A 72,089-nucleotide genomic window follows, 5' to 3' on the forward strand; every position below is an offset into this window, starting at 1 on the left:
CTTGAGGGGCATTTTCAGGGCAATTTCCTTCCTTGCCAAGTTCAGTTCACAATGACTTCCTCAGTTTCTCAGGATGTATTTAATGAGGCTCTGGGGACACAGGGTGCTTTGCTTCACAGTGAAGAAAGGTCTAAAAATGAAGGTAGTTTGGAAATGTGTGTATAAGTAGACTCTTCCAAAATTAAATCCAGATACTTTTCTTACTTATAATTATGTCATGCTGTATTTGAAAATTCTCATCCTGCTGTCCCCCTACCTACCTCTGCCACCCTACCTTTGTCATTTTACCTACGCCAACCCATAAATGTAATAAGATTGGTCAGATTGGTCAGAAGGAACTTAAAGAAATCAAACCAACTTTCTCATTTGAACCTTAAATTTAGGTTCCTTGAGGAATATTTAGAACATTGACAGCTGTTTAGACACTCAGGCCCTTGTTCCTGGACCTGACTTCTCTCTCCTGGTTCATGCAGGTATCTAAGAAGAAATGTTTACTCTTCATCACTAGAATTAAAAGTGGTAATGAGATGATTAGACACATCCACTGAAAATAAATTCCCAGTTAGCAGTCCCTGTCATCTGGTTCACCCTGTCTTTGGGGACCCAGAGCTTCAGCATGTGTCCAGTATCCTGCAGGGAGGGAGCCAGGGGCAGCTCCACTGATGACAGGATTGTCACCGATCCCCTCCCGGCCCCCAGGACTACAGAGGCTGTTTCTGAAGACGAACAAACCCACCACTCACACTGAGTCTTGGCTCCATTGTTATTAGTCTCATGTGACTTGGTATAGCTCTGACTATATTTTATATTCTTTGCTCATTAGTCATTCCACTCAAAGTTCCATGTAGGAAGGCAGGAGAAAGAATGTGTATGATATAATATAATGCAGTATCTAGGAGAGAGAGCGAGAGAGAGAGAGAGAGCGAGAGCGAGTGCGCTTGGAAGCAGACCTTGAAGGTACTGCAATGGTCAGGGGTGCACATGCCCCTTCCGACACCACACCACGGGCACCCCCATCCTCCAGGGACACGAAAGGTGGGCTCTTTGAGAACTTCCTCTCAGAGTCCTGCTGCTTTGTCCTTACTTTTCCTGCAGAGTGTCCATGCCGTCAAAACAAGCCATGCACCCACCCTAGAACACAAGCTATGCTCTTATGTTGGAATTTACCTTCCACCTTGAAGGTTCTGGCTCCATGCCTCTTTAGAGACAAGTGGAAAACAACTTTTTTTTTCTTACTGTTAAAAGCTGCTGACAAAATGGAGGGAGGGAATGCATTGCCACAGACTGAAAGCAGAAGTACCCTGAGTCTAGGCTGCAAACCTGGGCAGGGGCACCTGAACTCATGACCCTTCTGTCCCCGATCTCTCTCCACAGCCATGGGAAAGGGAGTGCGAGGTTCTGCTAGTGTGGCTCTGGCCACCAGGTTTTCTGGACAAGCCTGCCCAAGGCCTCTGAGGAATCCCACCTCAGTTATTCAGTGATGTCAGTTATTCAGTGATCATTTAAAGGCTCTCTGAGGAGGAGTGATTACTGAGGAAAGAAAGGGCACATCCTAAATCAAATCAAACCTTTTCAGAGACAATAGAAGTCTGAGCTTTGAGGGCATGGAGACTAATGCACAGAAAATAGGATCAATTTAAGCTCTCAGCTGGGATCTGAAATTGAGGGCTCTTGAAGTGGCCCTGTTTCAGGTTCACCAGCCACGGCCATGTCTGAAGGGCTTGGAACAGCTAATGGAACTTGATATCATGATGTCCAGGGAAAAGCAGGGGCTCTGAAGTCAGAGAAGGGCCTCAAACTCTGGCTCTGACGGCTGCAATCATGCTCTCTTGGGCAAGCAAGTGTCTCCTTTCTGATCCTTACTTTGCTTGCCAGCCGGGATAACAATGCAAACATTGCTGTGAGAAGAAATAGCAACATTTATAAATAAATGTGTGGCCCCAGTGCTGGTGCCTGAGTCATGGTAGTGGACACTTTGTAAATATTGGTGCAGATCATATTAATTCAAATATGGCTATGTCAGCTTTAAAACTTTTTTCCAAAATGTTGAGTTTTGAAACTTGATTTTTGAGACTGGAAAGAAGAGAAACAGGTAAGAAACTACAGTCCAAACCACTGAAATAATAATAATGTAGTAAAATATAATATTTATGTATTTTATATAAACAGCATGTGATATAGTATAATAATATAATAGCATAGACACTGTGGGCCAGAAGGCTAAGGAGGACCTACCTCTGCTACTGAATGGGGACATGGGACACAGCTGGGCCTCCCTGGGCCTTCAGTTTTCCCAGGAGCAGAGTAAGAGCTTTGATCTAGACCTGGGGAGTCAAACTCCTTTTCACTGGGGGCCACATCAGCCTCGAGGTTGCCTTCAAAGAGCTGAATGCAATTTCCACTCCTTAACAGTTAAGAAGTAGTTACATTTATACAGTCCTAAAATTATTTTGGCCCTTTGAAGGCACCTGTGAGGCTGATGTGGCCCCCGGTGAAAATGAGTTTGACACCCCCGTTCTAGACAGTGTGTTAGAATGGACATTGACTTAGAGCAAGTGATTTCAGCCAAGGTTGATCTTGCCACCAGCGGCATTTAGCAATATCTGAAGACATTTTTGGTTGTCACAACTGGAAGATGCTTCTGTCATCTAGTGGGTATAGACCAGAGGTGCTGATAAACATCCTTAAAGGCACAGAAAAGCCTCCATAACAGAGAATCATCCAACTCAAAATTTCAATACTACCCAGGCTTATTAAGTGTAGAAAATGGAGAGGGAGAGAGGGAGGGAGAGAGAGAGAGGAAAGAAAACTTATTCCAAGGATAATACTTTTGCATGTATTTTAAATAAATATCTTTTAGTATGCTTTTAAGGAAAGAGCTTTATGAAATCTGAACATACGTGGAAGATGCTAACATTTTTATCAAATGTATCATCTGTTTCAAAAATAACATATTGTTCTTCAAAAGAAGAAATAGTTTTGTAATTTTGTGTTTAGTTTTAAGAGTCTTTTCCACTTAACCCATCTGGCTTTAATCTAGATTTATTTGCCCACTTAACCATAAAAAATGAAATTAAAAAATATTTGGTATAATGTATTCCCTCTCTCTCTCCTCTCCTCCTTGTCTTTATATCATTGTGTAACCAGACTTGGTAAAAATTAAGCTTTATTGAGATAAAAGGGTGTATACCTGTTGGCAGAATTACCCACATGTGCTCCATGAAAACCATCTGACCTAGAGAAATATGAAGCATAGCCATTGTTTAGGTTAGACACTTTTTCAGTGGATGCAAATAAATACCTTCTTCTTAAGAGTACTTAGGTTTACTAAATTCAAATGCCCTGGTCCCTCATTTTTACTGCATTTTAGCAGATCCCAGGTTTATGACACAGAAAGCAGCTAAGGACAAGAGGCAACCATACCGCAGCCAACCTTGCACACAGGTAACCAGTCGGAGCGACGTTTATGGCAAGATGAACGTGTCTCTCTCTCTCTCTTTCTCCCTCTTTGTTTTTCTCTTTCTCTCTCTCCTCACTTGGATTTAGTTTTGTCACATTTGTGGAAACAGGAATAGATATGGGCTAAAATCCAGAGAGGCAGATACCAATTTTGGATTCTGCATTTGGTGCCCCTTGCACAGAGCATCTGGACTAAACTAGATCCTGGGCTGTCCTTAGAACTTACCTTAATCTCAGACTAATCCACGAGAAGCTGACCCTTTTGTATTCCAGAGAATATCGAAGTCCCAGTCATTCTTTCTAGACCTTGCTAGATTCATTTCTTATTCAATCACTCCATCAATATTTATGGCACATCTGCCCTGTGTCAGGTGTTGCTTTAGGTTTTCTACCCTATTACATCCTTACCTATGTGGCCTAGATAATTCATTTAGCCCTCTAATGTTCCAATTTCCCTCATCTAAAAAGACACAAATAACATGGGAAAATACTCATGAATTAATGTGCATGCTCCCACTCACTGCGTACCCTATGTTTTTGGGTAAAAGTGGTGTTGCAGGGATCTCCACCAGGCTTAACCTGAGAGTCTGTGAAAGTGTGTACTTGATAGATGAGTCCACTCTATGGGCTGTTGTCCTGGGCTAATTTCACTTGTTTTGGCCTCCCAGTGGGTTCAAGTACTGGGATATGTCTCCCTGAGCATATTGTGGTCTCGTGCTCCCAACTGCCACCATGTATTTTACATAATCATCCTAGAGTTTAATTAAAAACTTCTTCACATTCTAAAAATAGTCTATCCCTTTGCTTATTTTTATACCCCTAACACGGCTGCCAACTTTTTGCTTGGAGTGAAATATGCGTTAAAACTGATATACCAGAATGGTATTAATTACAGCATCCTGAATAGTAACAAAAGCCACATCACAAAAATTACTAGTTAACCACATACAAATGGTGCTTGATGTCAGCTTTTTATAGCTGAAATTGGGACTAGGTCGGGCCCGATTCACATTGAACGGTGATAATGTTCAGAGCTGCTATATCCCCCAAGAACCAGAAATGCAAGTTAAGAAAAAGACCTAAAGAGCCAGGACGGTAAATGCAGCTCCTTGAATGGTCAGGTTTTTGTTCTCTGTGGATACGCTGTCCTTACCGGTATGGGGAGGATCAAAAACAAAACACAGCTTTCGAATGCCACTGGGAGGAGTAATTTGTGAAAATACTCAGAGTGCATTGTATATTTTACACTATTAATAACTTGCTGCTGCTTCCTGATTCTATCTGTAGATTCTTTCTGTGGAATTAAGTTGTAACAATAGCTATGGTGCAATTAAGTGAAGTTTAGATTTTCCCAGTGATCAAGATTTTTGACCATGTTTTTCTCAAGAAAAGTTTCTTTGTAAAGAAAGTAAAGTTGATCCTGGAGAAAAATAATAATTTCTTGGCAGAGACAAAGGAAATACCAAAGATGACATTGTAATGTAATAAAAGCTATTAGAACCAAATCAGGGTAGCCTCTGGAACTTAGGAAACTTCAGTTCTAACATGAGAACTGTTCTTATAATCTAAGAGGTATGTAAAATTTACTTTCTTGGTAAAATAAATAAATAAACAGAGTTCCATGAGCTGTTTGTTCAAATAATGTGAGTATAATTCCTCCATCTCTCTTTAAAAGACCCTGGTTGGTTTGATGAGCATACTACATTAAATATTAACATAAAATGCTTAAGAGATTTCCATCAATTGCTAACGAAGATACCATTTATAATGTTTTCCCTGATAGTTGCTTTGCCTTTTATAGGTTTTATTAACCATCCCAGAATTTCTAAGCCAGTCTACCCCATGCCAAGGAAGAAGGACCCTGCTCTCATACAGAGCTGTGCAATCTCCAATGGATGAGTTAAATTAATGGGCTCACTAGTAGGATTGTGAGGAGTGTACAGCCTTGGTAATCATGGGTCCATGTTCAAGATCAAGCAGCTTGAGAAGCTGAAATGCCTGCATAACTAACAGGGGTTGTATTTTTGTGAAATAACAAAGGAAGGCGTAGTCTCCAAAGAAGAGTTCTTTTTACTTACAAGGTTTTCCCTCTCAGGACCACAGGTCTATTTTCTTTTCTTTTTTTTTTTCTGGCACTTTCTACATTCATGTGAACAATTTTAGTCTTTATTTTTTGCAACTTAATAGCAATCTGAGGTAGTTATGAAGGGGGTCTGCCTTTTGTCAAGAAAACAGGTGAAATGAAGGGAAAATAATCATGTCTTCTCTTTGTAGCTGGAGAGCAGCTCTCTACTAACCTGGGGCTAAGGGACATCCTTGACTTCAGGACCAATCTTTCTAATCAGGGAAGTTTGACTAGACTTGATACTGATTCTGTTCTGATTTCCTATCTTGGATCTGGAAATTTGACTCCTGTGTCTTCCCCTGTTATCATCATTATACCTGGGTTCAGGTTGAATGTCTCTGAACCATGGATTCTGATCTTTGAAAATGCTCTTCAAGAACTTGGGGGTCTGCAAAGTTCTGCTACTGAGCACTAAAATCCTCTTTGATGCTCTCAGCCTTCCAACATGCTTTCTGATGCCATGAGATTATCCAGGCAGTCCTGGCAAAAACCTCCTACCACTGGCAGCTTCCTTCACTGATGGGGGACCCATGAGGTAGGTCAATGCCAGTGCTTTTACAAGAGTGGTCCCAGCACTGCCTGAATCAGAATTGTGTGGGATATCTATTCAAATTTAGATATTCTTGGCTCTCCAGTGGTCTCCCTGAATCAGAATCTCTGGAGATGCAGTCCAAAATTTAGTATTTAAACAAGCTGTTCAGCACATCGAGATTAGAATGCATACCAGAGCAGAAGCCATGGATTAAATATAGAAAGTTGCATCTGAGAACAGGACCCACAAGAAGGAAGTACTGTGGACATTGACTTGCCCTTGACCAGAGGGTCTCAGGGGGATAAAATAAATGTTCTCTTGAGATTAAAGACATAATAATAATCGGAATATTGAAAATAGCAGTACATTGTAAACAAAGTATTTGCACAGAAATAAGTATGGATACTTCTACTGGAGAAAATTCCCATAGCCACATTGAGAGTCTGTTTGAAGAGAGCCCTCAGAATGTCAGTGCCATTGAAATTCACATCTCTTCACACACTTTCAAATAAAAAGCACAGTTCCACAAAAGAGCACATGATACTACTCGTAATGCATACCTGGAGTGTAATTAGAAGATAGGAATGCTATAAACTTCAAATAAATAGCCAGATTTAGGAGATCAACTCATGAGCCCCTCCTAAAGCAATCAGGTAAGAGTGTGTGGAAAAGTGGAGAGGAAAGCCCACAGAATTGCTACATTTGACTGCTCTGTTCTTGCTGGTCTGGAAAAAACAACATACGTTTTATAATAATTGAGAGAAAGGAAGAAAACTGTAGAAAATGGAGAAAAAAGCATGTGAGAACTATTAAAAAAAAAACAAACCCAAATGTCAGATATATACTTCAGATCCCTGAGGGCATCTGTTCTAAAACTGAAAAAAAATGTGTCAACCCATAGATTTAAGAATTTGTACAAAAACAACAAAATAAAACACAAAGCAAAATAAATAAATTAACAAACATCTAGATATATCACAACAACAACAACAACAAAATAGACAGGATCCGAGAAGCAGCCAGAGGGGAGCAACAGAGGATACTGTTAGCTTCCAAGAAGCCACAGTGAAACGGAAAGTGACTTCGATTTCTAGCAGGAACGGTTGGAACCAGAAGACAATGGAATGGAATTACATCTGTATCTTTACAGTGCTGAAAGAAAAAAGCTGCTAACCTAGAATTATCTACCAAGTGGTCACACCCTTCAAAAATGTGGCAAAATAAACATATGTTCAGATAAGCAAAGTGAAGAGAAATGATAACCAGCAGATCTTCGCTAAAAGCAATTCTTAAGGGAGAGTTCTTCACGGACAAGGATACTCGTCATAGATGGACGCTGGGAGGAAAGAAACACAGGAGAAAGGAGAGGGTGGTCCAGATGAGTAGACATCAATAATTTTGATGGTATAGAGCCCTCACAGTAATACCCGATAGATTTAAAATGTGTGTGATTGAATTTTGATACATGACAACAATAACTCAATGTTAGGAGAGTGAGTGGTACTCTAAACACTTAGCACTATCAAGAAGTAGTAAAAATAATAATTTGAATTAAATTGTATGCCCAGGCATGCATATTTTAGCCTTTGGCTTAATACTAAAAAGATAATTTAAAAATATGGAAAGGCAGGTAATAGAGAAAAACATAATAAAATACTAGATTATTCAAAATAAGGCTAGAAAGAAAAAGGAAATAACTTACCTACAATTTACCTTCTGGTAACACCACGCTGCCTGACAACAGTGCATGCCCACTTCTCCTGCAGTCTGGGCTGATGTGCGTGTGGTTCACTGCTACAAATGTTGTAAACCTGCAACGCAATTTTAGTTTAAATAATCTGTTGCCTTTTTGAGAGATGTATCTAATAAATAAGAAACAAATCCTTTGTATTTACCAATGTAATTGCCATTCTCGGTATCCTTCATGCCTGTGTGTGGGTGCAGGTTTCCATCTGGCATCATTTTTCCTTTGCTCAAAGAGCATCTGCAACTTTTCTTGCAGTGTCAGTTTTCTGATGATCAATTCTTTCAGTTTTTGTTTATCTAAAAAAAATCCTTAATGAAAGATATTTTAGGGGGTAAAAAATTCTAAGTTGACAATTGTTTTAAGTACTTTAAAGACGTTTCTATCCTGTGTTTTTAGATTATATTGTTTCTGATAGTAAATCTGCCACTGTTTTCATTTTGTTGTTGCCTATCTGGACATAAAGTGCCTTTTATTTTGTCTACTTTTAAGATTTTAATTTGAGCATTTGGGTTTGCAGTTTTCATCAGATTTGGAAAGATTTTGGAGTTAGTACTTTGAGTGTTTTTTTCTGTTCCCCCCACCCCTACCTTCCCTTTTATTTGGAAACTAGTTAGATATTTGGCTTTTTAAAATTACCCCACTATTTTTCAAAATTCTCAATTTCTCTTTGGGTTTCACTTTTTAAATTGTTTTTTTATATCTTTAGATTCTTTGTTTTTTCCTTCTGCAATGTCTAATCTTTTATTAATGCTACCCATACATTTTTAAATATAATGTACTGTCTTCTCATCTTAGAAGTTTGATTTCATGTTTTTTTATAACTTCCATGTCTTCACTCAACATGCACAACATTCCTACAGGTTCCTAAATATGTGGTCTCGAGTCACACAACTATTTTGACTATATCTGTGTCTGCTAATTCTATCATCTGAGACATTTTTCACAGGCTGACTTTCCATTATGATTTGTATTTTCTGATTTCTTTGCAGTGGTGGTTTTTGATGTGAAATTTACATTGGGTGCTGGATATTTTTGTACCTCCATAATTACTCCTGAGTTGTGTTCTTGGAGGCAGTACAGGTAGCCAGAGAGAGTGAGGTACTTTTGGAACTTGCTCTTAAGCCCACCTGGGTGGGATCAGAATAGCACTGATCTAAGGTTAATTTACCCCAGGTCTTGGCCATGACCCTTCTTAGTGCTCTAATGGATGTTCTGTGAATGATGAGATTTTCCACTGTGGTTGGTGGGAACAGGTGCCGTCTCTGGCCTGTGGGAGACCTGGGTGCTATTGCCCCCAATTCTATTGGATAATTTACCACTTCTTTCTGGACATATGTAATCACTATTCAGATGATTGACCACATGCTCTGCAGATTGCTGTTTTCTCTCCTCTTCGGTGTGAACTCTGCCCTGTGAACTCCCAGAGTCCTTGAGGTCAAAAGTCTCTCTTCAGCTCAGGCTCTGCATGTGTCCCCTCCTTGCACTGCAGCCTCTGTGCCTCATCCGGACATTAAGTTGAGCCATCACAGGGCTTACCACACTTGCTTTCTGTCTCTTAGGTATCTCTACCTTTTGTTGCCTTGTGTCCAGTGTTTTCAAAACCATTGTTTAATATATTGTTTCCATCTTTTCTCTCCTCAGGCTAGACAGTGAATCTTACTCCATCTCTTACTCCATCTAGACTGGAAGCAGAAACCTCTCCATGAGCAAATTGAAGACAAATAAAAAAGCAGGGGAAGTGTTTGCCATATATCACTATATCAGGGGAATAGAGTTAGTATTATTCTTGTTGAAAGAGTTTTAGAAATCATGAATACATGTTTAGATACCAAAAGATGCAATGTTTATAAATGGTCTTTTTGGAGAAGTTGAAGTCTGAATGGCCAAAGGGCAAAGAGAAAAATGCCTCACCTCAATGTTCATGAAGTAAATAAAATTTAAACATCAATGAATTCCCATTTTAGTCTGTCTCACTCTAGCTTGACAATGGGAATGGTGATACTCATTGCTGATAAACATGTGAAAAGAAAAGGTGATCCTATACAGTGGTCAAGAATGTCTAACTTGTCCCATTTAGAGGGTATACATATAAGAAGTCTGTCCATAAAGTATCCAACTAAGTACTATGAAAAATAGAGACTTTACTGAAGAAGATATAAAACACAAGAAATGTTGTACATAGGACAGTGATACTCCAGTCCCCTTCAAAGTAGGCGCCTTGGGACCTCACACAGTTCTCCCAATCACCATCAGCTGCCCCATTGTGTTTTTCTGAATCTCATCAATGGTCTGAAATCTCTTCCCTTTCAAAGGTGATTTTAATTTTTGGAAAAGCCAGAAGTCAGAGGGCGCCAAATCTGGGTTGTAGAGGGGCTGAGTCACCTGGGTGGTTTGATGTTTCATCAGGAAATACTGCACGCGACGTGATGCAGGAGTGCATGTGTTGTTGTGATGAAGCTGCCAGTCATCAGTTGCCCATAGCTGCGGACTTCTGAATCATCTGAACAGTTTCTGTGGAGGAAAGTTTAAGCTTAATACAAAATTTGATGCAAACTTGTTGCTCTATTTGTTCAGTCACTTTGAAAGTGATAGTCATGCAGTACACATGTTCATTCAACAACATCTACTGCACCCAGTGACTACTACAGTACAGTGTAGTCATCATTGTTCACATGTGTGCATACCAGTCCACTCTTCTTGGCTGCCAGGTTACATCAGTGTTGTGCAAACCATTCTCATTATATTACAATTGCTGGACATTTTCTGGAGAGACCTCAAAATGTTATTTTCTGTTGGTCTAATTATTCTCATTAGAATTTTCCTATGAAAATATAAATTCACATTACAAAGATGCACATTAAAAATTTGTTTATAAAAGTCATTATTAAATAAACATATCTTCTTCAAAAGTAACACATTCAATAAATAAGCTGTGGTATATCTATAAAGTAAGATACTGTGCCCCTGCTAAAAATCAATATACTGTCTCTATTTTTGCTTATTAGTTCAGTTTGTTCATTATATTCCACATATGAGTAAAATCATATAGTATTTGTCTTTCTCTAACTGGCTTATTTCACTTAGCATAATTTTATCCAGGTCCATCTACACTGTCACAAAGGGTAAAATTTTCTTGTTACTTTTTGTGATATTCCAGTAATATTCCATTATGTAAATGTCTCATAGTTGTTTTATCTACTCATCTATTGGATAAATGGACACTTGGGCTGCTTCCATATCTAGGCAATTGTAAATAACGTTGCAAGGGGTGCTCATGTTCTTTCAAATTAGTGTTTTGGGTTCCTTCAAATATGTTCCCAGAAGTGGGATTGCTGGATCAAAAGGCAGATCCATTTTTAATTTTTTGAGGTGTCTTCATACTACTTTACATAGTGATTGCACCAGTCTGCATTCCCATCAACATGGCAGAAGGGGTCCCCTTTCTCAGCACCCTCATTAGCACTTGTTTGTTGATGGTGGCCATTTTGACAGTGTGAGATGGTATCTCACTGTAGTTTTAATTTGCATCTCTCTGATGATTAGTGATGTCTAGCATCTTTCCCTATGTCTATACAGATGTATGTCCTCTTTAGAGAAGTGTCTATTCAGATCCTTCACCCATTTTTTAATTGGGTTTTTCACTTTTTGAAAAAAAACATATATTCGCATATATTTCTGACATGGGACTATTATGTTAGATAATAATGGTTAAGAAAACAACAGGCAAACAAGATTATGGCATGATCCCATTTATAAATATGTTTGAATGTGTGTGTGTCACTCTGTGTCACTGTGGATGAAAGTGTACTTGGGTATATTGTGCACATATGTGTGAGTACATATGTATGTCTAAGTGGGTATGTCTGGGTGCGTATGTGTGCATGTGGGAATTTGTTGCATGTCTGTTGTGTATGTCAGCGATTTTCTACCAGTGTGCTACAGGAAATTTTTATGTAATACCTGACTATTTAGTCAGGGGCACTGACCTCTTTCCTTTAGATTATCAATTTAAAAAATGACAACGACCAACACAACAGTCATCTGGTGTGAGTACCATGTCTTCAACCATAAATATACAGGTCATAAAATAGAGTTGCATCTTATTGATCACATGGTATAGTAAGGTTGCATCTGACTGGTTAATTATTAGTAACAGACATCCTTATATACAAGTATAGGCACTTAATTGTTTTAAAAAGTCATTTTGGAAAAAACTATCTTAGTAGTAGTAGTAGTAAATCAATTAAAATTATACCTATTTTTTGTCAGATCAGCAAAATATACAGGGTCCAGCAGAAGCAATGACTGAGTGTGGTTGGTAGGGTAATAATATGGGTGTAAAAACTTTTGCTTTAATTTGAACATTTCTTCTAAAACATCATATCATGGGCTTGTGTGTAATATTGTTGTTACAGAATTTCATGCTTATGATTTTGTAATAAAAAAATGGGCGTTATTTGGGCCAGACTCCTGTATACTTTCTGATGTACCATAGAATTTTAGTGATTAGTTTATGTGTGCCATGAGATGAAAACGTTGAAAACTGCTTGAATATATGAATGGGGGAAGGTATGTAGGTCAGTGTGTGTGAGTTTTATTTCCTTTATGCTCTGTCTATATTTTTTTAAATGTTTTTATAATGAGCATGTATTTCTAATCAGAGATAACCATGAAGTCCTTCCCCAGGGAGAAATACTGTTGATAAACACAGAACATGGAACTATTAAGGAGACCTAAACTTCGTTATTTAGTAGAAAGGCAACCTTGGAGAACGATGGTGTAGTCTTGAGACCTAATTATAAAAACGGGGAGTTGTCAGTAATCAGGATGTGAGGTGCAAATGATCAAAGGCAGTGCAGAAACTTGGAGAGAAAGCAAAGCTTGTGATGGAGGAAGCAGTCTCAGAGGAAGCAAACAGCCTAATCAGAGTGCCTGCCTTCCATTAGTCTGACAGCAATCTGGTAGAATTTATTTGGATTTTAGACTCACGTGGGTCCAATTCAATACCCTCCCTCACTATAGCCCTTGTGAGCCATGTGTCTCTGGGTCTGGATCTCCAGATGTGTGCACGACAATATGTATCAGGCACTTGGCATGGCACGTGACCTGAGAAAGTCCTCAGTACTTAGACACCATCACCACTAGAGATGGTGTAAGACCAGAGGAAGTGATCAAGGCATTGGCAGACTCATCAGGCCCAGGTTTTGCATGGTTTTTGTCAGCAGGACTTGCTGAGCTGCAAATTATAATTGCTGAGGGTGATAGAAGCATATACTCCAGTTAGAAAAGTTAGGGCATGGAATCTATATGACCTTTTCCCAGAAGTTCTGATTCGCTTTCCCTCAAGGATGTCAGAACTCCTGGCATCAGAAGACAGAATCTGCATGACACGTGACCCCTTCCCTCCCGGATTCCTACCACATCCTGGGGCAGGGCTCAACATGTTTCTGGATTTTGTATTCAAAGAGGATTCCCTAATTCCCATTCTGTCTTCCCCTGCTCCAGGCCCACTTAGCCATCCTTTCTGTTTGTATTGAAGGGGTTTCTTGGTAATTTCTCACACATTTATTCTTCTCCTTGCCCCTCACATCTGGATAGCCTAGTAAATCAATAAATCAATAGTCAATTAATTCTTTCCCCAGTGGTTGCTCCTGATTGTATATGATAGACACTTGTCCTGATGGATGGGTAGGGGAGGGAACAGGGAACTCTTTCAGGTTGTGAGTACAATGTTTTTACCTCTACTGTATGCTTATCATGATTGCCTGCACACATTCACCAGATAGTGTGTGGCTAAAGCTCTCTCTAACTCTCTTTGTTATTGTCCCTCAGTTTGGTGCACAGGAGGCAATGTGTACATGACACAGAAGAGCAAAGCAGATCAGTGCTTCAGAACACAAATGTAAGCTGTTTAAGGACCTTCCAAAGGATAGTTATTTAGTGCATCTTGGCACTGTTTCTGTTCAGCAAAACTCATTGATCCTGTGAAACTGGCACCTCATGGTGGAAGGCTGGGCTCAGCTCCCTTCTGTTCTGAGAGTTGGCACAGGGGTGCATCTCTGTGGGCTGTAACAGAGGGCACGCAGAGCAGGAGTGAGCACTCAGGAATACTTGGCAGCTGTGGTCAGCTTTTCGCTTCTCAGCAGCACCATCCTGAGCCATGAAGGAAGTGTATCACATACACGCTCTCTCATTAATTCCTCTCAGTATCCCCAGGAGGAGTGTGGGCGGCAAATGCTGTTACCCCATTGCTCCAGATGGAGACATGATGGCACTCACTTGACATCTTTTCTGTGTCAGGGTCACAGTGCTCTTTAGGGCTACTTCTGGGGAGGGCACCTGGGACATGCCCATGCTTCTACCATGCCATGCAGTGGATGTCTCACTCTGCTGTCACTTGTACCTTGGAACCACGAATAAGAAATTTGTAGCTCATCCTTTTAAAATCAGTGCAAAGTGAGAGGCGGCCCCTCCCCAACAACAGAAAGCATGTTCTCAGTCACATAGGGATTGATTTTCTGAAGACACCAGGAAGGGAATCTATAGAGATAGAGAGATCAGTGTAAAACATGGCCGATAACTAGCTACGGCAAACCCTTTCAATCCTTAACTTTTGGGAGAGCAGCTACTCATCTTCAGAGCTGCTCCTGCCCTTGGAACCTTGATGAAAGCATTTCATTTCTTCTCTTGGCAGTGGCTCCTACTGGGCATCTGCTGCGATGTTTTCTTTCTCTGTTCTGTTATCCTTGGGAGCAATATGTGTAATGAGATTATATTGATGCCTTTATTGGATGAGGAGATCTTTCTTAAAAGCCAGAAACAACATAGCTAACAAACAATTACAGGATGAATAAAAGACATTTTTTATACATTCTTCACGTGATAATTTATTTTCTTTAATTGATAAATAGATTACAGCAGGTGATGATTCATTGGCTATAAGATCATTTCAGGCAAGAAGTAAAACAAGGTTCAGAGATGATGAGATTGTACTTCTATGACTCTACAATGTAAGCAGATAATGGAAAATTCTTACCCATGAGCTCTCCACATGAAGATCCTCTGATTTGGGATGAACAAGGCTGCCAGACAAGAGCGAGGTGTGACCCACTAGCTCTGGCGGGAGCTTCCCAGTCTGGGGTGAGGTCCCCCCCACCCCACCGTGATAACATCTTTTCTGTCTTCAACACAGTGGTGAGAGCAGAGAGGGTGTCAACTGCCACAAGCAAGAGAACAAAGAGAGGAGGAGCCCCTCAGTGGGTGGGTCCTCTGCTTGGTCCCAGTGATCACTTTTCTAAGTGCCTTGAAAAGGAGCGATCATCAGGAAGGACAGGCCAGATGGCCACACTGTGGGTGTTGGGACAAGTTGTGGGAAAAGGAACTGAAGGAAGGAATATGGGGCTTTTCTCAGTGAAACTTCCATAGACATTTTGCCCAAATAGGAGGTGTGGAGAGGAGAAAGGCCCATCAGCAGAAGAAGCAGGCTCTTTCCTGGGCCCTCAAATAGTGCCATGAGTGCTGCTGATGGCTGGGGTCGGGGAGAAGAAGGCAGGAGACGTCATATGCACATGAGCTCCATCCTCACCCACTGCAGGTTGCGGAACAGCTGTTGCAATCAGCGTTCTGACAAGAAGATGCAGGGCAAGATCTGCAAAAGCTCTTTGGGGATTCCTTGTGTTGAAGGTGGGTGGTGAACCCCAAGATTATTATAAATGGAAGGATCAGGAAGCCTGTGGCAGGGCTGATCACACCACAGAATCCAGGAGACTCTCTTGGGTAGACCGTGTGGGCCAGGGAGTGACTCATAAAGACAGAAACACTGACCTTCACTGCCTGGCTGGAGGTTTTTGCCTCCCAGCCAAGTTCTTTTCTATGGAGCCTGGTGACCATGGGCAGGTGATTTAAATCCTTTGTGAGTCAGGTTTCCTATCTATGAAATGGCTCCAAATATAATAATGACAATGACCTCATAGCTTGTTGTAAAGTGCAATAATGTGTGAACGTGCTAAGAACAGGGCCTGGCTTACAATAAGCACTGTGAAGCTCTTTGCTGTTATAATTGCTACTATAATTATTACCTGGTTCTTATGAGCATACACCCTGCAGTTCCAGCTTTGTTAGCCCTTCCTGTGTGACCTTGGTCAAGGAAACCGCTTTGTGCTCCATCATCTGTAAAATGGCACCGTGACACCTACTGTGAGATAATATGAGTATGGATGGCCTGCTTCCCCTGGCTGGCCCCTGAGCTGAGATGACCGAGAGGCAGAGTAAACATGTCAGTCGACTCTGTTTAGGACTTCCACTCTTCCACAGCCTACAAAACATGAGTAGCTGCTTTTCAAGTCCAGAGCACCAGACCTGTGAGACCAGTGTAGATGGGGAAGTGAGGCAGATGTTACAAGGCACAACCTAATCATGCAGTCACAGAGCATCAGCAGCAGCAGAAGCAGGAGGCCCAGGGGCTCAGGTGCTTCTTCTGCACACAGGAGCTTCACGTTTCTCCTATGATATCACTCATTACCTGGTATAAGTGTGGGGTATCTCACAGGAGTAACCTGGTCGTAAGTCCTGTTAATAGGACTTTGGGGTGTGGAAAACACAAACGTCAGCTCTGCCTCATACTTTTCTGTCCATTAAGTGATGTTTGCTACACTCAGTCTTATGCTTACATGAATGTCTTCACTTCTGCTTGCTAACCTTGATATCTTTTCCCTCTTCCTTGTAGATTACCCCAATAATCAACGCTTCCCACCTCACTGCAGTAGGCGAGGCACACAAAGAGGAATCAATAAGCGGTGATTAGTTATTATAATTTAAACCAAAAGCAATTATGGCACACCAAAAAGTTTTGAAAGAGCCAAGAAGATTCAACAAACCAAGTTCATTGAGAGGTATCTTGCATCCTACTGGGCTCCATGTTGTGTAGTAGAAAAGAGAATTACAGTCAGAGATCCCATGGTTGGGTTCTGGCTCTGCATGCTGCTTAATGAAATGTGTGACTGCCTAGTCTCAGTCTCCTCATTTGAAGTGGGAATGATGAACCTACCACTCGCTCAGGGTATCATGGCGAGACATCCGGATGAGACGTCATCAGAGAATGGTTCATCAGATGTCAGCGGAGCCCCTGCTGTCCTTGGCCAGTCACTCCTGCTGAGTTCGGCAGGCTCCTAAAAGCTGCCTCAGGGCATTCCACCTTCTGTTAGAGATGAAGAGTCTTATTTAGATCAGACAATGAGGTTGGGAAATGGAATCTATTGATTATGGCTCCTCAGTCCTCGCTGTAGTGCGGCTCACAGCAATTCAAAGGCTCTGGAATGATCACCAGGAAGAATTAGAATTCTCCCCAGCAGCTCGCTGCTCTTGAAGGAGGGGCCTGGAGCTGTTCAGAGCCAGAACCCACAGAGCTCTCCTGTGTGACAAAGGGTAACAAAGGAGCTGAAGCATCGATGACTGGGCTTGTGCCCAGGCGAGAGTTAACAGATGACAGTGCCTTGACAATGATAAATGCCAATTTCTAGTTTTCAGGTGTTTATATATTGCTCATTTGCTTACCAAATCCAGCATAAAATGAATCTTTAAACAACATGGGGTGTCATCTCAAGACTACTGATTTTAAATTTAACAGCCAGTCCTGAAGAAATGACCACGTTTTGCTGCGAAGATGTATGAGCAGCACTGATGGGCTCCGACTTTGGGATGATAGCTGTGACTCTCAGAAAATAATTCAACAGAGAAATGTATTCAGTTTGGTAGAAATTGCTACACTGTATCTTAAATGTATTAAGGGAGAATGCCACACCTGGTAAACTCTAATAGGGTACTGTGGACATTTCAATAATGTTACTCACTCGTACACATGTTCAATAACTTATTCTTACACTGTTTAGCATGTGGAATGTGTAAGACACTACGCTGGTCCTGAAAACTTTGAAGTGAATAAGCAATGGGTGCCGCCATCAAGAACGAGCGTCTAGGCTGGGAGTGGGACGAAGGACCCGACCCAGGTTCCTGGGTCACAGCATCGTGCCCCACGGGGCATGGTTTCCAGTGTTGCTACTGACAGAGAAAACGATGTGAGAGATTCAGATTTAATAGGATAAATAGTATTTATTTAAATTATATCTGCTGTATACAGCACATGTGAGTTATTTATTATTTAGGTGTTACTGTCCGTAGTCTTTTGGACTTACTGCAGGAGGGCAGAAGGATTGGGAGACTAGGTGAAAAAAGTAAAAGGATTTAAAAAATACCAGTTGGTAGTCACAAATATTCACAGGAATATAAAATACAGCATAGGAAAGTATTGAGAAAATCATTTTTTTTACCTTTAATCTATTAATGACGTGAATAACATTTATAAACCTTCTAATATTAAACCCGACTTCAGTTCCAGCAGTAAGTGCCCAAACATCACTTTTTAATACACTGCTGGATTCAGTTTGCTAATATTTTATTTAAAACATATTAAAATAATGTTTAGCAGTGAGTTTAGCCTGTAATTTTTCCCCCTTTTGTTTGCTTTTAAGGCCCTGTTCCAGTGTCGGATTCAATGTCAGGGGTACTGATCTCACAGAATAATTGGGGAATATTTTTTCTTCTTGTGCTGTAGGAGAATTCTTATAAGATTAAAAGTTTGGTAGAAGTTTCTTGTAACACCATGGTAACCTCATATTTCTCTGTAGAAAGATTTTTAACTACTACTTCAATTTATTTGTTTGTTCTAATGCTGTGGAGACTTTTCTCTGGATCCAGTTTTGCCAAGATATATTTTTCTAGAATTTTTTATTTTGTTTGTTTTCAAATTTATTGGTGTAAAGTTTTTTGTGTTTTATTTTAATCTATGTTGTAACTGAGATATGTTCACTTTCATTCCTGATATTGCTTTTTGCCTTCTCTTTTCTTTTGTTTTTCAGTTGAATTAGATATTTGTCTATTTTATTAACTTTTTTTTAAAGATTTTATTTATTTATTTTTTAGAGAGGGAAGGGAGGGAGAAAGAGAGAGAGAGAAACATCAGTGTGAGGTTGCTGGGGGCTGTGGCCTGCAAGCCAGGCATGTGCCCTGACTAGGAATCGAACCTGCGATGCTTTGGTTCGCAGCCCATGCTCAATCCACTGAGCCACGCCAGCCAGGCTATTTTATTAACTTTTTAAAATTAAACTTTTTGCTCTATCTTCCCTATTAAGCATTTATTTAATTGATTTATGCTCTCCTCTTTATTTTAACTCTTTCCTTTTGGGGGGATCTATTCAGTGATTCACTTTCTAACTTTTTATGCTGGGTGCTTGACTGATTAAAATTCAGAGTTTCTTTCTTTTAATAAAAGAGTGTAAGACAAAATTATTCATCTTGACTGTTACTTTATGTGTATCTCACAAGTTTTTAAATTCCTATTATATCTTCTCTGACCCCTGCATTGCTTCTTTTACCTTTGAAGTATACAGGGACTTCCTTCTCTTATTAGACTCTAACTGAATTGCATCATGGTCACACTCCATAATCTGTACTATACAAATTATCTGAACTCTGCTGAGACTAGTTTCATGTCCTCGTGCATGTCCATTTTTTAGATTGCCCATGTATGTTTGAGATCAATGTCATTCTTTGATTGCTTGGGTGCAGAATTCTACAAAGTCCATTAAAACATGCTGGTTAATTGTTTTATTAGTCCGAGTACTGCAGAGAAACAGAACCAACAGGATAGCTATTGATATATAAGAAGAGTTTATTATAGGGCCTGTCTCACATTCTTATGCAGGCTGAGAAGTCCCATGCATGGGCTGCTGTCCACAAGCTAGAGAGCCAAGGAAGTCAGTGGTGTGATTCCCTGAGTCCGAAGGCCTCAGAACCAGGAGCTCCAATGTCCAGGAAGGAAGATGAACGTCCAGCACAAGAAGACTCAGGATCTGCCCTTCTTCCACCTTTTAGTTCTCTTCAGTCTCCCAGTAGTTTGGATGACACCTGCCCACACTGATGAGGGCAATCTACTTTAATCAGTCTATGGAATCAAATACAAATCTCTTCCAGAAACACCCTCACACACTGGGCATCCCTCAGCCCAGTCAATTTGACACATAAAATTAATCATCTCAAATGTGTTGTTTAAACTTTCTGTATATTTGATACAGAAAGGCCTGTATCTTTTCCTCTTTGACCTGAAAATAACAGAGAAAGGTCTGTAGGAAGGTCACACTCTGATTGCAGAGTTCATATTTAAGAGCAATTTACAGAGGTTTAAAGTTGTTGAATTCTCTTGTTGAACTAATTTTTAAAATTATTTTATAATGACTCCTCTGTGACTAAATGCTTTTTGCCTTCAAATTTATTTTAATTGCTATTTAATACAGGAGCCCCAGCTTTCTTTTGATTAGCACTGAGCTACTTACACTTTTTTGTCTTTTTACTTTCACACTTTTTGTGTGTTTAAGGTCAGGTATTCTCATGTGTAGCATGTCCTTGGATCTAAAAATCCAATTTGTAATGTCTAATTTTGCTGTTGAGTTGGTCTACTGACTCTGTTTATTTTTATATTTGGACTTATCTCCCTACCACCTTGAAATTCTCAATAATTTTGAGCAATGGGTCTTGCATTTCTCAGTGAGCTCCCATGTGCTACAGTGCTCCTGTAGCCAATGAGTGCTGGTCCGGCTGTGACTGAAGGTGACACAAGCCCTGGGGGGAAATGGGGAGGGAGCACAGTTGAACTTGCTTATTTCTTACATGGACTCCTGGGCACTCTCTGTCATGCCCACAATCTAACACTCTTCCTGTGCTGTATTTTCTTTATGAATTTATTGAACATTTACTATGGGCCAGGCATTGTGCCAATAGTTAAGCATTTAATTTCACAATAACACTATGAGCAGTATTACCATTATTCCCAATAAATGGAGGATGAGCATTTAAGTAACTGAAAGAAATTCAACACCCACAAATGGAAGGGCCCAGATCCAATCCCAGGCTGTGACACTGCCCTACATTTATAATGGACTTGAGTTTGGCAAAATGCTTATTTCAGGATAGGTTTTCTGATAAATCCCATCTCCTCTTGGCTCCCTGTTTGTTGTAAATATTTCTCGAAAAGTCCCTGTGTCTGATGATACCCAAAGCCAATGGATTTAGTCACTGTGTTGAACAGGAGAGACTCGATCTGCTTCGTCATAAAAATTCCTGGGGCCCCATCTGCCTGTGTGCCTGGTGCTGCTGGCTTCCATGCGCATTGTCAGAGCCTGGAGCTTCTATTTACTGAAGCACTCTGTAGTTTCTTGGGGGTTCTCTTGCTACCCTCTGTGAAGATGCAGTTTCCTGGTCCCACCCCAGCATCCTTATTCCATTCAGGATTGTTTAACTGCATCGACCTATAGACCAAGGCTAATGCATTTTGTTTTGACCCATAAATTCTTACCCGTACTGAAAAAGCTGCTACTCTGGAGAACACTGATTTATTTTCAAGAGTATTCTTGCTATTGATCCTCTCCCTCTGTTTTATACTTTTACAATGAGCTGCTTTCCCCAGTTCTTGCCTGGATACATATAATATCCCTCACTTTGACTTATTTCAAACACTGGGGCTCATGGGTCTTTTTAAAAATTTCACAGAGCAATGTACTTAATCACATTCTGCTGCACTCTCTGAATGTGCAGTCAGCTAAAGTATTGTTATGGCATCCTCACTCCTTTTCCTCCACCCAATAACACAACCCCCACAAAGACAGGCAAACAGTATGTGCACACACAGAGACACACACTGCATATGATCCATTTCTTCCTTCAGCCCCAAACCTACCTACACTACTGCTCAAGACTCCTTTTCCACTGAAGCTCCAACGGGCATTCCCACTGACCTGTCCTTCAGCACCTACCCAGTGCAGTCAAACCACCACACCCTGCTCTCAAGTGGCCTTGAGTTAGCCATGCATTTACTTCATTTCTAATGGCTTTCTGTGCTGGTAACTGTGAGATTATAAACTAGAAACTGTGCTTTCAAGTCCTCTGGAGTCACTGTAGAAACTGGTATATTACTGGTGCTTAGTAAACGTTTATATAAGTAAATCTCAGCTACCTCCAACTAGAAAAACTTAAACAGGCTGGCACTGTCTAAGCTGTGTAAAGGAGCAGTGAACTCTGCATAATTATAAGCTAAGCTCATATTAGCTTAGCATAGTATTGAAGTGTAGATAATACTATGACAGACTGTTTTAGTCTGCTGTATTATAATATACATTGTTAATATTTTATTCAATATGTATATAAATAAAATTGATTGGTTACTATAATATGTCTAGGCTACTTCTTTCTTATGAATTGTACTTTGCATGTTGTCCAAAGTAGTTTTAACATAATGTGCTAATACCCTTGTTTTTAATGAATTTAATAACTTGCTGTTGAAAGCTCTTGAATTTCTCTCTAAAAAATCTTCTCCTGGTAATGTTACCAAACCAAAGTGGGGTTTGGTTGCCCACTGCCACCAAAAGGCAAACTCTAGAGGCAGAGGCTAGTGAGAAAGGAAAGAGGTTTTTATTGAAAGATGAATGATCTGGAGGAATGGGGAGCACCTCGTCTTAAATCTCATCCCATCCAAAACACGCAAACAAAATCCAACTATCTTCAGCAAGACCAAAACCAAAAGCAGTGTCCAGAATTCCTCCTCTGCCTATAAAGTACCATCCATTGGAACCCATGGAGCTGCTAAGTGGTCATCCAGGTAGCTTAGCTTATTCCCAGCTGCTGTCCCACTTCAGGATTCCCCCACGGAGGCTGTGTGTAGAGCTGGTAATGCCATTGACCATGCAGCTTCTCAGGTCACAAGATCCCATGCTTCCAGGCCAGAGAGCATACAAAAGTACCAGCAAATGCTCCACTAGGTCAGCAAGAGAGAGAGAGTCCCTCCTGGAAGCCATGGGCCATGTGATTACAAGGTCATGTGGCCCATAGAGAGGACAGGCAAGTACACAAGCTGAGTGCAGGTCCTGAGCAGCTAACCATGAGCAAGAGAGAGATTTCTTTTTTTTCTCTGGGGTTACATTAGTTTTGGGTGTTGGATGGACCAGGTGCTTTCTTAGAATGAGCAATTAGCTCCCTAAACTCTCACACACTTTAGGTGGGCCCACCTCCCAACCAATCCCTTCTTTCCCTTGGCTAGACTGACAGACCTGTTTGGTCCAGCACCGCCCCTGCCACCATTTTAACTTCTATTGTGCCTGTGCCTGCCTCCCCCGGGTCTCACCCTACATTCTGGTACTGGAAGGGGGTGAAAGAGTTTTTCCCCTCTTATTCAATTACCTTGCTAGCCTGAAGTATGCTTAGTGAAGAACTTCCTTCTGCCACCATCTTGCCTGAGGAGCATGTGCTCAGGTCAATGCAGAAGTGCTGCAAAACTCAGTGTCCTTGACATGGCCCTGGGAAGTTTGTGGAGGTATTGTCTGGTGCACACCAATCCCTCAGCGCCCGGAGGAGCACTGAATAGTGCAGAAGCAGCTCCCAGATTCCATCCTCATGGCCTAGGTGCATCTCCTCCAGCTGCTACTCCTATTTCCCCAACCTTAGTCTCTCCTAGTGATCCAGACAGACTGTCTACCAGTATCAGTAACACATTAATACCTGGTGTTTTATCATTTACATTTTATTTAATCCTCACCTCAGGACATTTCTTTTTCATTGCTTTTAAAGAGAGAAGAAAGGAGAAAGAAACACTGATGTGAGAAAGAAGCATCAATTGGTTGCCTCCTGTATGGATCTGGTCTGGGGATCATGTACATCCAGACCAGGGATCAAACCTGAAACCTAAGTATGTGCCCTGACGGGGAATTGAACCCACAAACTTTCACTTAAAGGATGACACTCCAACCAACTGAGTCAAACTGGTCAGGGACATATTTCTTTCTTTCTTTCTTTCTTTCTTTCTTTCTTTCTTTCTTTCTTTCTTTCTTTCTTTCTTTCTTTCTTTCTTTCTTTCTTTCTCTTTGTGTTGTGTCTGAATTCTTGAATTCTTTTTCCTGTTATATGGCACATTTTAATTTTCTACCTGTAACACAGCATTTTAATTATTCCTAACAATATGAACCATCCTGAGGTTCATCAGCTGCTTTGGGAATATTCATGGTATGGGAAGTGTTTTAGTCTCCTTTTTTCATTTGCACCTTTTAAATATTTTTGATGGTTGTCTGCACTCCAGTGACAGCCTGTTTCCAATGTGAGATAGGGTTTATTGTAATATTTGCTGAAGGGGAAACATTTGTTCTCCCCATGAATATGCTATGTGTTTTAAGCATTAGGATTACAGGCAACTTTAAAATAGAGTATTATTTTTAAATTTAATGGCCGACTTAGCTGATATGCTTGCAAAGATCAAGAATTAGGTGACTTTCTTTTTGTAGCTTATAACACAACTTCATTTGCCATCTTTCTTGGGGCTTTTTTTTTAATATAGGTATCTTGATCTACATTTAAAAAATCAGTTGGAGACCAAACATTATTGAACCAAAGAGGATTTCTTCACCCTATGTTCACCAGAGCCAAACACTGAATGCCTAGTTTTGTTGTGGAGAAATTAAAGCAGTCTATTGGCAGGGCACCAAACCAAGAGAATGGGGAGCTAGTGCTCAAAACCTGAACTTCTTGATGATTTTTTAATCAAGGGTTTTTAAAGGCAAAGATTGAGGGTTAGGTGCTAGGGGTCATGGGTGATACTGATTGGTTAATTCTCGGGTAAGATCCAGTGATTTTCCTTAGTCTGGTGAATGCGGTTCCTGATATCATCTCGTCCGGGGTCTCCCTCATTGTGGCTGGGTTTAGAAACAAGATCCTGCAAAGTAGTTCATAACTATGCATCTGCGATGCTATCTTTAAAGCAAAAGACTGAAACTAAACATCCTTTATCATTGTTACTGTTTATGTTATCATTGCTTTATGATTAACTAGCTACATTTTTTTTATTATCTCAAGCAAAGTATATTTTTAAACTTTTTTCCTCCAAGTTGCTTTATAGGCAGGCCTTCGGTACAGGGTTAACACACTTTAAAATCCTTGACTAGAATCTACATGACAACCAAAGCAACTGCAAATGTTTAGTTAAAGCTTACTCTAGACTCTGTGATCTGGTACCTCCACATGTTGACTGTTGACTGTCAGTGTAACAGGTGTAAGTTGAGAGTTATTTAATGTTGTTATTTGAGACTCCATCCCCGAGAACTAGACCTACAAATGTGTAAACAACAATCTCATTAAGAATAAAGAAAGCAAAATGTTATTAAATAAAGAGCAATGAATAATTACGAATTGAGATTCACTTTCATAGAATATCAGTAAAAGGCAGAAAAGAGAAGGCTATCTATAGACGTGGGAGAGGTAGTAATGCACAGGAAAATAGGAATAGAAACACTGAGCTTGGTCAGCCTCCTGAGGAAGAAGCTGATGCTGGAATATCTGCTGCCTCTTCCCCTTCTCCTGCCTACTCCGTACACTGCCACTGTCCAAGTAGAGGGAAAGACACTGAAAGCAGAAGAGATATGCCTGCTGTGAAGAGCAATAGAGACAACACTAGTTAAAGGCAGTAAAGGCAGAGTTTATACAGTGCTATTGTGGTAGGGGAGAGGGGCTTCATTCAGTAAGAATGAGCTCACCTCCATATACAGCAGGGACAACTGGAGATTTATAGCCACGGAGCAGAGGGAAGGGGTCAAGGATGGAAAAGTAATAGAATGGGACATCAAGAGTAGGGGGATTCTTGCTAAACTAATCAATGAAGATTTTTTGTCAAGGGTAGGCCAAGGACTTAGACATCAGAGGTGAAGGATTCTTGCTCAACTGATTTGGTAAGATTCCTACTAAAACTGGGATAGACAGGACAGGTCCATGATGAAGCCTCCTTGAAAAGAAGGCTCAGAGGAGTCTGTGTAAGATTCGGTCAAAAGGGAGATTTTGTCACTATGGTGAATAGCAGAGCAGCACCTTCCTACCACATGGGTCTCCCCTCTAGTCCCAGGGCAAGGCCTGGCCCCAGCCTTGGCTGCAGCCTCTTTGTGGGGTTCAAAGAGGGGCTCCCAGCCCAACAGGAAATGCAGCTGGTGTTATGAAGCCATGGAGACTCTGCCTGAGAGACCCTGGGGTCGGTCTTCCTTGTGATGTAGATGTCTCCCCCACTGGCCCTTCTGGCTTCTCACTTGGTCCAGGGCTGATGCTGCCATTTTGCCCTCCTTCCCAGGCCACATCATCACCAAGTTGGCAGTTGCTCCTTTTCTTCTGGGAGAGAGGATCCTGGGTCTCCCCACCAAGACCCACTTCTGCTTTGCACAGGAGAGTCTACACTTGTTTTCATGATGAGACAGAAAGTCATCTGACAGACACAGCACAGAAAAAGATAAATCAAGCCTGTGTCAAGTCCAAGCTGTGTGGGCAGGGCAAGGAGTGTCTCACAGCCAAGCTCTAGGAGGACATTCCCAACCCAGGTGACAGGGCTGCTGGGAGAATATGGCTACCAGCTTGATGACACCTGTCTAGGCCCATTGAGAAGAGGGTGCCCCTATTCCTAGGGCATGAGTTGAGGTGATTCTGGCAGCCCCCACAGCGACATTCACTAAGATGTACCTATGCATCAATCTGAGATATGCTTTTCCAGTAGAAATAATGGATTTGTTCAGATTTATCTGCAAACATCTCACCTGTCTTTTTGTCCCCGCTAATGAATGAAATAAAACCTTATCAGAGTTTGTGAAATGCGTTTAGAAGTATGAGGAACTGCAGGTAATAGCTACGCAATCAACCTTTCACTGCAAGAGAAGAAAAACCAATTGGTCATCTGAAGTCATCCTATCCCTAATACCTTTGGGACTGAGAACTTTGCTGATTTTTCTTGTAAGGACCTGAGGTTAGCGAAGTCTCACCCCACAAGTTTTTCAGCATGGCCCCAGAAAGTGTCAGTTTGTGTAAGTCTCTCCATTTACTGTCACTCAGTGAAAATTACTGTGGAGTCTCCTCTCATCTGTGCTCCTTTCTTGCTTGAGAGTGAAGTGTGGCACGTCTGCTGTGCTTCCTTCCCTGCTTCTTGGCCTCAGAAGCATCTGCTTTGTCACTCCTTCGCTATCCCCAGGGTTCCTCCCTAATCTCTGTGGACCCCTCTGCAAAGCTACAATGTCAATGGAAGAGCTGGGGCTTATAGCCTGGAGGCTGGTGGTGCAAGGAACTGCAAGGCACAGATGCAGCAGAAGTGATAATGAGGTTATCTCCAGTTCTGGGAGCTCCAGTCCAGATGAAAGAAGGGGAATCCCACTGGCAGGAATCCAACCCGTAAATCAGGCCAAGCTGGCAGGAATTCCTGATCAGAGGGGCAGCTGGAGCTTTGGGACAGTCTGCAGCTCCAGGGCTCAAGTAGGAGTTCTGGGTCCAGGAGGGTCTATTAAATCTACACCTATAAATCTGTAGGACCACAGTGCTGGCTGGGAAACTGGGCAACACTTAAGGCAAAAGAAAGTTGCCACTCTATCCTACTCCTGCGACAAATTTCACTTTCTGACGTCCAACCCAAGCCCTGTAAGGTCTGAAATGATACTGAGACAAAAGCTGTTGACTTCCTCCCACATGCAGGATGCAACCAGGAAGTGGAGGGGAGCAGACATGTTAAAGCTGAAGTAGGGATCCAGGTGTGAGGAGTTGCAGAAGGTGAGGGAACAAGGCAGTGACTGACAATAACAAATTCCTGAGATCATGATAATGATGGCACCAACTGTAGGGTCTGTTTCAGCTCGATTTTGTGGTCACTGTGATGACATGCTGGACTGAAAATGTTGTGGATGATGACAACTGATAAACTGTCTAGGTCAAGTCCTGCAGGTTTGGGCATTGACCATCTGCCAGTGTGCTCCAGTTCAGACCCAAGCAATTCAACCTCCATGTGCCTGAGCAAAATAAACAGGGTTTCTAGGAAGTCCATGGGAGCAGAGCTTGCATGTCTCAGGGCAGCATTTGGCCCATTTATTCCATTTAAATGTGCCTACGCTTTTGATTCCACAGGGTAAGTGAGGAATTGTAAAATTTGCTGTGTTGAAATTGCCCAATGTCTCTTTTGTGTGTGTGTCTTTTCAGACATAAGGTCTTTCTGTGCTGCTGTCTTTGGGTTTTCTCTAGGACCATCGCGTATCCTAACAGCATAGCTCATACAATGGGAAGCTTGCAGAGAGCTGCAAGGAGTTTCTATACATCTTTTCAAGTGTAAATTTACAAAATTCTGATTCAAGGCTATTACATTGCATAAGTATCCTGTCAAATTCACCTTCAATACTAGATTCAAATAAAGTTGTTAAATGAGCTCAACCAGAGCAAAATGACCCCAAAAGGGAGGGAGAGGAGACACAGCCCATTCTGAGGGCTCAATATAAAGGCTAAACACACAGCTTGAAGAAAAAGGAAAAAGTGGGCTGTTTTCTTTATCCTGATTGCACACAGCATCCTGTGTCTGCACCCATGTGGCGCTGCAAAGAATGAGAATGTAATGCACATCGCTGCACCAACACTGGTATAGTCGTCATTCCTGGGAGATAAAATCTACATAAGCCATAAACTTAACATCTATATCTAGACGCTGTCCTCCATGCACCTCCTGATCCTTGCCAGGAGAAAGTGCAGAGTTCTGCTTTTCCTTTCTTCTGTGTGTTGCAAAACAACATGGGTACTGTCTGATTACTAAGACTCAGCTTTGATAGTGCTGTGTTCCCTGCCAGGACCAGAGATAGAGTCTTCTTGTCCAGCATGCTTACTCTTCCAAGAATGTCCTCTGCTGAACCAAAGATTGGGAGCACTCACCTGGAGCATCCAAAGGAGTCCACTTGGAACCCTCCTGGAATTGACATTCAACTTTGTCCCCCACTCCAGGGAAGAGCAAGCATCTCCTCACCTTTGGGTTAGCTTTGGACAACTGCTTTCATTTTACCTCATAAAGGACCTTCTTCACCTTCCCTTCCTTAATGCTCCCTACCTTTGGTCATAGACCTTCAGCTGCAGGGATCAGGTGCCACTCATTGTGTAGCGTGCACAAATGGATACTGAAATCATTTCTGGTCACTGCTCGAATAATTCAGATGCACCCATGCACACTAGACCAACCTGTGTGCAGTTCAGGATTTGACAAGTAAGTCACAGGAGAGTTTAGGAGCTTAGTGAAGGCTCTTAGATTGCTGGGAGGCCCTGGTGGGCAAGCTTATTGGGACAGGACATGCAACTGAGGAGGTTAGGTCTCTAAAAGGACCCATTGTACAGGCTGTGTCCAGTGTGCCACTGGATGAGGTCCTCTCCTGGGGTCCTCCCCCTTCAGGCTTCTCTGATGGTACTCATGGCATCTTCTAGAAGGCCATCCAGAGCACTGGCAACAGGTGGAGCAGGTGGCTCTATGAGAAACATGCTGACTCACCCTGCCTCTCTCTTGTACCCGCTTTCCTCCTTTTACCTCTTGGTAGATTAAATAAAGGAACCAAATTAAAGACGAATGTGATTCTTCAATGAGAAGAGAGAGCTGATGTCACCTTTGTCCCTCCCCCTGGAGGCAGGGCTCTGCTTGAGGGAATCTGAGTCTCCAACAGCTGAAGTCAGGTCTAAGGGAATAAGTTTAGAAGAAATAGCCCCTGAGCCAATTAGCAACTCAGCCTGTGGCCTTGACGCTAATTTATTTGTGTGCACCCTGGCTGATTCCTTGTGTGCACCCCATAAGGATCAATTATCACTTTCTCCCAGTCCTAAGAAAATCACAGCTGACTAAAGCAGATGAAGTTACTGTCCCTGTCCACTGGTCAGTAGGCAGCTTTAATGAAAGTCATGTGAACAGTGTTAGCCTTCTGAGTATTTTAAAGCAATAAAAAGGCAATAGGAGCAACTAGATATTGAAATCATTTCTTGGAATTTAGGTTTATGTTAAGCAGCTCTTAAAAAATACTCGATGTTTCTAACATGCTATCTTGATTTTTACTAAATAATAAAATGATCTCAACTGAACCTAAGTCAACTTATTTTACTTTCTTTTTAAATATATTTTATTGATTATGTTATTGCATTTCTCCTAATTTTCCCCTTTGGCCCCCTCTCTCATTCTGCCCAGTGCCCCCATTCCCTCCAGCATTTCCCCCCTTAGTTCATGTCCAAGGGTCATGCACATAACTTCTTTGGCTCTCCACTTCCTATACTGTTCTTAACATCCCCCTGTCTATTTTGTACCTACCAATTCTTACTTTTTAATCCCTGCACCTTTCCTCTATTATCCTCCTTCCCCCTCCCAGCTGATAACCCTCCAAATGATTTCCATATCTATGATTCTGTTTCTGTTCTGCTTGTTTAGTTTATTTTTTAAATTCAGCAAGAGAAAAGTAGATGGCTACCTACAAAGGAGTTCCCATAAGACTGTCAGCTGATTTCTCAAAAGAAACATTGCAGGACAGAAGGGCTGGCAAGAAGAATTCAAAGTGATGAAAAGCAAGGGCCTACGATCTAGATCACTCTATCCAGCAAAGCTATCATTTAGAATTGAAGGAGAGAGAAAAAGTGCTTCCCAAGCAAGGTAAAACTAAAGGAGTTCATCATTACTTTCTTTATCTAAAATATAAAGTTTTGTATTTTTCCTGCATGTGTGATACACACACACACACGGAGAGAGAAAAGGAGAAAGAGAGAGAGAGAGAAACGATGGGCATTGATTTTTTTAATATGGGAAACTGCAGTTTCATTAAAAATAAACCCTTCTCAAATTTGGCACCATAGACAAGAAGACTTAGAACCTTATATGTGTTTTGACTAGGCAATTTGTTTTTCTAAATGTAGAAGAACTTTTTAAGTATTTATGCTAGAAAATAAAGAGGAATGTTCCCAGTTGTATATACAAGCACATTTATTATGGTGTTTTTAAAAGCAGAGATTAGAAACAACATAGGTCTAACAAAACGTTGCTTTAGTAAATATTAGTATATTATAAACTCATTAAAACCTACATTGCACAAGAAGACTTAATGATGCAGTGAAAAGCTTAGCTTAGTTCATTAAGTTAAAAGAGCAGATTACATACATAATAGTATTTATCTCAAAATATGAAATTTGTAGGAAAAATGTATTACAAACAAAGAAAAGATTTCTATAAAATTTTAAAGGTGGTAATTTTAGAATAGTTTAATGATCGATATTTTCATTTTCCTCCTTGTACTTTCTTAATTTTTCCCAAGTCTACAATAAGAACACATTAAATTTGATCAGCAGTAAATAATAGATATCATATAAAATTAAATTTCTTTCTTTATGTACAGTGTTTATGTTGAACAACTTTACAGGGTATTATTGACATTCCTTATATTGCATATAGTTATAATATACAATTTGATAAAGTTTTCACACATGAATACACTTGTAAGATTATGGCCACAATCAAGATAATGAACCAAGCCATCATTGCTAAATTTCCTCAAGCCCCTCAGCAATCTCTCTCTCCCTCCCTCCCAGCCTCTGCTCCACCCTCTAGGCAACCAATTACCAGCTTTCTGTCACCTTGTCACTTTAGAGGAATTTGCCTTTTCTCTAATTTTTATATAAATGAAATTATATATAGTAAGCATACTTGTTTTCTTTTTCTCAGAATAAGTATTTTGAAATTATTCCAAGTTATGGTGTGAATCAATAGGTCATTCTTCCTTATTGATCTGTAGTTCTTCACTATATGGATATACCAGTTTGTTTATATATCCACCTGTTGATGGGCATTTGAGTTATTTCCAATTTTTGGTAATTAAAAAGAAGCTAGTATTGATATTTGTGTGCAAGTCTTTGTAAGAATATATACTTTCAACTCTCTTGGGTAAATATATACAGAAGTAGAATGGCTGGATCATGTGGTAGTTATGTTATACCTTTGAAGAAACAGCCACTTTTGTTTCCAAAGTGGCTATAACATACTACATTCCTAATAGCAGCAAATGAGAGTTCTACTTGCTTCACATCCTTGCCAATATCTAGTATGGCCAATCTTTTTAATTTTAGCCACTCTAATATAATAGTGTAGTGGTACTTTATTGTGTTTTTAATTTATTAGCATTACCCTAATGACTAATGGTGTTGAGACTCTTTTCTTATGTTCATTTACCCCTGGGGAAATGTTTACAATATTTAAAGGAGAGAATATTTCTTAGATCACTCTATGAAGCTAACATTATTCTGATACCAAAATAAGACAGAAATGTGACATGAAAAGAAAACTGCAGATAAATATTTCTCACTATAAATATCAATGAGCATTAATAGCAATTGCTCTAAACAAAACTCTACAAATCTAACCCAAAAATATGTAAAAAGAATAATACATCATGGCCAAGTAGGACCTGTTCCTAGATGGAATATTTGTTTAGCAAAGTCATGTTAGCAACTAAGAAAGACTATATAACTCCCAAACATAAGGAAACAAATTTAGCAAAATCTAACATCTATTCCTGATTTTAAAAAATAAATTTTTAAGAAATCAGAAATAGAGAGAAGTTCTTCAACTTGATATAATGTACCTGTGAAAAAACTATAGATATCACCATACTTAGCAAAGAAAGGCTGAATGTTTTTCTCTTAAACTGAGGAGCAAAGCTTGTTGCCCTTTTCTGCCACTTCTATTCAATATTGCATTGGTGGTACTACCAATATAACTATGCAAGAAAGAAAATAATTAAAAAACATTCTAATTGGAAAGAAAAAGGTAAACTATCCTTATTTATAATGACCATAATTGTCTATAAAGTCCAGTGGACTCTACCAGAAAATTTCTAGAACTAAAAAATGAGTTTAATAAGGTTGCAGGGTAAAATATCAGTATATAAAAATTCATTGTATTTTAGCCCTGGCTGGCATAGCTCAGTGGATTGAGCATGGGCTGCGAACCAAAGCATCACAGGTTCAATTCCTAGTCAGGGCACATGCCTGGGTTGCAGGCCATGGCCCCCAGCAATCGCATATTGATGTTTCTCTCTCTCTCTCTCTCTCTCTCTCTCTCTCTCTCTCTCTCTCTTTCTCCCTCCCTTCCCTCTCTAAAAATAAATAAATAAATATTTAAAAAATAAAATAAAAATAAAAATTCATTGTATTTCTATATACTAGCACCAGACAACCAGATTTTGAAATTAAAAAAAAATAATTTATGATGGCATTGAAAATAATAAACAGGGAAAATCTTACAAAATATAGAAAGACTTGTAACTGAAAACTACAAAGCATGATAGAAATCTTAAAAAACCTAAATAAATGGATAGATTGTACTCTTGGATCAAAATTATATTTTTAAAGATTTTATTTATTTATTTTTAGAGAGGGAAGAAAAGAAAGAGGGAAACATTGATGTATGTTTGCCTTTCATGTGCCCCCTACTGGAGGACCTGGCCCACAACTCAGGCATCTGCTCTGACTGGGAATTGAACTTGCAACCTTTTGGTTCATGGGCCCATGCTCAATACACTGAGCTACTCTAGCCAAGTCAGGGTCAGAGGTCATTAAGAAATAAATCCTCCTAAAAGTCTCTATACATTCCATTTAATTTCAATGAATTTCCAATTTTTCTTTCAGTTTATAGAATTTGACGGACTGATTTTAAATTTTACATAGAATTTCAAGTGATCTAGAGTAGCAACTATACATTTTTTAAAAAAGAACAAACTTGGAGGACTAGACTATCTTATTTCAAGACTCGTTATAAAGCTGCAATAATCAAAACATTGTGGTATTGGTGTAAAGACAGATAAATAGGTCAATGGAACAGAGTACAGTCCACATAGACCCACACATATACGGACAACTGAATTACAACAGAGACGCAAAGTTGATCAGTAGAGAAAAGGTGCTCTTAAACACATGGAAATATCCATGTGCAGAAAAGAAAACCACAAAACTTTTCTTCTATATCTTCCACCATACACAAAAATAAATTCAAAATGAATCATAAACTTAAATCTAAATCTAAATCAATAAATCTCTTAGAAAAAACACTGGGGTAAGCCTTTGTGATTATGGATTAGGCAAACTTTTCTTAGACACAAAACATAATCCTCAAAAAAACAAATTAATAAATTATACTTATAAAATGGAAGGCTTGTGATATTGTGTACATAAAAAGCCCTATAGGATTCACCAAAAAACTACTCGACCTAGTAAGTGAATTCAGCAAAGTAGCAGGATAGAAAGTTGATATTCAGAAATTGATGACATTTCTATACACAAACATTGAACTATTGGAAAGAGAGACTAAGAGAAAAATCACATTTACTATAGCAACGACAACAACAAAAACACCTAGGAATAAATTTAATCAAGGAGGTAAAAGACCTGTATTCAGAAAACTATAAAACACTAAAGAAAGAAATTCTGGATGATACAAATAAATGGAAGCATATAATGTGTTAGTGGATTGGAAGAATTAACATCATTAAGATATCTATACCACCCAAAGCAACCTATAGTTTCAACACAATTTCTATTAAATACCAATGGCATATTTCACAGATCTAAAACAGATGTTCTAAAAACTTACATATAACCTAGAAAGATGCCAAATAGCCTCAGCAATCTTGAGAAACAAGAACAAAGTTGGAGGGATCATAATACCGGATATCAAACTATACAACAAGGCCACTGTAATCAAAACAGTCTGGTACAGGCACAGAAACAGACATATAGATCAATGGAAAAGAATAGAGAATCCAGAAATGACCTCATGCCTCTATGGTCAATTAATATTTGAGAAAGGGGGCAGGAGCATAAAATAGAGTAAAAATAGTCTCTTTAATTAGTGGTATTAGGAGAGCTGCACTGGTACATGCCAAAAAATGCAACTTGGCCACCATCTTACACCATACACCAGAATAAACTCAAAATGGATAAAAGACATAAATATAAGTCATGATACCATAAAAATCCTAGCCAAAAACATAGGCAGTGAAATTTCAGATATCTCATATAACAATTTTTTGCTGATATCTCTCCTAAAGCAAGGAAAATAAAGGAAAGAATAAACAAATGGGTCTACATCAAATTAAAAGCCTCCTGCATGGCTAAAGAAACCATTATGAAAATGAAAAGGGAACTGAGTATATGAGAGAACATATTTGTCAATAATACATTGGACAAGGATTTAATCTCCAAAATATATAAACAACTCATACAACTCAACACCAGAAAGACAAACAATCCAATTTAAAAAAATGGGAAAGGATAATGAAAAGACACTTCTCTAAGGAGGACATACAGATGGCCATAGACATATGAAAAAAATGTTCATCGACACTAGCCATTGGAGAGATGCAAATTAAAACCAAAATGAGATAATCACCTCACACCTGCCAAAATGGCAATCAACAAACAACAAGTGCTGGTAAGGATGTGGAGAAAAGGAAACACTAGTGCACTGTTAGTGGGCATGTAGACTGGCACAGCCACTGTGGAAAACGGCATGGAATTTCCTCAAAAAATTAAAAATGGACCTGCCTTTTAATCCAGAGATTCCACTACTAGGATGTACACTAAGAAGGCTGAACCAATTCAAAAGAATTCATGCACCCTCTATGTTTGTAGCAGCACTAATTACAATAGCCAAGATTTGGAAACAGCCTAAGTACCCATCATTAGATGAGTGGGTTAAAAAACTGTGGTAAATTTACACAATTGAAGACTATACAGCACAAAGAAAGAAGGAATTGCTACCTTTTGCAACAGCATGGATGAAACTGGAGACTATTTTGCCAAGTGAAATAAGCCAGTCATTGAAAGATGACCTTATGAACTCACTTATAAGAAGAATCTAATTAACAAAATAAACTAATGAGCAAAATAGAACCAGAGGTGTAGAATCATGGAATGGATTGACAGCTGCAACAGGGGAGAGGGGAGGTGTGGACGGTGTGAAAGAAGGCGAAGGGATCAGTCAAAGAACATATATGAAGGGGCAGCGGACATAAACAACAGTGTGCGGAATGCCCATGGAAGTGGAAAGAGTGGACAGGGTGGAGGCAGGTGAAGGGGAGGGGGGAAACTGGGACAACTGCAATAGCATAAAAAATGAAAATAATAAAAAAAAGGCTTGATTTTTGAAAAGCATTCTTAAGAGAATAAAAAAGAACACATACTGGAAGAAATTATTTGCAAATCACATATCTGATAAGGGATGCATAAGGAATTAAAGAAGAAACAAATAAGTAGAAGCACATGTGTTTGTGGATAAGAAGAATTGTCACCATTAAAATGTCCGTACTACTCAAAGCAGCATTCAAAGCAATTTCTATGAAGGTTTGGGTGGTTTTTCACAGAACTTGAACAAATATTTAAAAAATTTATGCGGAACTACAAAGGATCCCACACAGCAAAAGTGATCCTGAGAAAGAACAAAGTTGGAGGAATCATGCTACCTAGTATCAAACTACACTACAAGGCCACTGATCCAAAGAGAGTGGTACTGGCATAAAAACTGACACATAGGTCAATGGAACAGAATAGAGAGCCCAGAAATTAACCTACACATTTATAGTTAATTTATATTTGACAGAAGAAGTAAGTATACACAATGGGCTAAAGATAGTTCATTCAATAAATGGTGTTGGGAAAACTGGACAGATACATGCAGAAAAATGAAATTAGACCACCGTCATACACTACACACAAGAATAAACTCAAAATGGAATAAAGACTTAAATGTTAAGCCTGAAACCATAAAAATCATAGAAGAAAACAAAGGCAGCAAAATCTCTGACATTGCTCATAGCAATATTTTATCAGATATAACTCCCCAGGCAGGAGAAACAGAAGAAAAAATAAACTTATGGGACTACATCAAACTAAAAAGTTTTTGCATAGCAAAAGAAAATACCAACAAAATAAAAAGATAATCCACATAATGGGAGAACATATTTGCTGATACATCTGATAAGGAGTTAATATCCAAAATTTATAAAGAGCTTACAAAATTCAATATCAAAAAAAGAACCAAACAACCCAATTAAAAAATGGGCAAAGGACCTGAGTAGACACTTCTTCAAAGAGGACATACAGATGGCCAATAGACATATGAAAAAGTGCTCAATGTCCTAATCATCAGAGGAATGCAAATTAAAACCACAATGAGATACCATCTCATACTTGTCAGAATGGCTATCATCAATAAATCAACAAACAACATCTCCAGCAAGTTCTGGTGGAGATGTGGAGAGAAGGGAACCCTTTTGCACTGTTGGTGGGAATGCAGACTGGAACAGCCACTACAGAAAGCAGTATGGAAATATCTCAAAAAATTAAAAATGAATCTCCCTTTTGACCCAGAGGTCCCACTTCTGGAAATATATCCAAAGGAACTCAAAATACAAATTCAAAAGAACATAAGCACCCCTATGTTCATTGCAGTGTTATTTATAATTACCAAGATCTGGAAGCAGCCCAAGTGTTCATCAGTAGGTGAGTGGATAAAAAAACTATGGGACAGTTACACAATGGAATACTACTTGGCTCTAAAAAAAGAAGAAAGTTTTACACTTTGTGACAGACAGCATGGATGGACCTGAAGAACATTATGCTAAGTGAAATAAGCCAGTCAGAGAAAGACAAATGCCATATGATTTCACTCATATGTGCAATCTAATGTACAAACTGAACTAACAAGCAAAATAGAGATAGACTCATAGATAACAAGATGACAGCTGTGGGGTGGAGGGAACAGTGTGGAGGGATTGAGGAAAAAGGAAAAAGTACCAATGACATGGACAACAGCGTGGCAATTGTGGGGGCATATAATTGGACTCAATGGTAATAAAAAATACAATAAAAATTATTAAATAAAAAAGAAAAAAAGAAAGACAAATACCCTATAATCTCACCTAGAACAGGAATCTAATGAATAAAGTGAACTAACAAACAAAATAAAGCCATAGACGTTGAAACATTGAACAGACTGACAGTGACCAGAGGGGAGGGGGTGGGGGGAATGGTGAAAGGAGAGGGGACTAGTTAAAGAGCATGTGTGAATGACCCACGAACATGGACAACATTGTGGGGACTGACCATGGTAGTGGGAGGGTAGGATGGTGGAGGAGGGCGAAGGAAGACAAATGGGGCCAACTGTAAAAGAATAACAATGAAAAAATTTCAAGAAAAAAGAAGAAAAAGAATTCCTATTGTTATGACAGCACAGGCATGGTCATCTGAGAAACCCATACCCTCACTCACTTTAGGACAAATTGCTACTGGGAGGGCTCCATCTTAAGCAACAGAAAATAAAAAATTTTAAAAGCACACTTGAAATTTCAAAAAAAAAAAAAGGTTGCTATTTTTTGAAATGTTCCCCTGATGACCCTGACCCAAGACTTCAATATGCTGCAGGGACTGTCTACGTGGCATTGACCTTTGTTCATGACCTTGGCTGTGGGTCTCATTTCCAGTCATAAGAGCCACATCATCCAGGGTGACTTGTGAGTATATTCATGGTAAAGTAATACTGTTTTGGGAACCTCTAAATGCTCGCTTTTCATGTTTTGCAACTACATGGAATTTCAGAGAACATACATTACATTGGGGAATGAATGAGGACTCCTATTAGAAAGGACAGTATGGGCTCATCACTCTTCTATTCACTTCATGACATTTGCTTCCCTGGCTCTTTTATCTTCATACCTTTGCATCCCCACCATGTCTGCTGGGAGAGTGGAACCTCCTGTTCCCCTCCAGCTTACTTAGCTGGGCTGTTGCTCTGCCCTTGCCCCTGGCAAGGGTTTTTGTATTTACCTTAGGCAAAAAATAAAGTATAGAGATGCTAACTACTCTTAAACACTTATTTTCAGGTGGACTTTTAAAAACAAATCTAGAGCAAAACCTTTTATCAATGCTGGCTTTGAATGAATGTCATATACTTCAGGAAGTACAGAATAGTCTTAGTTTTGTTTACCAGTATGGAATAACTAGGTATTCAACCATTACAAAAAAAATACTTCTTTGGCATAACTGAACAGATAAAGCATATATCTGAAAATCAAGAAAATAGGATAGATTTCAAAGTAGATAGAATGAACTTTTAATAGGATTTTAAAGTCAAATGACATTAAGATCTTTAAAGAAATGGCTGAGAGGTTTAACACATGAAATGATTTTAGTCACCTTCAAGGCTGGGAGCTCCTTTGACTTATAGTAGATTATTTCTCCCCCACTTTTCACACCGCAGTGCTCTCCAAAATTCTTTCTGGTTTTCTCAATTACTGCATAATTTTAAATTATGTTAAAATAAGTGAACTAGAATACTTTTTGAAGTAGTTTACAAGAACTTTCCTCAATTTGGCCCAATTAGAGCCCTGACACTCCAGTGGAGGCTGCTAACCAAGGCATAAATAAAACATGTCATGGAAAATCACATTACATTGAAATTTAAGTAGTCATTGTTCATTCAGTGATTTCTGACATTATAAAGGATATTCTGAAAGTAGATAACTGTCTTAAATGCCTAGTGATCTTCCATTTTGGAGAGGCAATAAAGAAAACATGTGCGAAAATCTCTGTTGTTTTTGTTCTTGGCCAAATGTCTTCTCAAACCCAGCTCAATGATATTCCTCCCCAGGAATCTTCATAATGACTTAGATGGAAAAGCATCACCTCTTCTCTTCCCAAGGATTCTGGAGACACCTGTAATATGTGGGGTCTGACAACACTGATGACGACCTCATGCTCTACAGTACTAATGCTACAATGAGGCATTGAACTAGAACTTCAACCAACTCAGCCATGGGTTGTAGAGAGCAGGACCAATAAAATGGGCCAGTCAAGATAGCATAAAGTATATAAAACAAAATGGGGTCACTTGTGTCAACCAGGATGGCTGCCAGTCAGCCATGACACTTTGGTTCAAGAGGGAAACTACCTAAGTCATGCTAGACACATCTGGCAAGGAGCAAGGTGCTGACAATTCCTTTGCCCACCATGCTATCTCCCAGATCTGCAGACTGAGATTCTGGGACTCTGGTTCATTATCCGCCATTGATTGCTGTGTGTGTATGTTATATTTCTCTTAGATTATGAGAGTGTGAATAGGATATTAATGTATGTTGATGTTATACTTTGAGTGAACCTGCTGAGTGAATAGCATAGTTACCTTGTGTGACTCTTGTCTATTCCTTGGAGCCGGGCTGCTCTGCAGGCAGAAAGCCGAGCTGTTGCCTGGCTGACTTATAGGAAAGACTATATCATGAACCTACACTCATGACATGGGCTTATATAAGAAGCCATGCACCATGCCCTTGCTCAGGAGTCGTACATGCTGCTATCTTTGCTGAAAATGCTTGCCTCCCATCTCTGCCTGTCATAAACAGCCTATCCTCAGTGCTACATGTCTTAAACAGCTGGTCCTAAATCTGGGCAAGACAGCTTCCCATGTGTTCCTACAGTGCCCCGCGCAGACCATTGCTCATTTCATCACCTTTTGTTTCCTTCCCTATGTGTTCCATGATTTGATGTGTCCTGTGGGCAGGACAGGCTCTCCTTTGTTTTCTGATACATCTAGGTAATCACAGCATAGCTCTATGCTGCCAGGACAGCAGCCACTAGTCATGTGTGGCTACCAAGCACTTGAAATATGGCTGATGTGACCAAGGAACTGCATTTTTACTTGACTCGAAGTGCTGGAAGTACAAAACACAGAGGATCATGGAGATCTAGATCAGAAAGATATAAAATATGAATCATGGCTATCCTTATTAAATGTTAAAATGGTAATATTTTGAATATATTTGGAATAAAATTTTATTTAAAATCATTTTACTTGCTTCTTTTTGATTTTCTTAATGTGGTTACTAGAAAATTTGAAATCATGTATGTGGTTAACATGGTGTTAGTACACCATGTCTTCTATCGGAGACACTAATCTAGCATAGATTAGATACTCTACAGATACCAAAAAAATGACTGCATGTTTTATTTTAAAAAATATTTGAAATATGGAGTTTGTAATATAGACTATAAGATACATGATTTAGATATAGTAAGTTATTTTAGTAGTTGAAAGAAAGGGACAATTTTTTTAACCAGCAGAGGACACATTTTTGGGACCCCAATGACTAAGTATGAGGTGGCATAGAATAGAGTTAGGTCTTCCTGGTGCTGCCTTTTTGGCCTGACCCAAAGTAATGTTTTTGCTTCCTTTTTGACTTAAAATTTTATTGTCAAGGATTTGGGCAGCAATGGGTCTCTCTGTGAGTTTTTGCTGCCCTCCTGAATTTGAGCTCTGTGTCATGATGCTTTGGGCTTCCTGCCCACTGAGCTGGAGAATGAGCTTTGTGGAGGAGCACATCAGACCCACAGTCTGGCCCTGAGTCACTCTGTGTTGCAAGAGCAGATTTCTCTTTACTGCTTTATCTTTCTGTTTTTGCTCCTGAGGGCTTCTCCCCAGCATTCATCATTTAGCTGTCAGCCAGAGATTTGGGCAGCATAGGCTCTGGATTTTGGTCTTATTCTTATGATTCTATGCCAAGATTTCCCCTTTATATTTCCAGGTCCTTTCCCAGCTCTAAGTGCTACTGTTGTGATTTTTAGCTCATAAAACTATAGCTTTGCCCCTCACTACTCCCCCCAACCCATTTCCTGCAGCTGTGGCAGTATAGATAGAGCAGCACCTCTGACATAAAAACTATAAACTTGCAATTTTCCCATTTCTGATTGCTTTTGGGTGAGTTCTCATATATTTAAAGGATGGTCTTATTTATTTTATCTAGTTTTGATCATTGGTATTTGCTGAGGAGTTACATGACCACTTCATTTTTCACCATTTCCAGAGGCAAACTCTCCCATACAGTTTTAATGATAAGTGGACAACCACAGCAGCCATAGTATGAGAAGGCCATATGGCCAAAAACTTGCAGACTCACACATGGGGGTCTAGGCATTACTCCCAGGAAGACACAGAGACTGCTAGAGGTCCACCCTTAGCACAAAGGAATATACAATGGATAATAAAAGAGAAACACTATATGTTAGATTGAGCTGTCATAATAAAATACCAAAACTTGGATAAACTCAGTGGTTTAGATAGGAATTTCTTTCTCATAATTCTGGAGGCTTGGAATCCAAGATCAAGATGCCAATGGATTAAGTTCCCCCAGTGAAGCCTCTGTCTCTAGCTTGCAGATGGCCACCTTCTCACTGTATCCTCACATGGTGGGGAGAAAGAGAAAGAAGCAAGCACTCTGTTGTCTCTTTTTTAAGGGCACTAATCCTATCATGGGACCCCACCCTCATGATCTCATCTGAATCTGATCATCTCCCTAAAAATTCACATCCATATGTAATGATACTGAGTTCTAAGGCTTCAACACATGAATTTTGGGGGTAACATAACTGCACCTATAACAGATAGAAGGCATCAGTTGCAATCCTAAACTCACTGCAGTATTAGGGTTTTAGTTTGTCACAACATCCTGCTTTCAACTATCCCTTGGAAACTAACCAACTAGAATTTGGAGAAGCTGTTACCAATAACAGGAAACCCCTAGGCTGTCTTGAATGTGAGACACTGATTCACATCTGCACTTTTCTCCAGGAACCTTGGTCAGAGGGTGAACAGAGAAAAACTGAGAGAGTAGTCACTTCCATTCTGCACTCTTACCTGTATCCAAGCCCCTTTCCCCATGACTTGGCATTTTCTATCACCAAGGAGGCACAGTTTATTTCATTATTTTCTTACTCCTTTGCTCGATGAGATATTAGTGAATGTGAAGTATGCAGATAGCTAAAAAGTGTGTTTGGATTTCCATCTGGCTCTTGTTCCTCTGCTAGCTCCAGGGAAACATGCCTGAGCTAGCCCAACAGAGAATGAAACATGCGGACCAGTATTGAGTTGACCAGTAGTCCCAACCAAGGTCCTCCTACATCACCTGACTTGCATTTATTTCCTATACTTGTGAGTGGCCCAAGCCAAAACTAGAAGAACTTCTCATTTAAAGTACTAACTGACTAACCCACAAACTCATGAGCTAAAAAATGCTTACTCTGGTATGCCACTGAGTTTTCATGGTTGTTTGCCATGAAGCATCATTGTGTCAATGAATAACAGACAGAATGGTTGCTGGTTCCCACTTTGAATTCTGGAGCAAGCAGCCCTTACTGGATGACACATGTCTTCATACCAGGCACAGGGGAATAAATAAGCATTTGGAGTTTTCAGAATCTATACCTGCCATCAAGACTCTTGAGGTGAGTAACTCCTTTGTGCTAGGAAGAACTCTAACACTGCACTGCTGTTACTGGCCAGTGTCTAGCATCCTGGTTACCAGGAAACACCTTTTATCACTTGGGTAGAATGAATAGCAAACCAAGGCAGGGAGGAGGAGGGAGACATGTCTCACCCAGTAATTCAGCAGTCCTGAGCCTGGTCCGATAATATTGCCAGGTGTTCCAACATCACAAGAAACACTGCTAGCACAAGGCAAGGGAAGTCCTTGAAATTCTATGTAGCATTTCCACTATCTGGGAGAGAAAACCTTATAACTGTGTTTTAATCCCAAGGCCTGAAATGTGGGAGAAGGCCCACAGTGCCCAAAGAAGAGCCCATAAATAACTTTGAGTAACTACCCCAACTTTAATTAACTGCTTCCTGTCACTTATCTAGCAAGATAAGGATTGGAGCTAACAGACCCCCATACATATTTAAGTTTGGGTGGTCATGTCCCACTGCGACAGCTGGCACTACATTTACCTGTCAATCAATATGTAACTTTTTTACTCCCATCCAGCCAACTATGTAAGTCCTCAGAACAAAGGATTGATTCTCTTGGCTCTCTGGCCAGCCAGCCGCTGGCCACCTGGGGGTTTGCCACCCTGGTCTTCAGTCGCCCTTATTTTTTGCCACCCTGCTTTGCTCTGAACCAATGCTTTTTACCCTCTCACCTTAGCTAGATCCATTCTCTTCAATGAGGATGGACCACTAATTAACTGTAATTGCACGTTAATAGATTTGCTGATCTATAATTCTTTACATGTGTCAGTAAGAAGAACCAGGTCTCTCCTGTCGACAGTAACTTTCCTTTCATTCTGTCAAGGTTCATTTTCTGCCCTTTTCTGATTATCTCATACCCCTGTGAACTACATTGCATACATAGTCTCTTGTTTTTTCTGGAAGCCAGGTGGTCAATGAGATGCTCCAGCATATCAGAAGATAAGAGGAAAGAAAGTTCAGGTATGTCTTCCTCTGCTCCTTCTTGGCTTTGGCTCCAGGACACATAAAGTAGGTACAGCTTCCTGTGATTACTCAGAAGCCCTGCTGCATGGTTTTATCTCTGAATGAGCTCTAGTAACAAAATGTCTCCCCCTTGTCCTTGCATGTGTAGATGTGGAAATGACCTCTTCTTTGTGCCAGAGTCTGAGTGTCATAGCAATCATCCCTTAGTGGTTTAACCCTGCTCACATCTCTGTGGAGAGTTTCATCATTAGATTCTCTATTTAAACCATTTCATATGAATCCTGTTTTCTGCTAAACCAGTTGAGTCACTCACACACATAAAAAAATCATTCATGTGGCTACAAATGTGCCCACTTAATCCCCCACTGTACCTAGCAACTCTCTATCATATTTCCATATTTTAATTTTCTGCACAGCACTTGTAGGGTACTTTTATTACATATCTGTTTATTATGTGCTTTTACCCACGGGACATAAGCTCCATGAGAATAAAGACCGAATCTGACTTTTCTAATCCTGTATCCCCATTGTCCAGAGGAATGCCCAGCCCATGGTTGATATGGTTGGACCTCAATAAACATTTCATAAATGACAAAAATAATTTTTATGGCTTCAAGTTGCAAATTGTGGGTCTCAGGAGGTCTAAACTGCACTGATGTAGACAGGCACTTCACACCTCCTGAACACATTATTAAGTCGTCACTTTTTACATATCCTTTATCTGGCTCGAAATATTGAAGTTTACAATCTGAAGATGATTAAAATTAAAGATGCTTTGTCTTTGAACTTGAGACAAGTTGCTCTCTTTACAGAATCTTAAAGCAGCAAAGCCAGCTCTATTTGTAAAGTCAACCTTACTGGGGGAAACATGTCTTTTTTGTTTTCACGGCAGATGGAAGATCACACAATCTACCCCTGGATAGTTATTCTGCTGTTTACAAAACTCAAACACAGAATGAGAGAAAAGGAGGTCATGTGGTTACTGATGGAGTAATCCTGTTGTGTAGGATAGAGGGTGAAGCAACCTCACTGATGCTCATAAAATAACTATAGCACTGGACACTCCTGAACTGAGGTTAAAACTATCTCTTTTTTTTTGGCCTTTACCCTTCTTATACTTTGAATTTAGTTCTTTTTAGAAGCAAAGAGCCCCTGGACAGCCAAAGTTGTTCCTCATATAAACAAAATTATCACCCCAGAAAGCCATATTCTTATGAGTTCTAGCAGTAGTTAACTTATAAACTGTTTTTAAATTTTTTAAAATTATTTTATTGTTGTTCAATTACAGTTGTCTGCATTTACCGCCCCCCCACCACCACTTCCCTCCCACCCCAACCAAACCCATCTCCCTCCCTTGCTTCCACCCACCCCGCTTGGTTTTGTCCATGTGTCCTTTATAGTTGCTTCTGAACACCTTTCCCCCCATTATCCCCTCCCATCTCCCCTCTGGTTACTGTCAGATTGTTCTTAATTTCAATGTCTCTGGTTGTATTTTGCTTGCATTTTTTCTTTTGTTAATTAAGTGCCTGTTAAAGGTGAGATCATATGGTATTTGTCCCTCATCACTGAAAACCATCTTTATCTGAAGAGATAAACAAGTCTTTAACTTGCTCCTTGACAGATGTTTAGAAATTTGTCAGGAAATATTGTACAAATACCATTTTGCCTAATTCTGACACTCAGTCTGTGGCTCCTGATAAATGCTAGCTTATTTCTGTTTTTCAGAGAATTCCATTTCAAAATGTGACATTGAGTAGTGGAGAACTTTCTGCTCTTGGAAACCATTAATAATGTAGAGGAGCACCATCAGCAGTTAACACTCTTAGAGTTTTCTTTGCTGTGCTCCAACCTAAGACTTTGAAGATTTTTTTCTTTTGGAGCTCTATTTCAGTACAAGTCTTACAAGCAACCCAAAGGGATTATATAAGTTTCTTTTATGCGCTGAGGTTCTCCTATACTGAATAAAATAATTTTTGTTTGGCAGTTTTGAGTCTGCTGCCTATATGGATAACGTGAGTACATCAAAATTTCTTTACTTAGTATCACACAGCCAAGATCTTACCAATAGGAACTCTGATCTCCCTAAGAATGTCAATGTGTCCCATTTCACAGGTATCCTTGGGAGAAAGGAACAGGAGAATGCAAGAGCCATCAGTGAAGGAAAGAAGGAAACTTTGGGCCTAAGAGAGAGAAACTGAGTCCCACTGAGGGTATCAAGAATGGGGATCTAAAATGGTTATGCTAATTAACAAGAGCCCAAATGTCTCTGAGTCTAGACACACATACCCCTCCCATCCTCCACACCTCTCTCTAGACCTAGGCTTCCTGCACTCCCAACTGGAGAACTTCCCAAGTCCCATTGGCGGGTTGTTTCCTTTATCTTGCCTCAATGACCCAGTCCCCCATTCCGCACTCCCTCTGGGTTGTGGTTTCAGGTGATTTTTATTTTTCCATTTTTCGTCTCTACTATAAGTGAGTTAAACTGGGCTCACAATACCAAGATCACAAGGTTTGGAAGAGGATTAGGTGGACTAATACATGAAAAAGTGATTGTAATGGCAAAGTACAATTCAAATGCAATAAAATGTGTAAAAATGAACTCTGCCTCTCAACACCATGTCTCAATTTCCTGTGTGTCATTATGAGACCTAACATTTACTGAGTGCCTACAGTATATTATAATTTCCTCTCTACCTTTCAAGAATATAGATATTTGTTGAAGGAATAAATGATTAAGTGAATTAAGCCCTGTCACATTGTGAATTAGGTGGTCTAATTGTATTATTTTACAATGAATAAATTCTGACACTGATATGTTAAATAACTTTCCTATGGTCAGCCAACCAAAAAGGAGAGTTGGATTTGGACCAGGCCTCTGCTTTGCTAATCATGCTTATTTATTTATGGCACTCACCCCACTATTGTACCTGTCATGTGACCCAAGGTTCAGATTCATCTCTGGAGCTTCTTTTCCTTTGTCCCAAACATCCAAGTAACAGTGTCACGAATCTCTGTCTGACCCCCCTGCTAGGAATTTTCCCTGTGATGCCCTGCATCCATTACCTTCTTTCTTTTTCTGATGCTCTCACCTAACTCAAATCTCACTCGCACTCACATTCGCTTCTCTCATTTTCACTGTTCCATAACCTCCAAAGTGCCCAGCCAATATTATTTTCTCTCCCCTCCAGCTATTTTGTGTACAGGAAACCCCAATTATCTAATTCTCCTGCTCAGAATTTTAATTAACTCTGAATTACAAAATAAACTTAAGCTTCTTAATTTTCTTATTTAATATACTTTATAACCTCATAAAAATCACCAAATACCCCTGAGGGCCTTTCCCATGACTCTTTTCTAAGGGACATGCAGTCTGACTCTGGCTGATTCCAAATTCCTCTCCCTTCACTAGAAATTCCTGGTACTTTATCAACTCTGCACTTTTTTCCATCTGTCACAGTATCTTCCTGGTTAATTTCTCCTATGCATGCCTCTTCTATCTCTTCCATGAAGCCTCTCAGATTCTCCAGGAAAGCAAATCAGAAGTCTCCACAACTAAATGGCCAAAAGCACATGGGAAGTCTTCAACATCAATTAGCCATCAGAAAATTGCAAATTAAAAATGACAATGAGACCACCGCTCACCCACTAGAAAACAACAAATGAAAAAATAAACAAAACCAGAAAAATCAAATAGAGAATATTGGTAAGGATCTGGAATGATCAAAACTCATCTCACAAAGAGATGCAACAACTTTAGAAAACTCCTGGCAGTTCCCTTAGAACACTGAACATTCTTATTCCACAACTGCCACTTACTCTAGGGAAATGAGGGTTTGTGTTCATTAAACCACTTGTATAAAAATGTTCATAGCAGCTTTATTTGAAACAGTCAAAAGCTAGACATGTTTTAAGAGACCATGAGTAGAAGAAGAAAAAAACAAATTATGGTCCAATCATACAATGGAATTATACTCAGCAGAAAGGAGCAAACTACTAATACATTCAATAACTTGGATTGATTGAAAATAACATTACATAGAGTGAAAGAAGTCTTCTTCAGGAGGACATACTCTGTGAAGTGCCAGAGAAGACAAAACTAATCTATGCTAGAAAAATTAGAATTGTGGTTGCCTCTGTGGGAGTAAAGGAGGGAACTGACTAGAAGTAACATCAGGGCCTTTCTGGGGTGATAGTGATGTTCCACATCTTGATAAGTCTTTGAGTTACAGAGTATACATATACATTTATTAAAACTCAGTGAATGTACACTTAACATTTTACTAAGGGTAAAGTTTACATCAGAGGAAGAAACGTGCATGAATGTTGAGTCTATTTAATCCTATAGATGCTACATTTTTTAGTGGGAAATGTGCTGATGTCTGCAATATATTCTGAAGTGCATGAAAGATAAAATTTTGATGGATGGAGGGAAGCTGGGTGATGGCTGTATATGTGAAAAAGTAGGTGTAGTAAAATGTTAATGGTAGAACCTTCACGGTGGTTATGTGGACATTAATGTAAAATCCAGTCAACCTTGCTATTTGAAAATTTTGTAATAAAAGTTCAAAAAAAAACCTTATACCAATTTTCTTTTACTGCTTTTGAGACTTTTGATGTCTCTCTTTAATTCTCTTTAATTCCCCCCATGCAGAGTACCTATGATATGCTAGCAATCACTACAATATTGCTTCTCAAGCGGTGGCCTAGGAGTCCACTCTGAGAACATTGAGGGATTTGCAAGGTCAAAACCATTTCCACAATAACACTAAGATGTTGTTTGCTTTTAAAAATCATTCTTTTACAAGTGTGCAGTAGAAATGTTCAGAGGCTACATGATTTGTGGTATCGGCAGATTAAATGCAGAAGCACCTTGAGAATCCACCTGTCTTCTTGAAAGCAAGGCAGTAAAGAAATTTGTAAAAATGTGAAACCGTTTCATCCTCTAACCATTTTTTTTGTTTTGTTTAGGAAAATACAGCTACTTTTGACAGAATTATATTATGCATGTTAGTGAACATGTAATGTTTTTACTGTGCAATTTAAAATGTTTAAATAAATGTTTTAAAAAGTTACAGTTTTAATAACAAACAGTATAAATGGCAATTCTTAGTGATAGTAGCTAAACTCTAGATCAATTTAAATCATGAATGTTTTTAGCAAAGTTTAGATTAGTTTTTTTTGCACAGATGAAGTTGGGAGCCCTCAGTACATGTGCAGGGAACAAGAGGTCCTAGAGCTCCAAGTCTGAAAATCTCAGCAATGGCCATTTATGGGGCGGGGGGTGGGGGGGTGGGGGGGGTGGGAGGTTGGGGGGAGCGGGGGGGCAGGCAGCCTCACAGGAAGGAAGGCACACCAGTGCTGGACCCTGCTCCCTCTCAGCACTCATGGCTCTTCACCTCTCTGTTCTTGGGTAGCTTCCATAGAAAATGAGCATATCAACAGAATCCACATCACCTGGATTGCAAAAGAACCAGGAAAGGTGATACGTAGTAAGTGCTTGGTGATAGAACTATTTGCAAAAAATAAAGCAAAGCTCATATTCTATTTATACATAAGCATTTCACTCTCCTTGTGGATTATGGTCTTCTTGAGGAAAGTGACAGACCTTCATCTTTGTTTCCCCACTGGAGAATTGATACACTTTACAACTTGAATTACTGAAAGTTGGGTGAAAGTGGAAGTAAAAAAGTTTTCCCTCCCCATGTGCCCAGGTGTCTGACACTGTAGCCTACACAGAGCAGGTCCTCAACACCCATCTACATAGCGAATTAATACATATTTGTAAAATGGTCCAAGTTTTATCTAGTTAGAAATCAAATTACAGAAAATTCTCAAGAAAAGTTATCTGTTACTTTCACATGAAGATACTAAACAACATGACACTGGAAACAATTTTTCTCAAAGGGGTTCATAAGGAAACTTCTAAATAAAGAAACAAAAGTGACTTTCAATTAATATGCCAAGTGTTTACAAGCAAGTAAATACTTCTAGACCCTTGAAGGTGCTTCAAAACATGGTTTTTAATCTAAGCACGTTGAGCATTTGCTTGAAATATTACTTCTACTACAAATGTGCTTAATAAATGTTTTCCAACTGAAGTACAAAATTAAACCTAGGGGCTGTCTCTGACTTAACCATTAAGTTCAAAAGAAGAGCAAGGTTCCCATGGTGGAAGAAATCACAAATGTTACAAAGACCTCACTTGTGCGTCATGCACAGAGACACATTTGCCAAGAGACCAAGAACATGCCCGAGGAATCGTCCATTGTCAATAGACACTGCATGTGGAAAACATACAGCTTTGTTCCTTGGGCTGTTTCATCCAGAATCAAACCCAGTGCCTGCGTGTATTTCACAATAAAGAAAAAGGGGAAGAAAGAGGGAGGAGACTGGTGACAAGGCTTTATGTCCCTAATTTTAGCTGGACTAATACAGGCTAAATTTTGCCAGGGAAAAGGTTGACTATTAAAGTAGATGTGATTTCCCATCACTGCAGTTTGGAATTGACTAGTCAAATGCTCATGTTAAATGGCAAATTAGCTAAGAACATTTAATTCCAGAAAGAGCTGACAAAAGTAAGTTATGGGCAAAACGTGCTTTAATACAAATTGCTTTCATTTACCACACATTAATTTCAAAATGAGTAGACATCTAAGAAAGCTAAGTATTTTCAGGTCTGTCTCCTGATGCAATTATCTGGGTCTGCTTTGATGGAGCTGTGGTAATAAAAGCTAAGCCAGCGCAGAAATGGCCCTATTGAAGGGCTCATAAGTGCTAACCCGTAAATCGTGCTGACACCGATTTTGACTGCACAGCCTTTCGGTATTCAGAGATATTTTTAGGTACCCGAGATCTGCTGTATTTTACCATACTCATTTGGTTCTTTCTGCTCCATTAGTTGGAATTTAACATCCAAATGTTTTATTGCAAGATGCTATCTTACAATATTCCACCTAAGTCTGGCCTAAGAACTTTATTACTTGCTTCTTGCTTTCTCTGTTTTAGTGGAATATCTTTTTTCTGCTCATATTAAAATATTTCCAGGAATATTTCTTCTTATCTTAAATTTCTTTTTGTTGTCATTGAGATATTTATTGTCCTAAAAAATGTTGACGTGTGCTGTACTCTTCCATTGAACAGGTCTCTGAGATGAGTTTTGAAAGACTCTCTGCATGGCTTACCTATCCCACCCCCATCATCCACTGCTGCCTGATTTACGCCTGTCTCTTTCCCCAAATGTGTCATCTCACCAGGTATTCACAGGTATCTGCTCGCTGACTTTTATCAGAGCCACGGTTAACCTTGCAAATATTAATTCTTACCTCATGGGAGACTTTCCAGCATGGTGAATAGGGAAGAAAGGGTTTAACTCATTGCTGATGTTTTCCTGAATATTCTCTGTCTTGTTTGGTTGCAGGCTTTTCCACCTTACATGGTTCCTAGATCTTGTTTTCCATTGAATTTTTGACCTAACACTTGTCCTGACTCCAGTTATCTCTGTATATTCTCTCTCACTTGATTTTGACCACTGACTTTTTGCTAATTTATTCCCACCCATCACTGCACACTTTTTACAGTAATGCTTTAATGTCACTCTCTCCTGTTGTATTTCATTTCCTTAGCAGTACATTATTGTGGGGTTTATAGGTCTCTCCTTTTCCTCCTGAATTGTCATAAACTAAAGTAAAATAGGTTCCTGGGAGAAATATCATATATCTAGCTATAGTTATATCCATCATCTATCTCACTCCCCAAACAAAAGCTCCTCTGTCCTTGAAAAATTCTAATATACATAAATTCCTCCCTCTTTGTTTTCCACATTTCATAAGGATTTGAATATCAACATTTCCAAATTGCAATTCAGTCCACAGAGGAGAGAAAAGGTGAGGAAACAGAATGGGTATTGACATTTGAAGACAGACAACACAGCAAGTAGCAGATGTTTGCAGAACATTTTATTAAAATAAATAAAAATAATAAATAGAACTTTCTGAGTATTTACTCTTTAAAAGTGGACTATAACCAATATTGTTTTCATTTCATTTGTATTTATTATTTATTGTGCTGAACACAAAAAGCTATTAAGTTTCCTTTCCAATCTCCCCCATGAGGTCCTCAATTTCTCCATCCATCCCATTCTTCTTAATTAGATTCACTCCAACCAATATTCATTGATTATGTATTCTGTAGTTCTTGTTATAGTCAAATACAACACTGAACAAGACACACTGCCCACCTTTTAAAAATGTAAAGGCTAGGGGGATTTAAAAACTGTGCAATTAGGACTCAGTGCCATGACTTACCTTCCCTGGGCAAGGTCAGGCTGCCACTGGGACAGTGCAAGGGCGACCGACCTCAGGAGGTAGTGTCTGAACCAAGAGAATATACTCTTCCTACCCATGCCTTTCCATTTGGTTGACTTAGAAGGGGACTACTCTGATGTTCTACATCTGTGAAATTTTAAAGAAAGCTTAATTTCTTCATTGACCCTCATGTATTTTCATTAATTTTCCTTGTCATAATGCTATTCAAAAGACACATAATCAAGTAAACCTCAGAGTATTTTGAATGCATAATAACGTCTAGAAATTTCTCCACTTAAAAATAGAGTAGCTTGCTCTAAAGACACAGACTTGCCATTTGATCAGAGAGCCCAGGTAATGAAAGAGAACAATTTTTCTATTATTTAGCAGACCCATGTACTTGCAGCTGTCCCTGAGAAGGAACAAAACAGCATACATTGGTAAGGAAGTCCTCCCTCAAGCTTCCCTGTGATGTCTTGCAGAGCCTGACAATGCCCCTGGCTGTTCAGGTCTGCACACTAAACCCCAGTAATGCCCCAAGGCATTACATCCCCTGAAGGCCCCAGAATCACTCATAATTGCTGCTGTCCGATTCCTGTTTCTGAGTGGAAGAGCCCCGGCAGCTGCCCAGCAAGCAGACTGTGCCTGCTTCATGAAAAAAGAGCGTGGAGGCTTCCCTGTTGTAGAGTCTTCCAGTGATTAATGTGACAGGCATGGATATAAATGGGTGTTTCTGAAAATCTATCTTTGAAATAATATTTTTAGCCTGGCAACCAAGAGAGAGCAGCCAGCTTTTGGTAAACTCAGTTCTGCCCTGGATCAGAACCAAGGTTTCTCCTGGCTTCTGGGCTCTGAATTACAGGGCTTCCATACTGAAAATCATAAAACAGCAGCTCCAACACTTGGCTGATTGCAAAAACACCGACCTTAAAATTACTTTATTGGTTTTAAGGACAAATTATGTTGTTTGAGCTTCATTACATTCTATTCACCCACATGAAATCATCCTTAGACTGATTCTGCTTTGCTCCTAAAGTTATGCAAGGGCATTTTCTGGTCCTCTGTGAGGTTCATGCTGTTTCACTAATCAGGAGAGACATGGAGAATCCACTCCTGGTGAATACACGCAGCTGCACAGAGTGCACAGGGACCACTGGGGTCCTTCAGCTCACAACCATTTCTTCTTGCAAACAAACAAAAGTTAAGTAAAATCTAGAAAAAATTGACTTTATCAGCTCTAAATAGAAACTCCCACAGTGTTTTTTTTCAGTGCAGCCCATGGAAAACATCAAGAAATAGCAATTAGAAAATGTTTTTAGTGTTTTGTTGCCAGCATCTATCATTTTTAGAGATATGGAAAATGTCTTTTTTGATTTCTTATTTTTAATCATTCTCCTCTAAGAAAGTACATTAGAAATATAATTTGTATCTAATTGCTTTGTATTTCACATCTAGATGCAGTGACTGCTTCTTCTGGAAAGTTTTTATTCTTAACCTCTGCACTGCAGTGAGGATGGACAGTCTTCCACAAGTCACATAGTGTAAAAGAAGAAATATTAAACAGGTCAATAACCTTTTTTTGTCTCTATCTTTAGTTCACTGTGAAGGTAAATTTTAAAAATAAGGCTTTACAGTTGAACTAAAACAACGGTAACAACAACAACAATAACAACAACAAAGTTTACATTCAGTTGACCACATATTAAATGTCTAACTACCATGGGCCAGAAAATGTACAGATCGTGGGCACATTAACATGGATAAGGCTACTCAGTTATTAGGGCAAGTAGATTTTTCACCCAGAACTGTGGCCTCTTATATTATTGGAAAGTGTTTAATCAAAGGTGCAGACATTCTATAATAAGCAGGAAGCTTTCTTTGGTTGAGGGTCTTACAGATGCGTACAACCACATAATCACTTTATCACGTAAATAAAAGTGGTAATTTTGTTCTGTTATCTGTTTAAGGGAAAAATAAAATAATTCTCTTCACTGGTTTTCAAAATAGTAATGGGAAATACCAATATCCAGTTCAATGAATTCAATATGTTAACATTAATTCACCTACATAAAGTATAAGTTAGAGAAGATTCCAGGAAAGAAGAGTGTATTGATGGTGGGGGGGTACAGATTAGGAGGAAAAGCATATGGATTGAAAGGTAGGCCAGATGACAGTCACACTGTTCACTGATTCTCTGAGACTTAACTGGTACCATGTCTATGGTTTACCAGGGGCCAGTAGGCATTAAGGTATAGCAAGCATTAAGGTACAGTGATGGAAGAGCCCACTGTCCTGTGACAGTTTAGAATTAATTATTCACAGTCTTATATTTATGGTATTGATTTATCTTTAAGATCAACTCTACATCCTTCCAAAATTTAGTTTAGAATCAAACAGCATCATTTGGACAAAATGAACTATGAATAATATATAGTCACAGCAAATCTGAATTTGTGAGTCCTTGTTTAATATCAGATTGACACACAATGAGATCAAACACCTGGAGAACTGAGATTAGGATCTGGACCTGAACCAGGAGTGTATCAAGGTGGATTCAGTGAGATAAGCCTTATGTACCCTCTCTTCCTGGGGTTTCAAATCTGCATGAGATCCAAGGCCTGTGGCTCACAAAGATGAGCCAAACGATCCATACAAAGCACCAGCAATATTGTTCTGGCAAGCCACTTTATGGCTTTCAGTGACCCTTTAAAAAAATTGTCTTTGCTTTTCCAAGATCCAATAACAGTCCTCTGTTATGGCTCCCAAAGTGAAGATAGATCTCTGGTAAATATACTTTCTAGAACACACACACATGGGTATATCTCAATCATAAAGAGCCAGAGCATATCCAGGTAACCAATAATAAGGTAACTAATGCTAGGGAATGACACCATGTGCATAGCACATGGTCTGCTCTGCTTTCTTTTCTCTGTCCATTTATAACACTTTCAGAGCAGTAGCATTGAATGAACAGGATTTACTCATCAAAACCAAGATGGCATGTTCTTCTTACCTATGCTAATATTTGCATATAAAATTTCCATAACTCAAAGAATCTTTGTCTTTAGTTCTAAAAACCCATGTGCTTTACATGGTCCCAGAACTATCACTCTACTCTAAATGTTTCTGAAAAAATAAAGCAGAAATACTTTAGTTGTTGCTCCGCATTGAAGACACTGATCTCCACCAATGTTGGGAACAACCAGGATCTTCGATGCCACATCAAAGCTGGCCCTTTCTTCTGTAGGAAGACCCCTTGGTTTGGGGTTGGACAGTCACAAAGAAAATGGATCATTGTGACATCCAAGGTGAAAGCAGGCCTACATCTTCCTATCTCCATGAACATTTCTGTTTCTGCTTTTTATTAAATTCCACTCAAGAAGCTGAAGTCAGGCGCCAAATAGAGAGAACATCAAAGATCAATTTCCTTATAGAATGGTAAAATAATTCAGAGACTGTCACCTCCTGGAATCCAAGGAACTAAAAGTGTTTACAGGCAGAGGGGCAACCTATACATCAAACGCTGCTGAGGGTTAAGTGAGGCAAGGTCAGAATGGACAGGTGAATGGGTGGCAAGGCAAGTGGGAATGGATAGGTTTAAGGAAGAGAAGCAAGGATGGGGGACATAAGGCCAGATAAACATTGGTGGACAGGCTTAGCAGACCAGAGGTCACTGGTGGCCCTGACAAGGTTAATCTGTTTGGGGCCTGGAAGATCTTGATGAGGTGGAGTCACAGTAGAGGGTGGATAGGTAACTTCTCCTGTGCACAATTTATTCCACAAAGCATAGAAACACAAGGATTTAATTGCACAGGTCTTGTGAAGAAAATGTAAATAAAGCAACATCAGCATGATGATTTAGGAGAATATTTGAACAGAGTTCTTAGTGGTGTTTCTCTGTTTCTCCCTTTGTCTCTTCCATTCACTCTCTGCATCCCACCAGAATGGTTCTCTTGAGAGGTGAGATGGATAATACTACTTATGCTCGAAACCCCACATGACGTTGCACTCAGCTCCAAAGATGGATTGTCACCTCCCTGAGCTCTACTATCATCCACCCCTCATGCATACAACCTTAGTCTCTCAGATGTCTTGACTATCATCCTGTCTCAATGATGTAGACTGATGGGAGTCAGTAAACATGGTCTTATAAATCTATAAGAGAAAGCTGACAGCTCAGTGAGAAATGGGCAATGGATGTGGACAAAAGAGGAAATGAAAAAAAAGCAGAAATCATTGTCATTCAAGAAAGGAAAGTTTAATAATAACTTAATATTTCCCACCCAACGGATTAACAAAATGGACAAACACCACTACTTCCAGTCTGAAGAACAAGGCTAGCAGCTACTGCTGGTGGGGATGAGAACTGCTATAGCATTTTGAAATACTGGTATGTCCCCAAATATTACATACCATGCCCTTTGCCCCAGGGACTCCATTATTTAAAAATCTATCCTATTAAAATAAAAGGCACTGGGATATCAGAATATTTGTGCAAAAATACTTTTGAAACATTTTTAGAGTGTCAACACAAATCCTGGGAAATAGTCTGAAAGTCCACTCATAGCTAAGAATCACTTAATAATCTTAACTGTTATACGATGGGATGCTATGTTGCTACTTGTTTCAATTGATGTCAACATTTTCTTTATTTCTGAGAATATTAATTTTGCATTTTTAAAAAAGTTTCCTGCTTTCTGCATTGTATCTGTTTCCTCCTCATTTCTTCCTCCCCCACCATCTGGTAGATGGTCATCACTGGTTCACTTCTGCTCACTGTGCCTGCAGCCCTTCAGGACAGAGGTCCCAGTGAGTGCCAAGGGGGAAGAGGCAGAAAGGAGTGCACAGGTGTGGCTTAGGCTGGGCAGCTGGGAGTCTCTCTGTTTCATCATCATATTTAACAAATGTCTTTTTTTCTCCCTGCTCTCCATCCATGTTTAAGGGAATGACCATCTACAGTTCCTTAATTTCTGAGTTGATCTGGGATCTCTGGTACAGAGTGACTTGTTAATGTACCAACAGTGCTGGCTTAGGTTTCACTTTTCCTGGGTTATTGAGGCAGTTTCATTCATTAATCTGCTTACAGCTTCTAAAAATAATGTGGCTCTTATCTCTGTTTCCACCCTCTTGTTTTCCCATAGTTTATGCATTTTAACCTGTAATATGTAAGATGATGTTTGGAGGGAGCAGGTAAGCCTGCATGTTCAATCAGCCATCTGTTACTGAAGGGCCATGTTTTAACTGGCTGGGGCTACCATGACAAAGTAGCATAGACTGGTGACTTAAACAACAGATTTTTAGCCTCTCACAGTTCTGGAAGCTGAAAGTTCATGATCAAAGTGCCAGCAGGATTGTTTTTTCTGAGGCCTTTGTCCTTGGCTGTAGATGACCATCTTTTTCCCGGGTCCTCACATGGTCTTCCTTCTGCACATGTCTGTATTCTAATCTCTTCTTGTAAAAACGCCAGTCAGGTCAATTTAGGGCTCCACACTAACATCTTCATTTGAACTTATCCACCTTTTCAAATGTCCTGTATCAAAATTTAGTAGTATTTTGAGAAAATGGGAATTAGGGCTTCAATATGTGAATTGATGTATGATGCATAACACTTTTGTTTAGTGTTGCATGTGTCCACATGTGCACTAGATTGAAATCTACCAAATATTCTTCACATGGGACTCGTGGCCAGTGAAAGTTGAAAAGCCATAGCCCTCATCATTGCCTCCGTCCTGCACAAACCAGGTGTCTTTGTGGATGCCTAGCACTGTTCCCATGGCTGGGGTGTAGGAAAGAAATTATAGTCATCTACTGAAAGAATAGGTCAACTCAGTGTTTCCACTGATTCCTTTTTTCTTAATTAAAAAAAATATAGTGCTTTTTTAAAAAAGATTTTATTTATTTATTTTTAGAGAGGGAAGGGAGGGAGAAAGAGAGAGAGAGAAACATCAATGTGCGGTTGCTGGGGGTCATGGCCTGCATCCCAGGCATGTACCCTGACTGGGAATCGAACCTGTGACACTTTGATTCGCAGCCCATGCTCAGTCCACTGAGCTACGCCAGCCAGGGCTGTATAGTGTTTTTTATTATTTTATTTCTTCAAAGAATCATTTCAATGTGAAAAATCAATGAGAATATTTTAGATTAAATGATATGGAATACATTTTCAGAGAGAAGAAAAGCAGTTTCGAGGCAGAGTCTAAACATGTGGAGATAATAAATAAAGACTATGGTGAAACTCCTGATCGTTACAAACTTCCCCACTCCACATTCATGATATTTAGTTCAGGTCAACAAAGAATAATTGTGCCCATCAGTGTGACAGCTCCCATTAGGTACCCACTATGTGCTGTGTTGCAATATGGTGATCACTGACTTAACACAGAACAGGGCTTAGAAAATTATGCCAGTTGTTCTTGATGAGAGAGCTGGTTGAAGTCAGGAGTTGAATCCCACTTTTTCATTTTTGTTCTCCTGCCTTCTAAATACTTTTTAATGAAAATGCACGGCCCTTGTTCATAATATGAATTTTAAGATGGCCACAGAAGAGCATAAACCAGGTGTAAGGCCCTTCTGAGCTCAGCTTTGTGTGACCACATGGGTCCCACATCTGTGAAGTCAACTCTGTCCCTACCACCTTCAGGCTGATACCTCCAGGTGGGCCTTAAGGGGCTTCTAGACTCCCAAGGAGTGGATGGCATATTTTCCTCCAAGCTGTTCTGCAGACTGAGCTACATCTTCTGTGTCCTGCTCCCTGGGCCATTCCTGGATCTTAGTTGTCTTGATTCCAGAGTGAAGGGCACAGAAGATGCACAGCCTGACCCATGTGTCACCCATACTGACCACCCCATCAAACTGGTTCAGTCTCCACCCACTCAGGGACTGTCACTGCAGCTCACATGCTCCTCTGTGATGTAAAATCGGGAATGAAATGCCTCCAAAGGGCTTTTTATTCTTTAGAATAAAGAAGAAAACAAAACTTTTTCTGACTACCTTTAAAAACAGTATGGAATTTCCTCAGAAAACTAAAAATGGAAATGCCTTTTGACCCAGCAATTCCATTGCTAGGATTATATCCTAAGAACCCTGAAACACCAATCCAAAAGAACTTATGTACCCCAATGTTCATCGCAGCACAATTTACAATAGCCAAGTGCTGGAAGCAACCCAAGTGCCCATCAGTAAATGAGTGGATCAAAAAACTATAGTACATCTACACAGTGGAATTCTATGCAGCAGAAAGAAAGAAGGAGCTCCTACTCTTTGCGACAGCATGGATGGAACTGGAGAGCATTAAGCTAAGTGAAATAAGCTCGGCAATGAAAGACAAATACCATATGATCTCACCATTAACAGGAACCTAATCAACAAAATGAGCAAGCAAGCAAAATATAGCCAAAGACATTGAAATTGACAATAGGCTGACAGTGATCAGAAGGTAGAGGGGAGAAAATAAGGGGGAAAAGGGTGAAGGGTTTACAGGAACAATGATAAAGGACACATGGACAACAACAAGGCAGGGTGGAAATGGGGGAGGAAGGTGGGGAGGGCTGGGGTGATGGGGTGGGGTGGGGGGAAAAGGCAGAAAACTGTACTTGAACAACAATAAAAATTGTAATAATAAAATAATAAATTAAATAAATAAATAAATAAATAACTGAAAAAATAGTTTATTTTTGTGTTTAAGTAGAATAGTTTGCTTTTGCTATTTTGACTTCTGAAAAATGCTTTTGCATGGAAAGGAAATGCAGAGAAAGAACCAGGTGAATGCTTTGGAGTTTCTTTACTGTAGGCTCTTGCTCTTAGAATGGATTCTATTTTTATGTCACTCTCTTTGTATTAAGTTAGGTTTAGTGGAGTAAGTTTTATTCTAGAGAAATGAATTTTATTCTCATTTTTGTTTCTTTCATTTTGTTCCAGATAGGACTCATTCTGAGAGTCTCTCTTCCTCCCAGTTGCCTGGGGTTTCTGAGTCATGCTGAGTATGTACAGTAGACAAAACAATGCGATTAGTTTCCAAAGTGTTTTAGATTGTCAGAGCACCAGACAATACATTTCTTATTGACATAGGCCTCCAAGATTCTCGTCACAAATAAGGAGAATGAGGCTCTTGATGCAAACACCTTTTCTCAGGCATCTATGGAGGTGGTCACATGGAAGATGTCTTCAAGGCCCTGTGGGGTTGAGAGTGGGAAGGCCTAGAGAAACAGGATGACTATGAGTGGGTATTACTCACTTCAAGTAAAAAGAGATTATGTCTCAATTTTGTTAGTTATCTGGTTGAGCTCAAATATTCCATCTATATTGAAAGTAAAGAACACATCAACTTGGACCAGAATTTCTATACCAACATTCCAAAAAATGGTACAACTGACACAACTTTTGAAGGCTTACTTATATTTGAAAATTATTGTAAAAGATTAAAAGAGTAAGAAAATTCAAGAGTAAAGATAATATACATAATATATATTACCAAGAAAAAACTAAGTGGAAGAAAAATCTGGTTAAGTAATTGTGTTGCTGAGAAACTAAGTTGAATCTAGCATGTTTATTTCACAAAGACTGAATAGCAATTATTTTCTGCAATTCTGCCTGTTGGGTTTTCACATAAACATTTTCATTTGCCAGTTGGGTTTTCATCTAAACATGCAATAGAGGATGATTTAGGTACCCACTGGAAGTGATAATATTTGAAAGTATTAGAATCAAAGAAATCAGACAGTCTTGAATATCTACCACATGATCCCAAAGTGAGTTGAATTCTATATTTCCACATCACTTGTTCTGGATTTGGGTATTACCCAATAAGAAGAGAAATAAGTGTATTGCAGCCAGCATAAAATAGATGCTGTATTTCAGAAGACTCTGCTTGGTTTTATAGCCTTTAGAAAAAATATTTTAAATTTTTATTATGAAATTTTAACTTATTTGTAACTTACCTAATTATTGTCAAAGCCTTCTCAAGGAAAGAAACCTTATGATCAAAGTATGTGTAAGTCAATGTCACAGACATCTGGGGCAGGCGGCTTGCCATAGGGAAGGTCTATGTTAATCTTGACTAGTGTTTTAATGTTACCCTTTATCCAACTTTGTATTTAAATTAACTTGTATGTATAGCATTTGTAAGCATGATTCTCTGTGTTTCCTTATTGAATCTTCATGATGGCTAAGCCAAATTTATTCCCATGTGATGGAAATTAAAAAATGTAACCAATAAAAGATTCCTTTGTTCTTATTTTTAAGTGTGGTATGTCCTTTTATACACTTTCAAACAATTTAAAATAAGTTATAAGCTAGATAAGTATGACAAATATGCCCTAACAGAATGACAATACACCAAATTATCCCAATGCTAGGCAGCAGATCTCCCAGGGCTGTATCAGGGACAATTCCTTCCTACCGTCTGTTGGTCCGCCTGGTAGCTTTCAGGTTGTAGCTTTCAAGACAATGAGCATGACCTACAGGTCCCCCATGTGTGGTGGTCACCAGTCCTGGACCCATCCCTGACTTGTCTTCATCTTACCCTTCACTCCTCCCCACCCCTATCCACCTCCAACATGATTGCTTTCCCTCCTCTGCCTGACTCTTACTCCCAGGTCTTTGCAACTAAGTCCAAAATTTCCCACCTGGCTTCCTTGACTCTGACCATCCTGGCAAGCTAAGCTGCAGATGACAGCCTCATGTTTGTTTGCTTTTAAACTTGTCTTTTCTCATACCTCCTACCTGTTTAAAATGCTCTCAATTGCTCCCTACTGGCTTCTTATTGTATTGTAGAAAGTCTAACTCAGAAGGCTTGTCTTTGCGGTCCTCTGAAACTCTCCTCTACCTGACTGCTTGCGATTGTCCTGGATTATCTGAATGGGCCATAAATATAGCCACAAAGTTCCCTTATAAACAAGAGGCAAGAGAATCAGTAGGAGGAGGCATCAGCAATGGACAATGGAGGCTGAGATGAGAGTGATATATCCAGGAGCTGAGGTGTGAGGGCTACCTCTAGAAGTTGGAAGAAGCAAGGATTAGATCCCCTCTAGCACCTTCAGAAGGATCAAGTCTTGCCCACACACCTTGATTTCAGCACCTTAACACTCATGTTAAACTGCTGACTTCCATAACTGTAATATAATAAATGTGTATTGCTCTAAGCCACTAAATATGTGGTGGTCTGTTGTAGCAACAACACAATACTAATACATGACTCAAAGGTAGAAACTATTAACTCAAAATGACAGACCCCGTTTGTTCACTGTCATACATCCAGTTAGAAGATGTTGCTGTTCTGAAAACTCACATTGTTCACCTGCAGAGGCAGGAGCTGCCCTTGACACCTTTAGACTGCCTTGTTCTTTTATCTCTTAGAAACTTGCTCTTCATCAGACTCATTACTATTCATCTTCTGGCCAAGCTCAAATTTGGTCAACCCTTCAAAAAGCCTCTATACAGCCAACAATATCAAATCCACATTTCTAATCTAACAACTGAATGTCACTTCTCCTTCCTCTGCTTTGAACTACATAGTACATATATCAGCAACCTGCAATCTAACAGTCTTTCATATCAATAACTCTCCCAAAGTGGCCTATCAGCTCCTGCAAGGCAAGATCCTTATGATAAAAACAAGAGTAGTAGTAGCAGAGGCATCAGCATCCCAAATGCCTTCCCTGTGAGGCATTCACAAGGCTGCTTTGCACTAAATACCTACTCTTGTGTGGCCTTGCTGGTCAGGCACTTCATAGAATTCCCTTAATTTGGAATTGCCTGATGTTTCTTCATGGTTAGATTGAGGCTTTGCATTTTTGGCAAAAATAGACCACCAGCGATGTGTCCCTTGATCTTCTTCATCTCAGGAAGACCCAGGAGTGTATGTGACATGGAAAAGTGTGTTTTCCAAGATGAGAATCTTGTGTCTGTCCTACGACATGGGCATGTGGAGAGAAATGTGATGTGGGACATGGTACTGGGCTGCAGCTCCAAAACTTTGTCCAGTTGCCCACTTCAAGGGGCTCTCCCTTGGAGGCAGGGATCTTGAACTTGTGGCTTTTTAAGAGTGGTATCTAAAATACCCTTATCTTAATAGAACTTTCTATTTTCAAGTGTCTCCTAAGCCCCCTGATTTTGATTTATGGTATTTCTCCTTATTAAAGACTCCTGATTCCTTTTCTAATGGGTCTCAAGATTTTTCCAGCCTTGTTTTTAACCCTTGATTCCCATCACCTTACTGGGTGAAGTAGGGAAGTTTTTATCTATCTCCCTTTTAGGTCAGAAGAAAAGGCCTTGATTTGTTTAGGTTATATAAACATGTAAACTCCAAGCACATAGGCAATCTATGATTTTATCCTTGTTCCCTCCATTGCATCCTATTTGTAATTCATTTCAGAACATGAGCAATTTACCTTTTCCTCCACAACCTTTGGTCACTGGAATTGCTCTTAACTAACAGGAACTGGGGATGAAAAATGCAGTGAGGACCTTACAAACCAAAGGCTCTTCTTTTGCATGGTCCTCTTTACAAACCAAAGAGCCGTGTAAATGACTCTTTCCATTGACATGTCCATGAAGAATTTTATAAATAAATGATCAGCAGTTGAGCAATGGAGACTTGTGATCCTTCCAGGTGCATGAAGCTTCTTTCTGTGTTCGGTGTCCATAAGCAGAGGCCCCTTCCACAGAAAGCCAAAGTTTCTGACAAGTCAACAATTTTCTGCCTCAAACCATGAAGAGACCATAGGAAGGGAAATTAGGAGAATGTCCAGGTTGGGTTTGGAGTTGCCTTTAGTTTGTAAAGAATCTAAAGGAGAAAGGGTCTATTTGGATTCTGTGCAGCTATCACTAAGGACATGAACATTAGCCAGAGTTACAGCACTTCATTTTGCTGTTATCCTGAGAATAAGTGCTTCTTGTGAGCAGAAAGGAAAGGTCTGAAAGATGAGCTAGAACCCAAAGACTGTGCAAAGACAAGTGTGTGAATTTTGACATAAATGGACCACACTCATGCTGCTTTCATTTGAAAGATGTGGCTGGATGAATAATGTCCCCAAATGTGCATGCTCTAATGCTGGAATTTACAAACACGTTGTGTAAGAGAAGGACTTTGTAGAAAGAATAAAATCTGCAGATCTTAAAATAGGGAAATTATTCTGCATTGCCTGGGTAGGCTCAATATAATTATGTGTGTTCTTAGAAGTGGAGGAGGGAGTCAGAAAAATCATCAGAAGTACCAGCAGGAGGAGAGATAGGAGAGTCTTAAAGCATTAGAGGGGCTCAGCCCACCATTGCTGGTTGTGAAGACAGAGGAAGGAGGCCAGGAACCAAGGATGGCAGATGGCCCCTAGAGGCTGGAAACAGCCTTCAGCTCACAGCCAGGGAGGAAAAAAACAGCCTCAATCCTATTCCAAGGCACTGAATTCTGCTAACCACCCAGATAAGCAAGACACAGATTCCTCCTTAGATCCTGCAGGAAGCACCACAGCCCACTGCCATCTTGATGGGCTTCACTGCTGCTCAGTGAGACCCATGTAGACTTCTGACCCCCAGAACCATATAATAAAATTATGACCTTAGATTGCTAAATTTGTGTTTAATTTGTTACACAGCGTGCACGCGCGCACACACACACACACACACACACACACACACACACATCAGCAGACCACAGGAAAGAAGGCATTGCACATATGCTTTGCAATGTGCAAACTACATATATCGATACATGTAAAGACTGCATGCAGGCAATAAAGAAAAACATAGGAAAGAACTATATATTTCATGCACAATTTTCCAGTCTCTGATGGTTCTTACAGTTTAAAATCAGTTACTTGCTAATGCAAAATTGAAGTTACCGAAAATTGAGCTTTTGGGTAAACAGAGTGTGGTTCTGGCTAACTGCTTGTGCAACCTATCATTCCACCTGGGCCAGGAATTAACAGCTTATCTATTTTCTTGCCTTCTTTTATTATTTCCCCAACTAACTGATACTTTTTTCAATAAATACATGATATTGGAATAACAATATAACATTGTTAGTGCCCTGTCATGCATTTTGCAGCAGTAGCTGGAAATCTCAAAAACATTTTTCTCCGTTTTTCAGTGATAGTTCTCCAAATTGCTAAATTGTTACAAATTTTGAGACCCTGTGGGACTCAGACCTTATTGAATGTCTGCCATGAGCTCCTCGTATCCTGCATATTTTTCCTGCTGGTGCATGTGTTCCTACTGTCTTTATCCATTGCCTGGCATGTGACGATAAGGTAATTTACTTCACAGAAACCTCGTTGTATTTTGGGCATAGAAAGCAATTATTCTCAGAGATAACCAAAGAAAGCTTCAGAAAGTCCTGTAAGGAGATGCACCAGGAGAGATTTTAACCCTGTAGGAATGCAGTACTGATCCCTTCCTTGCACGCTTGGCGTCCCTCCTTATTTCTGGTGTCCTTACTCAACTCCCTCTTGCTGCCCATGGTCTTCCTGTGTCCCTGGAAATGTCCTGGCACCTTTCAACCTAAACCCCATCCACATAGTCACTATGGATATAGATAGCATTTGAAAACTATTGGCTTTAAATTCTAATAAATACCTATATTGTCTCATGAATTGATGATCAGTGTTTCCATGATCTTGACAGCCTCGGAGAACTATGGCCTTGCTCTGACTATATTAATTTGGATTTCACTGGCTTTGCTCCAACCTGATGATGAAGAGTCTCCAGGTCCATGAAAAGTTTTCTCCCTAAGTATTTGGGGCACCCCCTTGAAATACCACATATGTTTGACAAATAGCTTTGCAGTACAGACACTTGTTTCCTGTGACTGTTCACACTCAAACACTGTAGTCTCCATCCAGAGCCCACAGAATTTTGATACTCATCTTATGGATGTTTGATTTCATTCTTTGTTTTGGTTTTCATTCTCTTGGTTACTCTGAAGAGTTTATCACCACCCCACCCACTTTGTGCATCAATCCTATAGCTCCAATTTTATAAGCTTTCTTTCAAAAATAAGTAGGAGACTTCTACTTAGAGCCATTTTATGTTTACAAAACAATTGAGCAGACATTAAAGAGAGTTCCTCTATACTCTTCTCCCCAGCACACAGTTTTCCCTATTATTACATCTTGTATTGTGGCAGTACATTGGTTAAAACTGATGAACCAATATTAATACACTATGATTAACTATAGTCCATAGTTAACATCAGGGTCCACTTTTGAAGTTGTGTATTCTATGTAGTCACTTGGATATAGATGGCATTTGAAAACTATTTGTCAAACTATACATTTGACAAATGTATAACGATGCGAGTCCACCATTAAAGTATCACACAGAACAGTTTCACTACCTTAAAAATCCTCTATGCTCCATCCCTCCCTGCTTGTTCCCTTACCCTGAAACTCTGGCAACCACTGATGTTTTAGTGTCTCCATAGTTTTGCATTTTCCAGGGTGTCCTACACTTGGAATCAAACAGCATTTAGCTTTTACACATTGGCTTCTTTTAGTAATATGCATTAAATTTTCTCCATGCCTTTTATAGACTTGATAGCTCATTATTTTCATTGCCAAATAATATTCAATCGTCTAAATGTACCACAGTTTGTTTATCCATTAACCCAATAAAATACATCTTGGCTTTTTTCCCAATATTGCCAATTACAAATAAAATAAGCTATTTTTTTTAATGGTTGGTGTGAGAGAGAGGAAACAGACATGTATTCAAGCCAAGAAGAAAATTAATTGTTCTTTGGTGCTATACATAATGAAGTCTCCTATATCTTTATTTTAGTTCTATTTTAATGGTGATCTTTGTTTTCAGTCATTTAATGAACATAGACTACAATAATCATTGAATCTCAGTGGTTGGGGAAAGGTTTTTCTTTTTTTTAATTTGTGGTGTGTGTGTGTATAAAAGTTTAAATGTAGGTGTTTTCCAGTTAAAAAAAAATGTATTGTTAGAATCCTAATAAGCTAGGAAGTCAATATTGTCCCCAGTTCTGTAGTCTTCATAGAATATGTCACCATTCTGAGTAACCGAGTAATGTGTTAAATATTTCTAATCATTTTAAAATGTTATTAGTTTGAAGATTCTGTCCAATATTGAAAAGAGAGTACATTTTAAATATAATGAAGTGTGCTGAAAATAAAGATGACCATGTATCATTAAGATGGCATATTTGCCAGCAGAGGATAGCATTTGAATTATGAGATAACATGCCGTCCATCACTATAAATCTACCTACCTTGTTTATTCCAGAGATCTAATAATATAAATAATAGAAATTTGTTTGTCATAAGAGTTAACTCTGGTTGCCAGTACTCCTAAATCATGACTTGCAAGAGCAAGGGTCAGCCATACAAGTGGCTAAGACTGGCTGTAAAGTGTGCTTGTGTCCTGAGTTCATTACCTTGTGTAAGCTTTCTCGTATAACTCATGCAATTCTTGTGGGTCCGAGGCTATGAGAAGTTAGGAACTGAAAAACCCACACCTACAACTCTCAGTGTTTGATTTTTCATGTCCTCAAGAATTACTGATACCAACTAATGTCTGCAGAGAATTGTATTTTTCTGAGATGGGAACAGTGTTTGGTCTTGCTGATAGAACTACCCATCATTTTGAAGACAGACATCAAAATTGTACTTGACCTCCAGAGGTTGGTCGCTGATATTTACCTGTATAATTCTGTCATTACCCATAATGTTATTTTCTGTTCAGTCTTTAGGAGTGTTTATGTCACATGCTATTCCATCTTCAGGAACAATTTCACCAATAAAAGGTGAAAGGAGCTGGCTGTGTTTGAATGAATCTACTGTTTAAAAAACAGTCCTCATTTCAGAACACACTTGTAAGATGGTTGCTCAGACTTGCATTTCCTTCAAAGAAATATCACTTGATAATAGACTCTTGGCTCTCAAAGTCCTATCTAACTCATAGGACAGCATCATGAGGTACAATGTAGACTGAGTGACACCCTTGCAGACTCGGTCCCAGAGCCCTGACCTTGGCCCAGTTCTTTGGTGACCCTAGGAAAATGCTTTCATTTGGCTTCCTGAAATCTTAAGGCCATTTAACTGCATTAAGGCCCTTTTTCATCAAGAATAGTTTTATGTTCTTTAGAAATTCAGAGTCTAACATAACAGGCTAAAACTCTCTTTTCAGGTCACCCCCATTGGAGATAATTCTCTAGAAGTCAAGGTAAGTAATCTTTTCTGCAGACTCAAACCTTGTCATTTTTCTGCTCCCCACCATTCCTTCACCACCCAAGTGTTGTAACACATCCAGCCAACCCAATGACCGCAGCTTGTAAACCAGTGTGGAGCCCTGTTGTGCTGTGTTTCAGTCTAGAAAATATGGACAATACATTGTTTTTCTTAATGTTCTGGCCACAGGGAGAATTTACTTTAACCCTGCTCTTTTATGGACATCTTTATGTAAAGCTATAATGTTGCAGCTGCCAACCACTGATTGGGGCCATTGTATTGTAAAAAATTATGTCTATACCAGGTTCGCTTATTATTTTTCTTCTTTAGTCAACCAATCATAGGAAACTGTGCGGGGTCTCAGGAGAAGAGGCAATAGGAGTAAAGTGCATGAGTCTCTGTGCCAAATGGTCATACAATTTACTTGTGCTACCAGGGTTCCATTAAGCCCCATGTCTTACATGCCTTTTCCAGCTGATGGTGGATTAGTGGCTGTTCACACCCAACCCTATGGCTTTTTGACCTGAGGGTTTACTAGCAAGCTGGAAAAATGTCTGAGAAGCAGAATGTTTAATTGAGGTTTTATTCCAGAAACCTAAGTCTGCACTGTGACTGCTTTCTTAGGGTGTATCACAGTATGCATTTGACATGCCTACTTGGCACAGTTTCTTTGAGTCCTCATGGAGTTGTTGGCTCCAGGGTGGATGAGCAGTTTAGCCATAGGGGACAACAATAATGTGTCACAGGGTAACCCAAATGACCACCATTCTATGTGAACGTGCTGTGCACATTTTTAATAATCCTGCGCCAATTCCTCTACAATACAAATAATTTTAAATGACAGTTACCTAGTATTTTACCACTTAGTGAATTCAGATTATGCATTTGTTTGTAGTATGCAATGATACTGTACAGACTCAGATGATGCAAATTATATTTTTGTTCTACACTGAAATAAACACAAATGTAACATAAATAAATCATTATGTTAATAAATATGTATGTTAAACATACAATCAATGCAAAAAGAGGTTGCAAAATACAGTTTATAAACAAGGCAATATTAAAATGAAGTTTTCATAATAAATAAAACAGTTGCTTGAGTAAGACTTAGTGGTGAAAGGGTTAAAACAGAATGCCTAGTCACTAGTGCTGTTTGGTGAAAGGTGTCCATAGACAAGTGTAAGCAGGTGAGGGGTGGCAAGTCCAAGTATGAACTTATAGAAATGGTAGGTGGTCTCTGTTCTTTGTATACATCACCCCAGAGGTGAATGGTTGTGAAGGATGGACTGAAGAACAGGCAAAGAAATGTGAAAGAAGGAAAGAAAGAAAGGAAGGAAGGAAGGAAGGAAGGAAGGAAGAAGGAAGGAAGGAAGGAAGGAAGGAAGGAAGGAAGGAAGGAAGGAAGGAAGGAAGAAAGGGAGGGAGGGAAGGAGGAAGGAGAGAACAAGGGAAGGAAGGAGAGAAGGAGGGAAGGGGGGAAAGGAGGTATATGTATGGGCTTGCTAGGGCAGCTGTAATAAAGTAACACAAACTGAGTGGCTTAATCAACAGAAATTCATTATTTCACCATTCTGTACCCCAGAAGTCTGAAATTAGGTGTTCCTTTTGAGGACTGTAAGGGAGAATCTGATCCATGCCTTGGTCCTAGCTTTTGGTGGTCTGCCAGAAATATTTACCACTCCTAGGCTTGTGACAACATCACTCCAATTTTCACATGGCACTCTCCCTGTCTGTGTATCTGTCTCTATGCCCACATTTCTGCCTTTATATGGGTATTGGCCATATTGTACTAGGGCCTACCATAATGGCCTCAACTTAATCACAAATAAAGACTCTATTTCAAAGTAAGATCATTCTCACAGTTTCTAGGGATTAGAACTTCAACATCTTTATGGGGGACATAATTTAACCCATAATGACATGTGTTTGCTTGCCCTTTGCTTGTGATTATATAGACCCAGAGAACATGACCATGCTTGGAATAGTACCTTTAATATGATGCTTTTGTGCAAGTCATGGTCAGACTCAATCATTTTTCTCCTTAAAATTTCTTGTAATTACTTTCCTGACATATTAGCCTTCTATTCTTCCTCCCTTCTCTGAAGAGATTGGCATGATGTCCAATGAGTTCCCTGATTGCGAGTCTTTTGCTGTGAAAGGCTAACAGTGCCACAGCCTTTTTACTACCCATTTCACTAAATCCAACCTCCCTAGAAAAATCTGAAACATTTGCTTTGTTTCTGTCACTTTACTATGACCTTGTATGTGTCAACAAAACAAAATACTAATTTCAAGAGTGCTTCATTTTTAAGTTAACTTTCCATTTTAGAAACACTTAGATTTGCAGAAAACTTCTGAACATAGTAACAGAGAGTTCCCTATATCCCATATCCAGTTTCTTTCTTTTTTTTAAGATTTTATTTATTTATTTTTAGAGAGGGAAGGGAGGGAGAAAGAGAGAGAGAGAGAAACATCAATGTGTGGTTGCTGGGGGTCATGGCCTGCAACCCAGGCATGTACCCTGACTGGGAATTGAACCTGTGACACTTTGGTTCACAGCCCCCGCTCAATCCACTGAGCTACACCAGCCAGGGCTCCCAGTTTCTCTTATTATTAACATCTTATGTTAGTATGATACCTTTGTTGCGATTAATAAACCAATATTGATACATGATTATTAACTAAAGTCCATATTTTTTCCTGTTTCTTAATGTCTTTTCCTATCCCAGGATCCCACCCATGATACTGTGTCACATTTACTTGTCATGTCTCTTTAGGTTCTTCTTGGCTGTTATAGTTTCAGACTTTTTTTGTTTTTTTATGATTTCAGGAGTTTTGATTAGTACTATTTAGGTAATTTGCAGTTTTTCCCACAAATGGGACTTGTCTGATATTCGCTGGTGGTTGGCGTGAAGTTATGTCTTTCTGGGAGAGACACCAGAGAGGTAAAGCACCATTCTAATCACATCATGTTAAGATTACACATGACTTATCACTGCTGATGTTGACCTTGACCAACAGGCTGAGGTGTGTTTTTCAGGTTTCTCTACCTTGCAGGCACTCTTTTTCTTTTCTATAACTCTATTCTTTGGAAGGAAGTCACTATATACTGTTTATCCCTACGGAGTAGAGACCTATGCTTCCCCTTCATGAGACAAGTGTATCTATATCAATTATTTGGAATTATTTGCACAGAAGATTTATATCTTCTTTTCCTTTAGTTTATTCAATTCTTTATGTCACTGTGGACTCATGGATATATATTCTATAACCAATACTAATACACTTTTTTGCTCAAATTTTTGTAGCTTTGGGCACTGGGAGTTTTTTAAGTTAAAACCTGTATTTGACAAGCTCCCATTTGTATGTGTGTGTGAACACATGTGTATGTATTTGAACACTTCCTTACCATATGGCACTACCAGGAGCTCCAGACTCATCTTGCATATTTTCTTCTCAGTCTTAGTATCAGCCACTTCTCTAAGCAGCCCTTGTTCCTTTCATTAGAGAATCGTGTTAGAAACCAAGAGGAGGGTGCGTGATGGTACTGGAGTT

Source organism: Phyllostomus hastatus, unplaced genomic scaffold (assembly GCF_019186645.2).
Source record: "Phyllostomus hastatus isolate PE091 unplaced genomic scaffold, TTU_PhHast_1.1 phas_contig_58, whole genome shotgun sequence".
NCBI lineage: Eukaryota > Metazoa > Chordata > Mammalia > Chiroptera > Phyllostomidae > Phyllostomus > Phyllostomus hastatus.